The following is a 72,089-nucleotide window of genomic DNA, read 5'->3' on the forward strand; positions in this document are numbered from 1 at the left end:
AGATCCCCTATTACTCACCTTTTCATGATTTACAAATCATATATAGAGTGTCCCGTTTTTTAGGTCTAAATCTCGAAGTTTTCAGCTAGCGCTTCGCGCTTGCATTATTTGATTGTTGAAATATTTAACTTCTTCATGGCTAAGTGCAAACAGTCCTTATATCAGGTAGGGCCTACCTTTTCGATTAGTTTAAAACGTATATAAAAATTTTCTGCTCGCGCTCGCATTATTAATGTAAGGAAGATCCCATATTACTCATCCTTTTCATTATTTACAAAACATGAATAGAGTGTCTCGTTTTTAGGTCTAAATCTCGAAATTTTCGGCTCGCGCTTCGCATGACAGCAATAGAAACATTACAAGAGAAATGTAAAATTGAGCACCAGCCAAATAGATAAATAGATATATACTTACGCCGCTTGTTAGTATATATCTCTATAGTTTAACCCTAGTCTAATCTAGAATTTTAAACCAATCTATGAGATCTGGCTTCATAATACTTCTTTATTTTAGGAATGATAAATTATCACTTAATTCATTAAAATGCATTATATTTTTGTATATATTCTTCCCATTTCACGACCCGATTGATTTTTTTAAACTTAATACAGTAGGAAAGGAACAATTTTCCGACTCCAAGTTGAGCATGGAAACAGCTGTAAAAGGGATTTTTAAAAAAGGTTTCAGGGTGGCTTTTTGAAGGATCATTCATATACAGAACAAATGAGCCTCCTTCTTTAACACAAGTGGAATGCCTCTGGCTGTCTCACCTGCATCACGCGATTCAATATAGCAGCAGTGCTGACTTTGAAAACTACTATAAAATAATTATTCACAAAAAACACCATTCATATGATGATACAATACTATACGTTCATTGACATTTGACCTTGATCATGTGACCTAAAACTTGTCAGTGATACTTGATTACCCCTATATCCACATTCTATACACTATATCTACATTGTATAAACTTTGAAAGTTATGACAGCAATCTAATAATTACCTCTAAAATGGCCAAAGTTCAATGACCTTAAATGACCTTTGACTTTGGTCGTGTGACCTGAAACTCGCATGAGATGTTCAGTCATACGTGATGACTCTCATGTCCAAGTTTTATGAACTAGACCAATATACTTACAAGACTTATGATGGTTATTCAACTACTACCCCCAACATGGCCAAAGTCCATTGACCATTGACCTTGGTCAAGTGACCTGAAACTCGCACAAGATGTTCAGTGATACTTGATTACTCTTATGGCCAAGTTTCATGAATCAGATCCATAAACATTCAAAGTTATGACGGTAATTCCACAGATACCCCATTATGGCCAAAGTTCATTGACCTTTAACGTTGGTCACGTGACCTGAAATTCGCACAGGATGTTCAGTGATACTTGATTACTCTTCTGTCCAAGTTTTATGAACTAGACCAATAAACTTTCAAAGTTATGATGGTAATTCAACAAATACCCCCAATTTGGCCAAAGTTAATTGACCATAAATGACCTTTGACCTTAATCATGTGACCTGAAACTTGCACAGGATGTTCAGTGATACTTGATTACTATTATGTCAAAGTTTCATGAACTAGGTCCAGCCCAGTGGCCCCAGCACCCCCTCCTGTCTTATTAGTGTTAAGTTCCAACTTGGTTTTCTGCCTCACAAACCAGAAAGTTCATAGAACTTGCACATTTCTCAAACACAGTTTGTTACGACTGTAAATTATGCCATCTGCTTGTCAAAGAGTTATTTTGGCTCATAACGACCATTCTTCATAATGAATCCAAAGAAATTCATATTTATTCTTAGACACAACAGTCATGTAGTCAAAAGAACAGTGACACACTTCTGTTGTATTATGAATAGGGACCACTGCCACTAAAAACGAATAAAATCCTATTCATCTGGCTAATTGTGAATAGCAGTCCTATTAATAAATAGGTAACAGGATCAAGAATAATTACCCACATATATAGTAGTCCTTTTGAATAGAATTCCTAATGAATATTGGTCCTATAATTAGACACATTTGTGAATATTTGATCCTATATTAGAAAGTAGAAAACTGTCTAGAATGAGAGTGAAATAAACTACAATGTTACCAAAGAAATTATCACTACTGCATTCAAAAAAATGTTGCTACAACAGACTCGTACACATTCACACCCCAACAAAAAACCTTGCAGAAGTTTTGTGTAACCATATTTGACTGAATAAAATGACACAGATTGCATGCGTATTCTATTTTAACTGAAAATATTTCTGAAAGGAACAAAAGGAAACATGAACATTACTGTTTGCAATTTATACAAAAATTTATTCATAATGGAAAGTCTCTCATCACATTGTTAATAGCATACGTTATCAGCATAGTATGAATCAAATTCAAGTACAAGTCATGAACCATACTTTAAGTAAACATATCTCTGGGCATTTTTCACAGTTAAGGGTGCATTCAGTTGTAACATGATTTCCAGATTTTCAAAGTAAAGTAAATATGGACTATAATATCAAAATAATGTTCAGAGGCGATTACATTATGTTTGCATAATTCAAATTATCACCTATATCAAGCAGTATTCAGATCGAATTATGCAAAACCCATTGTTATTTATCTATTTTAAATGAGAATCAACTTCTCAAAGTTACCCATGTTTCACCTTTTACTACAATTTAGGAATTACTGACAAAATGTAATTGCTCTAATTATAAAGCATTCAAAACATTGTAGAATTTGCATCAAATATTTTTTTCAGTTACATGTGTACATTTACTATTTACGCATATCTCTTTGTAATTGGCTTTTTTTGCAACGCGAACCCGTAGTCTTCACATATGCAGATTTAGTGCTATACTCAACTTGACTAATCATCTCCTGAACTTTTAGTCCAAACACAAAAATGAAAGTAAATTTACTTTATTCATATTGGCACATTCAAGCTAACTGAATTTGTTTCCTTCAATTTTTCTTTTTGGTGGAAATGTATAAATGAATATTGCTGAAGTTACTTGTATAAAATTACTTGATATCGAAGTTGCACCTGTATAAATCAAACATGTATCAAATCAACATACCCATTTAATGAGGAAAACAAATATTTTGACTAGAAATCTGAGCTTCTTCTCTCTCCCTTTCTATCTTTTAACACTTTCCGATTTCATTGCATTATATTCTCTCCAAAATATTCCTTTTCCTTTTTTTCAGTTTATATTAGATCCAAGTGTATAAATGAAATTCAAGCAATCTCACAAATCACATCTCTAATAACCATTAACACTTCTGCAGAGATTATGACCCACCCCCATGTGCTTCATTTGGCAACTTAGGTCAAGAAAGAGGGAGGGCATTGTAACATATTTGATGAGAAAAACATTTAATAGAACATACCATTTTACAAAACAGAACATGTATCAAGGTAATGTAATTACGCCCCTTTGATTGATCTGCTCAATCAACTGTGGACATAATAGATCTTACATTCACTCCTGTTAAACAATTCAATTCACACTGTACCATATAACTTTTAAAAAAAATCTTATTGAAGTACATTCTTCAAATTTACTTGATATCCAAAGTATATAAATACCTATGACTCTATCTACAATATTCAGGCCAAGGATTGAGGTTCGATTACCTTGAAGCATGTTGTATTTATTAAAATGTCATGTTCTGTAAATTATTTTTGCCTCCAACTTCAAGCTAGTATCATGTCATTCTTTTGGTAGTGTAAGATATGTATGTCAAAGAATGTTGATTTGTTGGGGTTTTGTTTTAACTGCCCATTGGTAGTTAAGAGAAATGGCCTCATATTCCTATTATGCTTGTGGAGGTGGTAGTACCAAATGATGACCATTGGAATGGGCAAATGGGCAAACTGACCAAAACCATTGAGTATTTTGTGGCTAATCATCACCATCAATAATACATGCCTTTTATTTATCGAAAACGAAAGAGCAAGGGAATGCTTCACATCCTGGTAAAACAAAGAAATTAATATGAAACCTGGTGGATGTTTCATAAAGCTGTTCGTAAGTTACAAGCGACTTTGCGAACCACTAGTGACCCTTTTTTATGAACTAAATCAACACCTATGAAAATATGGTGTATATCACTTACCAAAAAGGTCACCACCAGTCATTTGTAACTTACAAAGAGCTTTGTGAAACAAACTACATCAATATGCATGAGATGATGGCAACACTGGATAACTGCATTTATGGAATATTTCACATTAAAAGTTCATTGTATAGTAATAAAAAGTAAACCTTACATTATTTTACTTTTAGGTGAAAGAAATAAGAGAATGAAAATTGAATTGGTGAAACATTTATACTTTCCCATATGAACTTTCCAAAAAAAAAAATAGCAAAACATAATTGAAAGATTCATAAATTTGGCAGAATACCTACAGGAAGACAAAAATATTTTGTGTAATAAACCTCTGGAAATATATACAATATCCAAGTTCCGATAGAAAAAGAAGGTGTTATCGCATGCATGTGCGTGTGTGTGTCAGGGTAAGGGGTTTTTATAACACATATCAGATGCACTTACTGAAATTGTCGCTCTAAAATGTTAATGCTGTAAGTTGTCCCCCCCCCCCAAAAAAAAAAAAAAAATGAAATTCTGATAAAATAATAACTTATCTCTATAACAGATCATTATTAGTATTAACCTGCAATATAAGAACTCTGTGATATCAATAACATTGTTGAGATTGTGTTCATTTTCTTTTTCACTGCTTTATGTCAAGCCCCTATCTCAGCAGACATATTTATCAACCAAACATGAATTACTAACACAGAGTCTGAACTAGACAGCATTGTTTCAGTATGATCACCAAAAGAGAGGAATTTCCCTCTCTTTGAATCAGTTTCACATATTTTTTTTCTTTCATACAGCAAAAGCAAAGCAATTTATGCATAAAGCTTTATTTTCTACACTTAAAAAAAAGAGTGTTGGATTACTTCATGTATGAATGAACCTTCCTTTACATGGGATACAGATTCCAGTACTGATAGTATGTGAGCCATTCAAATTACATGTGAGTCCATTAAGCAACAATGCTGATTACAAATGCCTTGATATATGAAAATCATGTATGGTGCAATACTCCTACTGTCTGTATGTTACAATGCATTGATTGGCAAAGATAAAAACAAATCTCTTTGACTTTTCTTGAATTGAGTAGTCATATATATTTTCTCAATATATTTGTTCAAATAAAAAATTACACTCCATCCAAGAGAGGGCACTTTCATGTTTCGTCATCGTCATCAACTTCCTCTTCATCCTCTTCACTATCCGAATCATCTACCTGATCGTCTTGCTGTACTTCCATTTCTGAGGATTCTGAAAGCTCATCCCATTCACCCTGAAAAAAATGAAGAAATAAAAAGCTATCTAAATCACAAACTTTAACTCTGAAGAATATACATAAGCTTTGTCCATTTCAATACTCTTAGAATTCCCTGACTTTCCAGAGTTTAAAACATGAATTATTTCTAGTTTTTATTTTGATGATTTCAATGAAGCATGTATGTGGAACACTGCATAGCAAAGTATCACACACAGAGAACAACAGAATGTGTGTAAATCATCAAATCATCTTGAAGTTCTCTCCTATGACTTTGCAGAAACAACTTATTATAAATATTCTGACCTGTATCAACTTACAAACTAAACTTTTTCAAGATCAAGTCAGTTCATTATAAAATTTATTTCACAGAACAATGCTCATGAAAATAGTACTCTGTTAAAGGTATTGTTTAACTTTGTGAGCAGCCGATTTAAAAAATTCTCAAACCAAGATGAAACATGTGTACAAGTGCATGTATTAGAACTAATAAACCCTGAAAACAACCATTATTGAGAATGAAAAGCTAAAACTACAAGGCAAACCCCAATTTTGTAAATAGGCGTCTTATAGACGCCTAAATAGTACACATAAGTGTATGGGATGAAATTAAGATGGTGTTTTCTGTCACTTCATTTTTCAATTTTTGAAGCACTAAATAATTATTTTCGAACGCAATTTTTTCTGGGCTTCATTTTTGTAACATATCACAGACACAGGTGACAAGTGTGACCTTCTAGCTCAGATTTTTTAAAAGTCAAACCAATGTTAACCAATCACTTTAATCATTATTGTTGTTCACAAAGAAGAACGTTGCATCTCCCAAGTTCTTTTTAGACAGTTAAATCGGAAAATAAACAATAATTACATTTTATGGTCATTTGAAAAACTGGAGGACTGTTAGAGAATAGATCAGATTAAAAGTAAATTCTAACCTCTGATTCTGAGTGGATAGCAAGTCCATCCTCCATAAGGTCTAACTCATCTGAAGATTCTATTTAAAAGAAAAAAAGGTAAATGCATCATCATTTAAGCAGAGATTTATCTGTAATAGAAAAAAATCAAACAAGCATGAATATCACACAAATCTAAATTAGTTGGACTACCACAAAAGTATAATTCTTTCACTTTGATGAATGAGTTACTGAGAAGAATTCAGAACAATATTTAAATTGCAATTAGAGACAAATTGTACATTGTAATGTAATAAATCTATGAATCTTTGCAATCACCCCATATTTCATCATTATTACACAACATATCAACATTATTTTATTGTCATCACTGTTAAATTTTCATCTCAAGATAACTTTTTTAGAAACGACATCATACACGTGATCACAATGTTTTCAACAAACAATAAAATTCACATTATCTCACTGCTAATATAAGACTACTCACCATCTTCATAGAGCATCAGTGCTTGATCTGTATGGCTGGCCTCTGCAGTGTCGTCTTGTGATGATATCTGAAAAAATCGACAAAGAATTTTACACCAAAACCTACTCAACTACAGGTCATTAATCACATTCTCAGACAAAATACTTTCAGGAGCTTGTTTACAGGTTACAAACGCCATTGGAATGTTTTATCTTTCAATTCTGGATAATATAGGGAGTCAATCTATATTATAACATATTGCAACTATAACCTATAGCTCCAAATTTTCGAAGTACAGATACGTGTTTAACAATTAACTACAAGAATACATTCCGTACAGCGTTATCATGATGAAGGTGTCAAGTACACAATCATGAAGAAAATAATGTTGACTTGAAACATACTGGTTATATTCAAACTAACAATATATATTCTTCTACATTGCACTAATTTTTTTATTTGGTACTCACAAAGTTCAAATAAATGTTGAGCTATATAAAATATCCTCCTCCTCAAACTAGGTTTAATGCCATAAATGTTTAAATTAAACTCACTGCATAAACGTTTATAAAAGTGCTAAATTTACCTGAGCCAACATGAGGTCCAATTTGCCATGTAGCCTACCAAGTTTGCCACCATTGCTTGTTCTTGTATTAATGGTCTCATAAATATGACTTAATCTCAGCATTAGTTCAGGACAGGTCATGAGATAGGACGCCCTCTCTCGTAAAACTTCTTTTGTCCAGTGGGCAATTACCAAACCGCTGAAGTAAAAATTGACAAGAATATGCTACATTACATAATCAGGTAAATCAGGTTTTAAAGCACAGCTGGTTGCTCAACCTTTCGGCATGTATAACTCTTTATTTCATCCATATTTACTTCACATCACAGACTGTTCAATCCATGACAATTTGTGAAAAATGCACTTTTCATATTCAGGAAGGTCCCTCAATATGTCAAGGCCTGTTTTCTTCAACTATTCACCTTTAACTTCAAAAATTTTCTTCTATGAAAATTAAAACTGAAAACAAAAACTTAACATTTTATGCTCAATGTTATTAATCTTATGAAACCTTTTCTGCAACACAATTTGATAAATTGGCTTGGTATGACGTATGATGCTATACCTTTGCGGAGCAGTGTTCATTCTTCTGGCTAGCTCTTGAACAAGGGGTACAATGAGAGGTACTGGTAGTCTCTTTATCGTGTTGGCAACTACTTTAGCTCTGTCCTGCTTCAGTACTCGCTACAGAAAAGAAATGGGAGAAACAAACTTGTATGAGAAATGCTGAAAATCTATCATCATGATCAAGAACATGGAAAAATATAGGCAATAATATAAAGCACATGGTAAAAGAGTAACAAACATTTAAACAAATTTTGTGAGTCACAAAGGGGACTACATCCTCGCATGTTGCCAAATGGTAATTCCTATTTCATTCTCAAAAGTTGAAGTGCCCTATGAAATGCCATGATGTAGAACTCTACTTAGTCTGTCAATAGCGTGGTGAAGGCTAGGACAGGTGGAGATGGTTCTTGGGTTTAGTCTACCTCCGTTTGTTACACGGCTGTCATGTTGTACATATATACAATCACAGATATGTATCTGAATGGAGGATATTTTTTCCCACAATAATGCTCATCTTTCAAAAAAACCTTATCTGAAAAACTCAAAGGGTTTCACACTGTCAACATATTGAATGAATCGCTACAAAATTAAGGCCAAAAGGGTTATTCATATTATTGGGTTACAATGTAAGATCGACCATTATTGCCATAGAACATTGTAAATTTCTGCCTCACAAAATAATAAAAAATAGGTGAAATTAATTTGAATTATTTCACTAAAAAGAAACAGAAGTAGAATATTAGATAATCAGTTGTATGGATCCCTTCATGGATACATGAGTATAGTGTTTTAATCAATTTATGCCAATAATGAATTAACTAGTTTATCAAATATAATTTGTATTATTCAAATGAATATTAACCCTATTCTACCTGGGCTCTTACAGACCAGGGCCCTGTCTTACATAAGAGTTACGATTGATCCAATCAATCATAACAGTGTCACAATTTTTTCAATAGAAAATTTGCACAATGTCCTTTGTAAACAAAGAGCAGCACAGTGAATTTTCAAGAAAACAATGAATGCATTAATATACATCATAGTTAGAAAATCTTTTGAACAAACATGTATAATAGATGTTGATGTTGCTGGCCGTCCATAGTTGCGATTGATCGGATCGATCGTAGCGATTGATCGGATCGATCGTAGCGATTGATCAGATCGATCGTAGCGATTGATCGGATCGCTCATAGCGATTGAACGGATCAATCATAGCTCTTTGTAAGACGGGGCCCAGGATATACAGGGAGGGGGGGGGGGGTCAATTTGCCCCCCCCCCTCAGATCTCGGCTGCTGATTGCGCATTCGCCACCAAAATTTGAAAAAAATTGTTTTTGTTTTTTTATTAATTATGCAAATAAGCATATGAAATTTGCCCTAAATTTGTTTTTTGTGTATGTTTTTGCCTTTAATTCAATTTATATAGCTAGTAGAATGCTAATTTTCGGTGAGAGTATCACTTTTTACATTTCTAACAAACATCGAAAAAAATTGCAAAAATATAATTAATTTCTTATGTATTTTAACCCTAATTCTCCCGGGGGGGGGGCCATTATGGCCCCCCCCCCTCGACAATTTTCGCGATATATCTGCTGCGCACATTTTTTTGACCTCGCCGCTCACTGACTTTTTACTTTCAAGTCTCGCGCAAATTTTGAGACCAAATTTGTGACGCCCGGGTACGTGGTTACGACATTACGCAACATTATGTAAGTGCATGTCAGACCCAAAATTGCTCATAAACGTGATTTCATGTACAAATCCAATGCAAATTGTGTATTTGGCCAAAATTCATAAATGTATCATTATTTCTACTTTTAATGATTAAACTTAATTAATTTTGCCTTGTTTATGATCAGAATTAAGTCTGGAACTATTTCCATCGAAAAAACAATAAAAAACAAAAAGGAAAAAAACAAAGAAATACATAAGAAATTTAAAAAACAATAAAATACATAAGAAATCGGTCTTTGTACCAGAATTTTTTTCATTCACAATTGTTAGGAATGCTATAAAGAATATTTTCACCAATAAATAGCATTCTAGGAGCTTTATTTAGTGAATCAGAGCAAAAAGTATGATTTCATGAATAAATTAGCATAATTAATTCATATAAAATAAAAATATATGAATTCAGTGAAATATACCAATGCAACTGCGTAGATTACGTCATTCTCTACCATCATGCAAATTTTCGTTGTGATCGCGCAATCCACGGCTGAGATCTTAAGGGGGGGCCATAATGGCCCCCCCCCCGGGAATGACAAGAATCAAAATACCCCGGGAGATTGAGGGTTAATGTTTTTAAATTCTTATGTATTCCTTGGTTTTTTATTGTCTTTTCCAATGAACTTTGTTGGGGACCCTTTTGCGATCACAAATAGCATAAAATAAATCCATTTGAACCAACAAAAGTAAAAATAATCATACATTTATGATTTTTTGTTGAATAACACAATTTTCATCGACTTTGTACTCGGAATCATGTTTTTTGAGCAATTTTGAGTCTGACATGCACTTATAAAATGTTGCGCAATTTCAGATCCGTATACCCGGGCGTCGCAAATTAGGTCTCAAAAGATGCGCAAGACTTGGAAGTAAAAAGTCAGCGAGCGGCATGGTCAAAAAGTTTCATGCAACGCCGTTGTGACAAAATTTGTCGAGGGACGAGGGGTCAAATTAACCGCCCCCCCCTGTTTATTAAGGGTTAAACCTAATCTTCAAGAAATCAACATGGTGCTTCAAATATACTATTTACTATCATTTCAACCCTTACTCTCAGATAAAAAAAGATAGATACATCTTCATAATGAGAGGTATTTCCTTGCAACAGGTTAAAAGTCAAGAAATGTTTTCATCTTACATCTAGTAGTTCCCTGTCCTGACTCTGAAGTCCTTGTGATAGTAATGTAACCATGACATCAGCACGTGGAGGTTGACTTTTATCAATGTCTGGTCTAGCTTGAGCAATACTAAGGGCATTCAATCTGTCTTCCATACTTAGCTGCATAAAAAGAGAAATGGGACAAATATACTGCATTTCAGAAATTCCTCTATAGAATTCAACAACTTTTAGCAAATAGATGTCCTGGAAAATGGCAAACCAAATAATTGCTGTACTTGGCCTTTCAATACACCCAAAACAAAGTGATATTATTATCAATTTTAAAATCTCTCTATATTAAAGTTAATATGTAAATAAGCCTGTAAATCATTGAATGAATCAATAATGAAAAGGAAAAAAAAATGACGAAGAATTGTTTCCAAAGCCAAACCTAACCCGAAATAGTCATTGCCGCCCGATCATTGAAGTGCACGTGAAATGGCTCTTGCAATATAGACATGCCATGATGTAGAACTCTACTTAGTCTGTCAATAGCGTGGTGAAGGCTAGGACAGGTGGAGATGGTTCTTGGGTTTAGTCTACCTCCATTTGTTACACGGCTGTCATGTTGTACATATATACAATCACAGATATGTATCTGAACGGAGGATACCTTTGCTAATGGAAAATCTATCATCAATTACCTTGCCTAAAAATTTGATGTCATTGGGTATCACAACACATTGAATACAATATTACAACACGGTGCAAGCCACTCACCCCCCCCCCCCCCCATTTTGTTTTGCAACAAAAGCACCACTACAGCCAAAAAAAAGGATTTTTAATTTTACAGACAAAAAGAATGTCGGTGCAAAACTGAACTACCATTCCTTCCTTATTTCGCCCCAAGATATAATTACAATGGCAACAAACAGAACAAATATGGATGCGCCAATAAGAATGCAACATTAACGTTACATTATGGACCAATGAATTAAAGCAATATTGAAAAATCCTGCTTTGTAATCTTCTTTCCAGAGACCTACTTGGTAGATTGAAAGTTTAAAATTTTATATTATATGACAGTCTTAAATTTGATAAGAGCAAATTCTGCTCTGAAACTAATAATTTTCACAAAGCCTTTAACAAAATTCTTTTCAGGCTTGAACTACGCTTCAACAGGTGCGATCCATGACATATTTATATTACTTCATACAATTACCTCTGTTCTAAGAGATTTCCTTTTAGCCTTCTTCCTTGCTGATTTTGACGGTTCTTCAAGTCCCTGAATTGGTCGGCTAGGTGCCATGTTGTTTGGACCCAATACTGTCACATCACCTGATGTTATTGGTCTTTTCACCTGTTCATGTGAATCAAACATTTGCACTCAATTAAAGAAAATTGAAAGGATACACTTTTTTTACTGATGCATTGGTGGATTCTAGCACTGTATGTCTTTGGCTAACACAATGATGAATATCAAATCAAGCGTCAGCAGATTGGCAACCTTGCAACCAGCTTCATAGTACTCAAAGGCTGAAAATGCATGTGTATTGGGTACAAATAAAAATCCATGCACATAGATGCAATGTTAGGAAGACAAATTTTACTTTTACGCAGTACAAAATACTAAAAACAAATAAGAGGTCAGTACATCTGTATAATTTCTCAGGATCTCTTCAACCAAGACCCATACTTCTAAACAATTAATGTTTGTGATACTCACTCTGTCTCCAGCTTCATCTCTTCTCTTATCTGCATGTAAGTGGTCATCTCGTATTAAACAGAACTCTTTCTCTTTGGAATCTAAACTCTGTAACAAAACGAAGGGGGGGATGGCAATTATATCGTCAAATAGTATCATAACTCCAAAAAGACTTAACAATTCTTTGCACTTTTAACATCAAGTAATGATATCTTATAGACACTAGGAATGAATATCTAATGGACAATTATCAATCATGGTTGCATAAATCTCAGTGGTTTCTGTGGTAGACATGTTTTATCATTCACAGGTGATATGCGTGGTGCATGGGTTCTCATCATTGATTAGCAACCAATCACTTGAAAAACTGTTTCTGTTTTTACAGTCAAATAACCATTCAGGTGATATTTCCAAAGACCCTTTCCAAACATTGATATCTCAAATCAATGTCAAGCTAACTAAACAAACTATAGATACTTAATAATTTACAGTAAATCATATCCTATACATATCTCTTTAACACGAATCAACACAGGTAAAAATTAATTGCTCTTATGTTGACAATAAATGTATAACATTCAGAAGCACTCAGCCACTTGGCCAAGTAATTTCAAGACAAGAATGATTTAGGGACCAAATAGACTTGCATTTCATGTTAAGTTTCTTGCAATGCCCCATAAGTCATAGTTAATAATGTACTGCTGGTACAGAAGAGTGTCATAACAATCACTGATCCTAAAAACAAGTGGAATGCCTATGGCGGTCTCACCTGCATCACGCAATTCAATATAGCAGCAGTGCCGACTTTGAAAACTACTATCAAATATTTATTCACAAAAAACACCATTCATATAATGATACAATACTACGTTCATTGACATTTGACCTTGATCATGTGACCTAAAACTTGTCAATGAAACTGGATTACCCCTATATCCACATTTTATACACTATATCTATAAATTTGGAAAGTTATGACAGCAATCTAATAACCTCTAAACTGGCCAAAGTTCAATGACCTTAAATGACCTTTGACTTTGGTCATGTGACCTGAAACTCAGACGAAAAGTTCAAAGATACTTGATTACTTTTATGTCCAAGTTTCATAAATCAGATCCATAAACGTTGAAAGTTATGATGGTAATTCAACAGATACCCCCCCCCCCACATGGCCAAAGTTCATTGACCTTTGACCTTGGTCATGTGACCTGAAATTCACACAGGATGTTTAGTGATACTTGATTACTCTTATGTCCACGTTTTATGAACTACACCAATAAAATTTCAAAGTTATGACGGTAATTCAACAAATACCCCCAACTTGGCCAGAGTTCATTGACCTTACATGACCTTTGACCTTGGTCATGTGACCTGAAATTCGCACAGGTTGTTCAGTGATACTTGATTACTCTTATGTCCAAGTTTCATGAATCAGATTCATAAACTTTCAAAGTTATGATGGTAATTCAACAGATACCCCCAATTTGGCCAAAGTTCATTGACCCTAAATGACCTTTGACCTTGGTCATGTGACCTGAAACTCAGGCAGGATGTTCAGTAATACTTGATTAACCTTATGGCCAAGTTTCGTGAACTAGGTCCATATACTTTCTAAGTTATGCTGTCATTTCAAAAACTTAACCTTAGGTTAAGATTTGGTGTTGACGCCGATGCCGTCGGAAAAGCGGCGCCTATAGTCTCACTCTGCTATGCAGGTGAGACAAAAACCCCAAAATCATTTTACTCACTAATGATTCAAAAGCTGGCTTGAGATTGACACCATAGGCAATCTTGAGTTGTGGTTGACTTTCAACTAAATGAAGTTGTGATGTCAAGATTGGAATAGGCCTTGCAGGAGAAAGTTTGCTTCCCTCTGTTGTCACGTTGACCACATGTCTTGCTTGAAATGGTTTTCTTGCCCTTCTGCATGATCAGAAACAAGACTGACTTTCAAATATATCACTTTTTATCAACAGCAATCAAGTTTTATAATAAAAATCTTGTGATTATCATTACACCATTTGTGCTCGCCATGTGTCACTGAATCAAATAATAAACAATGATAGTGGATACTTATATAATTCACATATCAACACACAAAGTTCCTAAAGGTGCTCTAATATAACCTTGGTGAAGATAGTCAGCCAATTATTGTGTGCACAACATTCACATGACTTTTCCTGCAAGTATATATCTACATATTGTCCTAGGTACAGGGAGTGGTGACAAATGTAGATAAATGTCATGCTGAAGAACATAAGTAAGGTATTTCATTTTCAGTCCCTGGGAAGAGGGGGGGGGGGGGAGGATTATGGACATTTGGAAGAATGAATACTTATTATCAATCATTAATCATGGTTGCTACAATCTCAGTGGTTTCTGTGGTAGACATGTTTTATCATTCACAGGTAATATGCGTGGTGCATGGGTTCTCATCACAGATTAGCAACCAATATCCCCCCTTCCCCCATGGCTTTAATACTTTCCTGATTTCTTCTATTCTACAGCTTACCCATTAAGTACAGTCTGGAATATGTGGACTTGTCCTGATTGACAGACTACAGAAGTGTACACCTCCTGCAAGGAAAACAGAATAAATCTAGTTTTAAAAATGTAAAGCAGTTGATGAAAGGGGGGGGGGGGGGTATAGACATTGTCACATCACTCGCATGCAAAAACTGCACACTGCTTATCATTTATCTGAAATGTGATGACAAAATATATTACAATAATATCAAATGATCACATAAGGTTAAACTTTATGATTATTCCCACATGAGCGAATACATAAAGGATAATGAAAATTAGTAGATATAATGAAATGTAATGTCCTGTCAAAAATATGGAGTATGCTTGTTTTGCTACTTTTGCTTATTTTGCTAATTTCTAAGCAATGACAGATTTTCATTTATCAATACAAGTATACAAACGGTTGAGTGGTCATTTCATTATATTCTGTTCATACTGAGTTTGAGATCAATACAACTGACATTTACATTTAATAAAAAATAAGCAACTAAGCAATAGAACCAGCGTAGGAAAGACACAGGCGCCCCAAGATCTGTCACAAACAATTTTCAAGATTATTTAGAAATTCAATATTCTTACTATAGCAGAGTAATGATTTTTGTATTTACTGCATAAATGCTTGTTGCTCCTAAGAAATAGCCCTTAAATGAAAGGAACATCCCCCCAAATTCTGCTATTCCCCAATGTGGAAAAAAGATAGCCCCTAAAAAATAATTCCTACCCTGAATAGCAATACAGTAACCATGCAGCGTTAATGTGTATTCATCCCATATCAATTCCCATGTTAAAAACTAATACACCAACAGCAAATCATTATATTGTTTATATTCATCACACCTCTTGTTAGAAATGTCACAATTTTTTAAATAAATAAATAAAAAATAATTACCGAATCTGAAGACACACAGACATCAAAATCACTGGGCTCATCTGGAACAGCAAATGAGGCAAGAGGAGCCTTGTCCTTACTGCCTGATTTAATTTGCCTAGAAGACAAAATATAATTTGATATTCAAAACACATCCTTTTTTTTTTACTGTTTAACACCTAGGCATTTCCAGTATAGCATTTGATGGTTGCATAAATCTCAGTGGTTTCTGTGGTAGACATGTTTTATCATTCACAGGTGATATGCGTGGTGCATGGGTTCTCATCATTGATTAGCAACCGATTAATACAAGATTAAACCTCTAAGTATATTTAACTATAAAAAGTACAAATGAATGGAAGCAGAATGAAACTAATGTTTACAATAAACAATGCCACTATCATGGATGTAATATTATACGAGTATCAGCTTCACTGAAATGAAGATAGTGATTTCTCCAAGATGGAGTACAAATTAAGTGCCTCAAATTTTCATAACACTCTGAAATAGTGAATCATACTGGAAGTTCTCAACTATTCCAAAATAGAAGATACGAAAATATGGATACTTTCCAATTCACTGAAACCTAAAACAAATGCTAAGTTTAAATTATCCAGTGGACTCAGGCTTAGAAATCTGTGATCACTTTGGTAGTATAGTGGCACATTACAGAAAGACTACCATACTCACCAGACATTCACAATTCTATCACTAACAGCTGATGACATGAAATAGAGTCCTTCAACCGAGTCCAGAGGATCATCTTTCTCAGAATCTGGTGAAAATGTGGGTACCACCCTCAGTCTAGTCACAGGGCTGGCATGACCAGTGAATTTCTAGAGAGGAAATGGATGGTTATACCAGATCAATGATGTGCACAATGAGTGCCCCTGCCCCCCCCCCAAAAAAAAAATAATGTTATGAACACCAAAAGTGAGAGATGTCAGAGATGTCATATCAGAAATGGACCATCTCGCAGAAATCGTATAAATACAAACAGAAATTCTGACAGAATAAAGAAATTCCTTAATATAACAGACTTTGATAAAAAAGAATTGAAGATTAAAACAAGAGGAATAAAGATGAGGGAAGAATAAAACTGATACACAATTTATAGATGACCATAACAAAAAGATAATCATGCAGAGTACATAAACTTGATATGCATATCAACCAAATCATAGGATAACTTACTTTTAAGACAGCTTTGGTGTGAAGATTCCAGAGTTGGATTGCTCTACCTGCACTTAGCATTGTAGTTCCTCCCGGACAAACACATATTGAATACACAGATGTTTTGTCTCCTTTCCACTTACTTCAAGGGGTGAAAATCAGATACAAAAACTCTACATTAGATTTGATGCTATATATTGGAGTTACAAACTTGTTTACCTACAATACATAAGAGTGATTTTGAAAAATGATACCATCATGTGTTCATGAAACAATTTTGATTTGTTATTTCTTGCAATCGACAAACTCATAAATACAACATATTAAATATATCAATGCGTTTAAAGCGGTTCTCCAGGCTGAAAATAATATGATCTAAACAAGTTAAGAAAAATCTGACCAAAAAAAAAAAAAATGAAAATTTGATCAAAATCGGACAAGGAATAACAAAGTTATGGCATTTTAAAGATTTGCATTATTCCGATGAAACAGTTCTCGGCAAGTCTTTATGAATATTCATTGAGCGAACTGATGATGCCATATCAGTAGCGTACACGGGGGTGTGGGGCGGTGGTGTTACATGGGTTCGACCCCCCCCCTAAATTTTTTTGATACCCAACCTCGCCCTAAACATTTTTGTAAACCTTTTTTTTTTGGGGGGGGGGGCTTGTCATATTTTTTTTTGGAGGTACAAAACGACAAAATTTGTGTTGAAGACCCTTTTTTTTCTTGCTTGTCATTATTTAGGGTAGGAAACCTAAAATTTGTGGTCATTCAGCTTGAACCCCCCTTTCAAAAATCCTGCCTATCTACTGTGTGATATCCCCACTTGTTCTTTAGTATTTCATTATACCAAATTAGGTTTATTCAAATTCTTTCCTACAAGAACCAAAAATATTGGAATAACAACTGATTAAGTGCATTAGATATTCATTGCTGCAACTTATTTCATTATAAGGGAGATATACCATTCACACATGTATGAAAAAATGAAACTATTGTGATTTCATGTAATAACATAAGAAAAATGAAAGTAGGGATGTGACATCATCAGCCCATCTAATGAATATCCATGACGTGCATATAAATGGTCGTGTGGTCCAGTGGTTACAGCATTGGACTCATAATCGCAAGGTTGTGAGTTCGAATCCACACTCTGCCATTGTCTCCACTTTGATGAAAAGGCCAGAGAGCAATATCTGTCATCGGTAAGGACAGTCACTACATTTTTTCACAATATAGTGCTAAACTAACTTCGCTATTTGTTCTCAGATTTTGATAAAATTGTCAGCATTTATGGCCCGGAGCATCCCTTTTAAACAATGCTTTAAAAAGAACTTAAAACAAACATACATTCTCTGTGTGTTTTTCTCATTCCCCTTTAGGGGAGATCAGGGTTAGTTGGAATGCGGGGTAAGTTGAAACATTGTAATTTTCTTTAACGCCAAATAAATTTATGCAATACTGCCCTCAATTTACTGCTATTATCAACAGCCATCCACCATATTACATACAACACACGTGCAACAAGCCTGGTGAAGTTAGAAAGGAATTTTTGTTTTTTCACCTTCTGAGTAATTTTTTTCTCTTTCAGAAATTTTTTATTATCTCAGAGAAGTTTATAAATTAAGTTGGCCTGTTTGGGGGTATAATGGACACTTACAAGTACCAAGCTACAAAATAAGGTTATTGATATGCCATGGTGAAGTCCTGTTTTTGTGCTGTAAGCTTATAAATGTCAATGGGCCTCTGGGGTTAGTTGGAACAAAATTGAAGGGGCTAGTTGGAACATGTTCCAATTTACCCCAAACATAATTACAAATAAAAACATTGGATATGAGAAATACATGTAAATGTATACAGTATTTCACACTCTTCTGAACAATACATTGTATATAGGGACAGTGATTTTCCGTTAAAAAAAAAAATGCCTATCCCGTTTCAGAAAATCCTAAATTCCCTTTCAGCATGTCAGAAAGCGGAAATTCTGTTTCCCCATAGACTTTGTGTACAAGCAAAAGTAGCAATTCCGTTTACCCATTGAATAGCAATTACAACACTCGCGCTGGTCAAAATTTGTATCTGCCATTGTACCAACAACGCAACAGAATCCGTTCTAATTGGATCTATGCGGGTACACAAAATATTTTGACAAACACATTTAACATGAATAAATCCTCACCTTTCATAATATTAGCATTATTTTACGGTTAAATGAAATTTCGATTATTATGGGGTTTTTTGGACATCGTTTTCAGCAGTCAATGATTTTCGCCTATCCACCATTTTGGATTTCAAGACCTCGATATCGTGCTGTTATATCTTCGAACGTAGAGGGCAGAACACACGACCGTGTTGTTCACGATGTGTGCATGTGAATGTTGTTTTCGATATAAGCCCAACCCGGCCGCGCCAGGTACGGGCGAGGGGTACGATCTAGTGTGATGAAGTCGAGTGCAGTCACGATGTGTGAACTGTCATGATTGTAGCGAAGTGAGACCTAGTTTTCTGGGGTTTTGTGGCCATTTAATATTCATATTTTGAGGAAAAATATGTTTTCCGTGATTTACCGTTTGAAATGCCACTTTCCTTTTCAAAAGGCCCTTTCCGTGAATTCCATCCGTTTTCCGCGATCGCGGAAAAATCACTGTCCCTATGTATACCATGCTTGTTTTGTTTCTCAGTTAGGTATGAGTGTGCATTAAGGCCTATAGTAGGCCCCTAAAGCAATATCAATATTAACCCTTATCAAACTGGGGGGGGGGGGGAGGGTCAATTTGAGCCCCTCCTCAAATTTCGTCACTACGCCGTCGCGCGAAATTTTTTGACCGTACCGCTCGCTGGCTTTTTACTTTCAAGTCTTGCGCATCTTTTGAGACCAAATTTGCGATGCCTGGGTGCGCGGTTTCGAAATTACGCAACATTTTGTACTCTGCAAACCACCATGAACCGCCACCTATACCGGCAATGTGCGATTGCCTCTTTAGGCTACTCGATGTCTGTTGTGTTAATATTCTGAAGGTACAATAAAAACATTTTCACGGTTTCTTTTTAAATGACATTGATATTTCATTTAATGAAATGCTAATTTATGCATGAAATAAGACATTTGCTCTAATCAACTATCATACTGCCCAAAACTGCTAATTTTTCATTCACAGACTCTTTATACTTCAAAATTTACTTCAAAACAAATTTGGTATCTCAATTTTTTTCTTATGTATAAATATTTGTTTTTTTATTTCTTCATGTATTTCTTTGTTATTTAATTGTTTTTTTTCGATGGACATTGTTGCAGACTTAATTCTGACCATAAAAAAATTAATAAGTTTTATCTGTAAAAGTAGAAATAATGATATATTTATGAATTTTTGCTAAATACACCATTTGCATTGGATTTGTACATGAATTCACGTTTTTTAGCAGTTTGGGTCCGACATGCACTTCCATAATGTTGAATAATTTCGCAATCGCGTACCCAGGCATCGCAGATTTGGTCTCAAAAGTTGTGCAAGATTTTAAAGTAAAAAGTCAGCGAGTGGCACGGTTTAAAAATTTCGCACGACGGATTTATCGTGAAAAATGTAGAGGGGGCTGGGGGGGGGGGCAGAATCCATCCCCCTAGGCCTTTTAGGTTTAACTTATTTGTCATATGCAAAACCTCAGAAATATATATGTAGTATGAATTTTAACAAGCAAAATTAATCTCGGTGTATGTAATAGCACATGTTATGACCCGAAATTGTTGAAAAGAGAAACATTTTACTTTTAAAGTAAATTCCCCAAAGAAGCTTACACAATGGGTAATATAACCAGCTTTAAGCCTTGCAGCTCTAATCTATAATGGTCTACATTGAAGCCTTGAAGATTTTAATTGTTTTGGCCAATCACAGCATTGATAGCAACATTCTATGTCATTTAAAAAGAACCTTGATTACCTTCTGACAGTCCTATTTGTGATATCCCATTCCACAATGTACCTGTCTTCTGAACAGCTGTATAAAGTATTATCACTAGAATGCCAGCATACATCATTGACTGTATCATCATGACCTCCATCCTAAGAAGAAACATCATTATTGTAGTGTGTTATTTTATAAGCTAAAGATCAATTTACAAGTCTTTAGCTTGTTAGATTGCTTCATCTTGTAAGCCTCTGCAAGTTATCCATTTCTCATTGAAGTCTTTAAAAGTTTTACTGAAGTAAAAAGATGTTAAGAATAAAATTTGTGAATAAACTGCATCAAATAAATTGATCAGGCACATTATGAATAGTGGAATGCCTCTGGCGGTCTCACCTGCATCACGCGATTCAATATAGCAGCAGTGCTGACTTTGAATACTATAAAATAATTATTCACAAAAAACACCATTCATATAATGATACAATACTACGTTCATTGATATTTGACCTTGATCATGTGACCTAAAACTTGTCAGTGATACTTGATTACCCCTATATCCACATTTCATACCCTATATCTATAAACTTTGAAAGTTATGATAGCAATCTATTAATTACCTCTAAAATGGCCAAAGTTCAATGAACTTAAATTAAGCCCGAGTCATATCGATTATTTTGAAAACCGGTGTTCTACAGTTTTAATTCGATCGAACATCGATGCATCGAATTGTGTAGGCGGCGAAAGTCGAGTCATTTTTGTTTGCTCCGGCCGGGAGAGCGTTGCACAAGCAGATGACAGAGCAAAGTTCGTTTGCATTTTCCATGATTACAAAACACAAAAAAGGCCGGGACCAATGCAGAGTTCTTCCCAAAATATCTTCAACAATGATATTTGCAGATGACAACATATAAGTTTAAATTGAAACAATATTAAAGATAGTGCTGTAGCCGAACCGCCGAACCGAACGGTAGTTCGCCGAACATGGCACTTCCGAACCGAACACTAAGACTTGGTTCGGAAGTTCGGCCAAAAAAAAAAAAAACGGCTTTCAGCTAATAAATTTATAAGTTTACACCCTTTCTAATCATTATATTTGCGCATTCTCTATTTAATCTTCTTTGCAATTGTATGTTGGAAGTATGCGCTTATTTTGCGGTTACTAGATTTTGTTTTCATTTTCATGTTGACATTGTGGTTTTTACGGCCCTGATTAAGAAAGGAGATCCGATGAATGATGTTGCGCGAGCTTGCGCTATAATTATTTTACTGGCTTTCATCATCTCTCGCTCTGTGGCCGAATCGCCGAAGCATGGTAAAGAAAACCAAAACTGTATGAGTGTTCATTGGTTAAATCTAATTATCTAAAATATTGTTGTTTTTAGGTGGCGAACAAGATTCTTGTTTGAAAATCTTCAAAGTATTTTGAATGAACGAGCTCAATGAACTGAAAGTGAAAGATGAAGTACCATTAATATTACGAATTACGATACGATGTGATTAAGATCGTAACTCGTGTATTGTTGCGGCGGAGAATAAAGATCTGATTGAGGTGATTGACATTATTATTGAGGTGTCGGCTCGCTACTGTCTAGTTTTCATGATTTTAGAGAGAAGTAAAGAGTTTTGAAAACGAGAGATCCAGTGAAAGTGGGAAATAAAGTGAGTGACTGTTAGAGATGGAAAGGAGAGACGCAAAACAAATAATATAGAAATGAGATGAGGTGAAGTTATCTTTTTTATTATTAACAATCAGATGAAAATAAAAATCAAACACTCATGAATGATTACGGTATAGCATATAGCAAGATCCCCTTCCCCTCGTTGACAAGTTGAATGAAGATAAAGCCATGCGGAAACATTCATCTCTTGGGGGAAAATGACCCCCAATCTTTATTTTTTTTCCCTTTCTTATCAACTTCTCAAATTAACCATAAACAATTCGATGATCACTCTACTCCCCCTGTCCCATTACAGTCGTAAAACTTTGCATCCCACTTGGTCTGTATGTTCATGGTCGAATGAAATCTGACCAATGAAATCATAGAAATCTCGGGAATTGCTCTTCAATCAGTGAGCTGAGTTTCGCGAGCAGACAAAGCACGTGGCTGTATGTACCGATGCGACAATCAGCGACATGCGATTGGTGGTTTAGTTCACCCATCGAGCCAATTAGCGAAAGGCGCATTACATAAGCACGCTTTCTTCGACACGCCCCTGGCCCTACTATGCCTACAGTTCAGTGCACTGGCGCTGGCCGATGCAATTGCCAATCACGTTTGGCCGGACTGTATATATAAATATTCATGAGCTCAGAGTCCCGCTAGCATGCGCTGGCCTAGCTGGTACGAGTGCGAGCGTAGTTAATTTGGCAAGTATCCAAAGTGTGGTCCAGGTATGGACGACTAGGAAGAGTCGCCATTTTAGAACTGTGAGTTACCCAATAAATCTGTCATCAGATAATCAAATTCGAGATAACAGTTGATTGGTTGAGCGCTATAACTTTCATAGTTTCATGTCAACAAGATAGAGATAAAATGGTTTGATGTGACAGAGGTACACGCGAGCACATGCAGTCAATCAAGTACAAATTGTCTACCGGTACGCTACGTATACCTGAATGAACTATAGCTTTATCAGTCTATCATTACCGAACCCCGAACCGAACCAATGTTCGGCAAATTTCTGCCGAACCTTGCCGAACCGAACCGAACCCGAACATGGCGCCTGACTTGCAGCACTAATTAAAGACATGAATCATGCAGAGTCGATCCGAATGATTTTCGGTCAACTAGCATTCGCAGTCCAGACTCGCACACACCAGCCCCGTACACTCCCTCTCCCAAAACGACAGACGTGCTTGCCAGCGCCAGCACACAAGTGCAACCAGCGGAGAGCGCTGTTATTTGCTTGAGATTGTGTAGTTGGCGGGGTAGTTGAATCCAAAATGAGCTCCAAATAAATTGATTGGAATAAATACGTAATTTTCTCTGGATGGTCATTTGAATTGGTATTCAATGCTGATATAACTATTTTGAGGAATGATTGGGGAATATGAGTTATGACGATGTTCGAGAATTAATCCTGAAAATGATAATCCATTTTTCATTTTAGACACAGGAGCATGCGATCGAAATAAATAAGAATGTCTCGGATCGAGCTCTAAATTCATATAAATTATTTACGATTTGAATTTTATACTAAAAATATTGACGATGTCAGCAAAGTATGTTATGTTCATATGGAAGAATTATACTGGTATTATTTTTATTCCATCTCTGGACGTCTCCGAGCTCTGAGAAAAGAAGCAAAATGCGCATGCGCGTTCGATGACGTATGACATATTTTCCATTCATGAAATCAGAGCCCAAAGTTGGGCACAAACTAGCTTCAATTTGATGGAAAAAAATATCAAACGCAATTTTCTGTTTTGTCATGTTGACAATGTTCGAGAATCAATCCTGATGTGATAATTATTTTTTTAGACAACTGCACTCACTCAAGTCTATCGTCATGTGATGTCTGTCATTGAAAATTGAAACGAAATACAAACGATTCACATCAAGCTCTAAATTCATATTAATGATTATCATATGCAAATTATTGTTAAATATTACGATTAAATCATGTTCTATGGTCATGATATTAATATTGTTCATGAAAGCAAGATTTATTTGACGTTGATCGCATCAATTTTCTGGCCATTTTCTGGCAGGGCTCCACACTAACCCTTTTTTTCTACTGGTCCAACCTATTCATGTCGGACCAGTAGATACCCATTTTTTCCATTTTTTACTGGTCCGAACCTAAAATCCACTGGTCCAAAAAAAATTTAGAAAACATTAAAAAAAGGCGCGAGTTTATTTTTCTGTCCTTGTTACTCCCCCCCCCCCAAAAAAAAAAAAATGAAGGAATGAAAGACAAAAAGAAAGCAACACAGAAAGAAAGAAAGAAACAAACAAAGAAAGAGAATAAAAGAAAGGAAGAAAAAAGAAAAGGAAAAAGAAAGGATAGATGTGAAGAAAGGAAAAAAGGAAAAAACTAAAGAAAGAAAGGAAAGAAAGAAAGAACAAAAGAAAAAAAGGAATAAAGGGAAGAATTAGGAAAGAGTCAAGCAAGCAATAAAAAAAGGGTAAAAGGAGAGATGGAAAGAAGTAAAAAGATAGAAAGAAAGAAAGGAAGGATTGAAAGAAGGAAGAAAGGAATTAAGGAAGAAATAAAGAAAAGGTAAAATGATAGATAGGAAAAGAGAATGAAGGAAAGAAATAAAGAAGGAAGGAAAGGAAAGAAGTGAACAAGCAATATAAAAAAGAAAGAAAAGGTAAAAGAATCGATGAAAGGAAGAAAAAAAGAAAGACCGAAAGGCAAAGACTGAGGAAAGAAAGAAGAAAGGAAGCAAGCAGTAAAAAAAGAAAGAAAGAAAAGGTAAAAGGATAGATGGAAAAAAGAAAGAAGAAAGGATGGAATGAATGAAAGAAAGAGAGAAAGGGCTGAAAGAAGGAAGAAATAAAAAACAAGAAAGGGTAAAGAAAGGATGGATGAAAGAAACAAGTGGAATGCCTCTGGCCATCTCACCTGCATCACGCGATTCAATATAGCAGCAGTGCTGATTTTAAAAACTACTATAACTCGCACAAGATGTTCAGTGATACTTGGTTACTCTTATTTCCACGTTTTATGAACTAGACCAATACACTAATAGAGATATGATGGCAATTCAACAAATACCCCCAACATGGCCAAAGTTCTTTGACCTTACATGACCTTTGACCTTGATCATGTGACCTGAAACTCGCACAGGATGTTCAGTGATACTTGATTACTATTATGTCCAAGTTTTATGAACTAGACCAACACACTTTCAAATTTATGGCTGTAATTCAACAAATACCCCAATTTGGCCAAAGTTCATTGACCCTAAATGACCTTTGACCTTGATCATGTGACCTGAAACTTGCACAGGATGTTCAGTAATACTTGATTACTATTATGTCCAAGTTTCATGAATCAGATCCATAAACTTTCAAAGTTATGATGGTAATTCAACAGATACCCCCAATTCGGCCAAAGTTCATTGACCCTAAATGACCTTTGACCTTGGTCATGTGATGTGAAACTCATGCAGGATGTTCAGTGATACTTGATTAACCTTATGTATAAGTTTCATGAACTAGGTCCATATATTTTCTAAGTTATGATGACATTTCAAAAACTTAACCTTAGGTTAAGATTTTGATGTTGATTCCCCCAACATGGTCTAAGTTCATTGACCCTAAATGACCTTTGACCTTGGTCATGTGACATGAAACTCAGGCAGGATGTTCAGTAATACTTGATTAACCTTATGGCCAAGTTTCATGAACTAGGTCCATATACTCTCTAAGTTATGCTGTCATTTCAAAAACTTAACCTCAGGTTAAGATTTGGTGTTGACGCCGCCGCCGCCGTCGCCGTCGCCGTCGGAAAAGCGGCGCCTATAGTCTCACTCTGCTATGCAGGTGAGACAAAAAACAAAGAATGAAGGAAAGAAAGGGTAAAAAGCAGGAAGGATAGAAAGAAAGAAGATATAAATATAGGATGGATCGACTCAAGAATTAAAGAAAGAAAGAAATCAAAAAGAAAGATAAAGAAAGAGAAAAAGAAATAGAGAAAAATATTTTTAAAAGGACAAAGAATGAAAGAACGAAAGACAAAGAAAAAAAGGAAAATTAAAAGAGAAAGACAGTAAAAAAAAAAAAAGGAAAGAGGGAAGAAAAGAAAAAAGATTGAATAGAAAGAAAGACAGAAAGAAAACAGAGGAAGAAAGCTATAACTATCATCATATTATCAGTTTCTTTTTGGCTCAATAAAAATATAGCTACTAAAGAAGAAACCAAGTGTATCAACACACACATAGCCAGGCGGCTTCTAGAGAGTAAAAATCATTTACTAATGTAAGGTTACTCTCATACGAAGCCAGGGCTTCTATCTCATAGACCCACACAAAGGAAGCCAAAACCTGAAACTTTAAAGTTTCACCCCCGAGATTTCTACTTTCCTTCTAAACGATCTAGACCTAAATCATGTACATGGGATAAAACTTCATTTCTTTTTTTTTGATGAATTCTTGTTTAAAAATAACAACGAGAGCATAGAAATGTCGGAAATGAAGTTTTATCCCATGTACATGATTAAGAGCTAGATCTTTCAGAAGGAAAGTAGAAATCTCGGGGGCGAAAGTTTCAGGGTTTTTTGCGGTACACGCAGATGAATAGGGAGGACTCCCTGGCTTCGTATGAGAGTAACCTTACGTTAGTAAATGATTTTTACTCTCTAGAAGCCGCCTGGCTACACACACACAAATACATATGTGGGGCTATCATGTATTCAGACGATATCACTCGAAACCCGATCTGTTTGAACTAAAACAGAAGTGAAAATTTCTCCTGTTACTGCTTACAAATTTGACAGACTTACCCCAATTTTTAGGAAATATGGACATTATAAGAGCGTTTCATTAGTGTGAAATGTGAATTTTGACAGTTAGCTGTGAAAGATTTCTGCCAGAGGTTAGCCAAGCTTAGTTCGTGCAGCCAGTAGAAAATTTACCATGTGGGCTGTGTGGCTGGCTGTACATGTGCACTGTATGTTACTAGATACTAGTACCCTTGTAAAAATTGCATGCGATTCATTCTGTGTGTAATCTGTGTGTGAATGACAGAAATTAATGGGAGGAAAATGGTTTGCAATTTGAGTCATGGAATATTTTTTATGATTATGTTGGACCAGTGAATTTGACCATTTCTGGAAAAGTTACTGGCCCAACAAAGGTTTTTATTACTGGTCATGTCGGAGTCATAAATCTTGCTTTTTTTTGAAAAATTACTGGCCCGACAATGAGTTTTTTTACTGGTCATGTCGGACCAGTAAATCTTGCTATTTCTGAAAATCTACTGGCCCGACAGCGATTTTTACCGGTCTGGGACCATCGGACCGGCGCTAGTGTCGAGCCCTGGATTAAAGCACAGTACTGCGCATGCACGATCGATGGCGACTTTCATTCATGAATTCATCGTGCATAAATTATCTTGGCACGAGTAGACGAGTAAGACTCGAACTATGATCGAAATAAACTTCAAATTAATGGTGAATATCGTAGGCATCATAATTACACAATCGGTTTCATTTTGGGGGCAATATACATGTAAATCAAGTAGTAGTCAAGTTGGACATTACTGTTTATTTTGATGATTGATTGTGTGAACCAAACGAATCGGCCAGCCGACGTATTTTTTTCTTCAATGCACTGATTTTGCAAAATCTGCACCGGCGTTCGATGACATCGATCGAACACGGATTTTTAAATCGATTTGACTCAGGCCTAACTTAAATGACCTTTGACTTTCGATCGAACACGGATTTTTAAATCAATTTGACTCAGGCCTAACTTAAATGACCTTTGGCATTCGTCATGTGACCTGAAACTCGCATGAGATGTTCAGTGATACTTGATGACTCTTATGTCCAAGTTTTATGAACTAGACCAATATACTTACAGAGTTATGATGGTAATTCAACAAATACCCCCAACATGGCCAAAGTCCATTGACCTTTGACCTTGGTCATGTGACCTGAAACTCGCACAAGATGTTCAGTGATACTTGGTTACTCTTATGTCCACGTTTTATGAACTAGACCAATACACTTACAGGGATACATAATGGTTATTCAACAAATACCCCCAACATGGCCAAAGATCATTGAATTGAAATGACCTTTGACCTTGGTCATGTGGCCTGAAACTCAAACGGGATGTTCAAAGATACTTGATAACTCTTATGTCCAAATTTCATGAATCAGATCCATAAACTTTCAAAGTTATGATGGTAATTCAACAGATACTCCCAATTTGGCCAAAGTTCATCGACACTAAATGACTTTTGACCTTGGTCATGTGACGTGAAACTCAAGCAGGATGTTCAGTAATACTTGATTAACGTTATGTCTAAGTTTCATGAACTAGGTCCATATATTTTCTAAGTTATGATGACATTTCAAAAAGTTAACCTTAGGTTAAGATTTTGATGTTGATTCACCCAACATGGTCTAAGTTCATTGACCCTAAATGACCTTTGACCTTGGTCATGTGACCTGAAACTAAGGTAGAATGTTCAGTAATACTTGATAAACCTTATGGCCAAGTTTCATGAACTAGGTCCATATACTTTCTAAGTTATGCTGTCATTTCAAAAACTTAACCTTCGGTTAAGATTTGGTGTTGACGCAGCCGCCGTCGGAAAAGCGGCGACTCTAGTCTCTCTGCTTCGCATGCGAGACAAAAACCAGATCATCATCTTTTGAGATTCACACTAGTTTAAAACTTTGCAAGACGTACACTGTAAGGAATATTTTCTTATAAAAAGTTTAAACATACCAGTCTGGAATGCAAGTCCCCTTTTAAGACACTGTAGAGAAGAACGCTTCCAGCTACTGTCCCTAAAGCAAGAAGGTTGGTGGGTGAAATGGCCTCAGAATTTGTTGATTCAATGTCTGCCTGAGCAGATCTCCTTTTCTTTCTCTTTCGATTTTCCTAGGGTGAAGAAAAAAAAGGCATCCTCATCTTTATGCCAAGGACATCAAACTCACCAGATATCATCCAACATTACTAACCAGGCAAGGACACATTTTCTAGAAAAAATTGTCTTCAAACTTATACTATCAGTAAAAGTAAAGAATGTTTGAGACATCACCTAGTCCGTCTGGGAATGAACATAATAACCAAACAAGAATTTTTGTTACTAATACATATAATTCTTTTTCCAGATTGCAATTAAGCAGTATGATGCAAGATTAGACTGGTTAATTAAGAATAACCTCTTGTTAAACTTTGTGCAGAGTGAACGCATTAATAAAAGGACATAAAACTCTATTTTCATTTTCACTTGTCACTCTGATGAATCTATATTGATCCATCTGATAATATTTGTAAATAAAAAAGAATGAAAGTGACAGATGAGGGCGGACAAAGTCCAGACCAAGCATTGATTCTCAATTTCACTCAGGTATGATGTAGGCATGCCTAGAAATTTATTCAAAGGATTGTTATACAGTGCGTCCCAAAAAAAACTATACACTTTTGAAATGGCTGCCAAATAAAAAGTATATCACTTTGGGGGGAAAGACTTATACATATGGAAAGCCGATAAAGTCATCTTTCAAATTACACCAAAATGTTGGAAAACTATTCATGCTTGAGTGAGCACTACCCGCTTAAACAAAGGGTATGAAAATTAGGGTGGGCAGGAATTAGCCTTTCGGTTTCTTTCAGTTTTTGAGAGGCGAGTCCCTTGGAACTTGCAAACTTGAGGGTGTTCTGATGAATTGATGGTCATTCATTACCAATTTAAATTGTGAGAGCAAATTTCATGAATTATCAAATTGAAATTCCATGCATGAGTAAGCATGAATTGCAATCTTTAGTGAACCATTTTAACTTACAATGTGGGTCTCAGCAGTGTGTTCATTGGAGTCAGGAGAATAGGAGTAAGAAATGACTTCAGTGTGTGAAGTAAGCTGATGGGAAAAGGGTCAACAGAACGTTTAGCCTCCCTCCTACAGGTCCGTCCCTCCCCCCTCCTGTTGAGATTGAGACTGATTGCTATTACATGTACGCATTAAGTGCAAAGCGGACTGTCAATTTGATAATAAATTCTGAAAATTAGATCATCAACTTTTATCTATCAATCATTCAATCAACAATCTGTTAGTAAATACACTCAATCAATGTCATCAATCAAATATTCACCTTTTTCAATACATTATCAATCAAACATTCAGCTTTTTCAATAAATGATTTCATAAATTATAATTAGTCAAGTTCTTAATAAATCATTCAATGGAAAAGAAAGACCCATCAACCATCAGTCACTTGGCATTTTAAGTTTTAAATACCAACCAAGAGAAAGAAAGGGGTGGAGGGCGGAGTGAGTACATGACATGTAATTTGTAAGAGAACACAAAGAAGAATGCCCCTTTAACCCAGTCTTACCCTATCTCATCCCCTTGCATGTAACAGGTACCATCACATTACTCTGACTCTCACAAGCACACTTGCTAAGATCCACATAATAAACGAAAAATGCTACACTAAAATTACAATTCCTGTTTACTCATGCATTACATTTCAATTTAGTAACTCGTGAAATTTGCTTAAGAAACCAAAACGGATCTCCATTTATCAGTAATTTAGCATAACACCCTTAACTTTGCAAGTTCCAAAGGACTCACCTCAAAAAAAAAATGGAATTAAGGCTAATTCCTGCTCACCCTAGCAAAGGCTAGTCTCTCAGGAGGGGTGAAAGGGGTAGAGAGAGAGAGAGAGAGGGGGGGGGGGTTAAGTGTTCTGTTGACCCATATCCCGTCAACCTACTTCCCCCACCTAAGTCCTATCCATATTCTGACTTCCATGAACACATTGCTGAGATCCACTTAAAAAGTGAAAAATTGTATTTCATGTTCACTCATACATTAAATTTCAATTTAATAATTCTTAAAATTTGCTCTAAAAACCTAAATTGATAATGCTTGATCATTGATTTATCAAAACATCCTCAACTTTGCAAGTTCCAAGGGACTCGCATCTCAAAAACTGAAAGAAATTGGAAGGCTAATTCCTGCCCACCCTAATTTCCATACCCTTTGTTTTAGTGGGCAGTGCTCGCTCAAGCATGAAAAGTTTTCCAACTTTTTGGTGTCATTTTAAAGTTGACTTTATAGGCTTCCATGTATGTAAGTCTTTCCCCCAAAAGTGATATACTTTTTATTTGGCAGCCATTTCAAAAGTGTATAGTTTTTTTTGGGACGCACTGTATATAAGAAGAAGCAATTACATTAATTTACTTAGTTATTTCCTATTTAAAGTTTGAGGATAGTTTTGGTGAAGGATTCACAAAATCCAGTTGTATGGTTCATGGCTATTGAATAACAAGAACTGATCATAATGCAATATGAGAGTGACAAAATTTCTACTTGAAAATGTCAAAAATTTAAATGAACTCAGAAAATGAAAGCATTGTCCTTGGCTGAATTTCACAGACATCTTACTCAATCTACGCATTCACAATGTTAAAAAAGGTCACTTTCCACAGCGCCCACTTTCGTCCATGACTGAGCATTTGTTTTTCACGTGATCGATATCCACTTTACTGGAAAACAAAATTGTTCCGCGCATCGTCTGCTATCGCTAGGCTACACGCGATGCATGCAATGCTTTGGCATCCAAATTTCACCGGGAGCGAGCGTGGGAGCACGCCCGGGGAAACGTTGAGCAGCCACTGTCGTTGAGTTGGTTTGGTTAGAGCTAGAGGAATATCTGTTGTAGACTTACCTACGTTACGCAAATGCCATCCCTCAGACTTTATATATATATAGTATGTCTTTATCGTAGTTCGTTTTGATGTCCATAAAATAGTATCGTTGAGGTTTCTGAGAATATTTTGTAGAGATTATAAAGACTACAATTTATGCGACAAGTTGGTCGAACAACCAAAAAACGGGACACCGGATGCGATGCACATAGGCAATGGAAATCGCAGCATCGCCTGACGATGTACGGCCGCTGACATTCACATCATACTCATTCACGTGAGCACTTTTGACCGCATGCTAGTAACGTGCCGCAGAAATCTGCATTCTCTCTCTTACCACATGTGGCACCGGGATTCAGGCATAGCCGCCTCTTGACCAAATTACTTTTTTTTGGACTCTGTAAGCTCTGCCCTCTCACATTTTTCTTCAAAGAACAATTTACATGATCGGCTTTGCCATGGGATTATAATCTCAATAAAATCCAAATTTCTCCTTTCTATTGGCTTTTATTGCTTGACAGTTTTTTCCCCATCGTATGGGCTGTTTTTTTATGTTGCCCCCTCTATATTTCCATCTAGATATATAAAGTATTTTCAAGAAACAATTAACATTTCAATTAAGGCAAAGAAAACAAAATGCATTTTCTAAATCGCAATTAATGGGTCCTTGATCCGTAAACAAGAGACATCCTTTTTTTTAATTATTATAAAGCGCTTTGCAGATTTTTGCTGAGACTCAAACGTAATATTTTTACCTCCCGCCCCTGCAGCCTACCAGCAAATGATACTTTTCTTTTGGGGGGGGGGGAGGGAGGGGGGTTGCAAAGCTCCAATGAATATCTGTGTATCACAATCCTGATCGCAAAGAATTCCATTACGAAAATATGTAAAGGTCACGATGGAGAAATAGGCTATATGTATTACATTACCACATCTCTCCCCCCCCCCCTCTCTCTCTCTCTATATATATAATATAAACTTCCCCATTCTTCGAAATCAAAACTGAAATGAATTTTAGAGACAGTATATCGATAATGTATAGGCTATAAACCAAGAAATGTAACATTTAAATATCATTCTCATGTAGATTTTGGGAGATCAGTACTTGTCATGAAAAATGAATTTGTGATATCGACAAATTTCATATTTTTTATTAAAATGTAAGAAAGGCCGATGGAAGATAATATAATTAATTTCATTTCTTTAAAATAAAATTGGAAAGAGGTGTACGTGGAGAGATATACCCCCAATGAATTCGGGTGGGGGATGGCCGGCCTGTAAAATCACCCCCCCCCCCTAATATTTCGAGGGCATGGAAAAACAGTATATCTCCAGAAAAAAAAAATCGATTTTATAAAAATACATGAAATCAATAAAAGAATGACAACACAGATATACAAAAAAGAAAGAAAAACAAAATTTGTTCTCCTATTCAGTTTAACTTTTTTATCTGTAATACCTTGGTCACATTTGCTCTACGGCGGCCGTACGGCGAGTCGAAAACAGCCGTTTTCACATTTTATGTACGAGCTACATAGAGGTGGTTTGTATAAAAATGAATAAAACGGCTGTTTTCGACTCGCCGTACGGCCGCCGTAGAGTAAATGTGACCATGGTATAAGTGATAAGTGAACTTGCTGATATTTTAGGGTAATTTCGTGAGCCATGGATAAATGTTCTTAATTCAAAGGCGGATCTAGGGGCGAGGGGAACGATTCCCCCCGCCCCTATTTGCAGAGCAAAAGAAGAAAACGGGGAAAAGTTAGAGAGGGGAAGAGAAAAGGAAAATAAGAGAAAGACGAGTGAATAGATAAGACAATGGGAAGATTAAAAATAAAATCTTTCATGCCACTATTTTCACTCGCGCAAAGCGCTCGCATTGCTTGTTTGATAATAGAACTAAAAATATAAAGTTTTGAAGTCAATGTACAGAACATATTTCAGCTCGGACATCGAGCTTGAGCTTTCAATATTGCTAAATAGTGCTTGAAATAATGCTTAAATTACCCCTTTTTCAGATCGGAACAAGAACAAATATTTTCAGCTCACGTTTCGCATTAATGATTGAGATCGGCTGAATATCAAAATATTTCTGCTCGCGGTTCGCGCTCGCATTATGTATGTACATGTAGGAAGAAACCAAATTGCCCAGATTTCATGATTTACAAAGCATGAATAGAGAGTCCTGTTTTTAGGTCAAAATCAATCGTTTAGCTATATAACCTGTCCTTTTCATAATTACACAAAGTGCTTAGTATCCAATTTTTAGGTCAAAGCGTCAACTAATTTCAGATATATACCTATCCTGTTCATGATAAAAATAAAAAAAATATTTTCAAATGCTGCTCTTTCTCACTTCATAAAAGATGACGTATGGACTATATAGGAAAGTATAAAGTAGAGATCTTATCATTATGAGCTGTGTTTCGTTGAAAAACAAAAATTAATTTTGATTATTTTTCCTCGCTCTTTGCTTGGTCCGTACTAAGAGGTTGGGGAGTAGCGATTTGGTAAGTCGTGTAGTTGAACAAATATTCAAAAGAAAGTGTGTTTTTATAATGACCTATAGTAACACGTGTTATTTCTACATTATTTACAATTTTGTTGCAATATATCGATTGCAACACAACTTTTTGCTTTTCTCTCATGAAAACAGTCAGATGGACAATTCTGATAATATATTTCTCCCTTTTATAATGAGAGACGTTGAAATTGTTTGTCATTAGCATTAGCGAAACTTGTCCATATTTACAGGGTGAAATCGGTTTGTTTCTCTTGATTCTGTTTATCTATGAACCTTCATACACCTAATGCGTATGATGGGATTACAATGTTGTTAGTATATGAAAAACGAGAGGTTTCTTACCAGACCGATCTCGTGATGATCCCTCGATCCATTCGTGTTACAAAATACCGTTTTGAAGAACAATTTATAGATAGTCTAAATATTATTATTTAACAAATAATATAATTTAAAACTTGATTATAAATAATCATTATTATAATAAATTATTTATAATCAAGTTTCAAATTTTATTTGTTAAATAATAATCAAAAAATCATCAGACATTGGCCTGGGTGATTTCAAGTCCGGTGTTGAAATTTTGATTTATTTCCCTACATGTAGCTCCAAAACTTTGGAGCTAGGGGAAGCAATCCAAATTTCAACACCAAACACCAAGGCCAACACGGGACTTGAAATCACCCGGGCCAATGTCTCGACAATTTATTGAATGATGTTGAGATCGATCACGATTTTTTAGAAAAACGGTGCGCATATAATCAAGGCTCCACATTAACTTTTTTTTGGTGGTGGCCCATTTGGGCCACCAAAACCTTCAAATAATTTTTTTGGGTGGCCCGATATTAAAGTTTGGTGGCCCAAAAAATATAAAGAAAAACATTAAAAGTGAATAAAACAAACTTCTGAAATATTAATTCTGCACCCACTACCACTAAGTATCATAAAGCAATTTTTATGATATTTATCGACCGAAACAAGTATTTAAAGATTCGTGATATTTATCGGCCGATGCAAGTATTTTAAAAAATCTAAGTTGGCAGCTCTACACGCGTGTGGTATCCAGGTATCGATAACAAAAGACTGCAAAATGGCGACGTAAACAGACTGGGTAAGTAAACGCTTGTGCTCTTAATTTTTTTCAAAATTACTACTATTTATTGCATAAATTATAAGTAACTTTATTAAAACTGGGGGTAAATATTGTTTTGGCCCATTTACGTTAGTTTGGGCGCAAAACCAAACTTAAAATTGGTGACTTAGGTCTAGATTCACCGTGGGAAATCCTAGCCTCTACAGCCTCTACAGGCCTATCCAACCCAGGCTTCATGGGGAGTAAGCCTACGTATAGTACATGACTTTTACTCCCCAGAAGCCTCCAGGCTAAGCACACCACCACGGCAGAAATTGCATTGCACTGCACGCTGAGGATCCAGGACATGACTGCATGCATACCGTTCATGCCGTCATGGCTGTTGTCTCTTTAGCCTATCCGATATGCGTCGGGCTAGTGGGCAAACTACTGACGGGCGAGGGCGCAGCCCGAGCGCCTATCATCACTGGTGAAGACGAAAAATGAATTTTCTATTATTTACCTAGTTCTGTTCGTAGAAATTCTATGAACCCCCAACTAAGCTTCAATATAAATATTCATAACTGTCCGCGAGTACGGACCAATAAGCGACGAGGCTTGAACGTGACGTATCATGAATATTAATGAGCTCACTTCGATCGAAATGGCGTTCGCGGGGGGATTTCAAGTGTGACAGAATTAAAGAGAGTTTGAAATATGCTGCCCAATAGCTCAGAATAGATGACTTTGAGGACCTGCAGGCTTCAGCGATATGTTCAGTACTTAAATAATGGAGAGGAATGTTTCGTAAGTTTACCGACTGGATTCAGAAAAAGTGCAATATACCAGACTCTGCCATTGTCGTTTGACTTTGTACGTTCTGAGACTGAGAGTGGGAGCAGTGAGAAAGAAGCCGCCAGTGCCAGCTAGCCGCAGGGAAGACCACTCGATCCCTGGTAAATCTACTGCAACTCCCGGTGCTACTTCAAAGCGGGTACAAGATGTCAGAGAGAAAACAAATAATTGTTCAATTAAGCTCTAAATAGAATGTTCAACACAAAAGCATATATTTATTATTATAAATAATCAAATATATCAAAAATTAAAGAAATACAGTATGAGGAAACGAAAGGTTTATTAAATTTTCGATTTTCTGAATGAACCCTGCCCACATAGTGACATACGAATGAACTCGCCCAATAAAATCATAGACTGCGATGATATTTGATTGGTTAAAAAATAGTTGATCGCCATATAAGGGTTATCTCATGAATGATGCATAATAAAAAGTATGTCACACATATGACAGTAGAGGCCAACGGCCAATATTGGAGACTGTCTCCAATGTGGGAGATAATCTCCAATATAAGAGACTTTTGTAAAGAATTTGGGTATCCAATTTCAGAGACAGTCTCCAGTTTTGGAGTCCAATTTCCTTTGTTTACATTTGCTGCAAAAGGATTACCTTGGCGGCAAATAAAAATGTGATAAGCAGATTCCTCATGAAAAATTACCCCTTTTCACCGCACCGTCTACTTTTGTTTTGATAAGGATTTTTGTTGTCAATCACACACAAAACAAATGGGCTTCTGACCTCAGTGAGACAAAATTTTGGGTGGAAAAAATCATGCTTTTGTTGGTGTTTCTTTTGTCCTTTTGCAAAGCAAGTCTCCAATGTGGGAGATTGTCTCCCCTATTGGAGAGAGTCTCCCATATTGGCCGTGCGCCTCTACTGTATGATAACCATATATGCATATCGATGACTTTACCAGTGATGATAGGCGCTCGGGCTTCGCCCTCGCCCATCAGTCTGCTTCGCGCAACCAGTAACTTGCCCACTATAGCCCGGCGCATATCAGAGATAGGCTATTGACTATTGTCTCTTCGGACTTCACTCGGTGACAATAGTCAATATTATATAACTCAAACAAAGATTCTTGCCATCTGATTGGTTGAAAGGTGTTCAATATTTGGTCCATTCTTTACTGCGTGCATTTTGTAATTTTCCATTGCACGGTGACCGTGCATTTTTTATTTTTCCATTGCACGGTACGCGCGCCAGCGCTCCCTCAGTATAATCATGTGTATCATTGTATGTCTACTTAGTACTTACCTTTTTGTGTATGTGTGTGTGTTTGCGCGCATGAAGTTAGCGCAGATCAAACTGACTGCGTACTCGACTCAGATCCATGAAGCAATTCGCGTCACAAACATGAAAGCAAAGGGCTGATGAGCTATCGATACATGATGTAATCCACTGACTAGCAATTATCAGAGAAAACATCGAGCAAGTCTCTTCCGTCTTTTCACAATATTTTTTCATTTTTTTGATGAATTCTTGTTTTAAAAATAACAAAGAGAGCGTAGAAATGTCGGAAATGAAGTTTTATCCCATGTACATGATTTAGAGCTACCTAGATCTTTTAGAAGGAAAGTAGAAATCTCGGGGGTGAAAGTTTCAGGTTTTGCCTTGGCTTCCATTGACATGTTTTTGTGTGGGTCTATGGGATAGAAGGCCTGGCTTCAAGAGAGTGACCTTACGTCAGTAAATGATTTTTACTCTCTAGAAGCCGCCTGGCTAGGTCGGCTAGGCTAGGATTAGGAAATAGGCCAACCTAAATTTTATTTTTAAATCTTTATCTTTTTTATTCCTTTTTTACATTTCTAAAAACTTTGTAACTTATAAGTTATATGAGTTAGGCCTATATAAAACAAATAATGAATGTAACGATGAAAGATTAAAAGTTCCATTCAACTAGGCGTTATTAGCCGAGTTGAATGGAACTTTACATCTTTCAGTTTCATCTCGTGAAAATATTCTTCCCATTGCACGCATATACACATTCATGATTTTTTATTGTATACCATACCATAGTCCATACCTCGGATCGACGTAATTTTCGCTGCCATGCCAAGCAGGTACATGACGATGATAGATGGGAACTTGGGGTGTAATGTTGCTTAACCTCTCCTGTTTTAGAATCCCAAATGGAAAGTCTGCCATCTGCACTAGAAGTGGCAAAATAACTGTCGGTGACAGAAAAAGCACAGCACCTGTTTGGAGAAGTCGCCATGTTGCATTACACCACGTGGCGAAAAATACGCATGCGCGATTATACGGTATGGTACCGTAGAGGTGCCCGTTACCAGTAGGGCCGGGGTTGGTATTCGGCATAGACTCATATATTACTAGGCCTATATCAAAGAGATGTATTATTAGTATACATCTCTATGGCCTATATATATATATATCTCTCTATGGTATTCGGCCATCCGAACTTACGCGCAAGCTTCCATACTGCATACACACGAGAACAAAATAAAGATATTACGACTTATCGTAAATAAATCTGACAATTTAGCACAAATTCAAATAGTAAATAGAGTGTAGTCTACCGTTTTAAATGCACGGTTGTTAAGGGGCTGGGTATCTTTTTCGTTAGGCGAAAAGGGGGCGCAAACCGGGGCGCCAAAGAGGGGAAAGAGAGGAAAAGAAATTAAGGGAGAGAAAAAAGGCCAAGGAGGCAAAGAAGAAGAGAAAGAGAAAAAGAGGGGGAAGAGATAAGGGGAAAGGAAGAGGGAAGCAGAGGCGTCGATCCTGGGGGGGGGGGGGCAGGGGCGATCGCCCCACCAATGAAAATACTGGGAGGCAAACATATCGTTTTGCCCCCCCCCCCCAATAATTCAGCATGTGCAAAAATTAAATAAGATTGTAATGTTACACAAATCAGCAAGCGAGATGAGATCCCATGAGATACACAAATCGTTCTTTATTTAAAATCGTGCGCTCAAAATGTCCACCATTTCAGATTGGAAAATAAAAATTTTCAGCTCGCGCTTCGCGCTCGCATCATTTCTGTAGCAAAAACCCATTTCATGATTAAATAGAATTTTTTGTCAGATGGAAATATCAAAATTTTCATCTTCGCGTTCGCATCTATTGTTCATTTAGATACCCATCTCAGGGGTGGATCCAGCCTTCGTCAGTAGGGGGGCCCAGAATTTGTTCAGGCATATTTTCCCCGATCGGCCGCTCGAAGATGATTTTTTGTTTGTTTCTTTGAAGGGGCCAAGGGGGTAGTCCTATAAGTCACTTCTTATCATAATCCTTATTTTATAATGCGAGCGCGAAGCGCGCGAGCAAATTTTTTTTGAAATTGTATGTATTTTTTCCTAAAGTTTGAACATTATGAAAAAAAAGATGTGCCTGCAATAATTACTACGAACGCGAAGGGTGAACAGAAATTTTGATACACGTTTTCATAGGCGGATCCAGGTGGGGGCCCCCCTTATTGGCGGAGCAAAAAAGAAAAAAAAGGGAAAGAAAGAAAAGAGAGGAAGGAAAAGAAAAGAGAAAAAAAGAAGAGGAGGAAGACGAGTGAATAAAATAAGATGAGAGGAACACTTGGAAAAAAAATATTTCATGTCACTATATAAAATTTTTGCTCGCGCTTCGCGCTCGCATTGCCTGTTAAGTGATTCACATATCTTGTTCACATGGAGCTTAAATATCAAGTTTGGAAGTCAATATACAAAACATATTTCTCATCGGAAATCGAACTTTCATTAATTTGTGTGATTTACAAATTGATTTTTTAAAAGTGCTCTGTAAAAATGTCAGTTTATATTAACATTTTCCGCTCGCGCTGCGCGCTCGCGATTTTTTTTATTTATCAGGTACCTATTATTTTCATGTATTCCATAAAGTTTTCAAAATATCCCTTTTCAGGTCTGATTGTAAAAACGTACTAGCGCTGCATGCCATGCTTGCATGTATGTCTCAATATTGATTATGTAACAAACTACTCAAAATCCCCTTTTCATGACAGTTTATCAAAAATTTCGGCTCGCGATTTGCGCTCGCATTAAATGGTTAAAATATATCAACTGATTACTGATGCATCCTATTCATAATAAAAAAGTACTTGAAATGTACAGTGTTCAGGACATAATATCATCAGATCCTGCGCCCTCATTATGCATTAATGAATAAGATATCAATTTAATAATTAAATTGTCCCTTTTGTTTAATCTCGCGCTAAGCAAGATGCATAGGAAGAAGGAAGGAACCCTATAGTCATCATATTCATATATGATAACATGTCCTAAGGATGTCACGGTCCTATATGTCTCAAACTCAAAGTAATAATAAAAAATATCAGCTCTTTATCATGTGCGATTTATATCCACCTTACAATTTTCCTACAAAGTGTTTGAAATATAAAGCTAAAATCGACTCCCGTTTTCAGATCGGAATATCAAATATTTTAATGATAAAAGATATGTATTTAGAATGCCTAGATTCTAGGTCTAAATCTGAAACACGCGCGCGCATGTTCAATCTGCTCACCCTTTGTGCTCGAATTATTAATGTAGGAATACCCCCTCCCCTTTCTCATCCATTTCATGATTTACAAAACATGAATAGAGTGTCCTGTTCTAGGTCTAAATCTCGAATTTTTCCGCTTACGCTTCGCGCTCGCATTATTTGATTGTTGAAATATGTAACGTCTTCATGGCTAAGTGCAAGCAGTCTTTAAAAGGCACTTTTCGATCAGTTCAAAACGTATATATACAAACATTTTCTGCTCGCGTTTTGCGCGCGCATTATTAATGTAGGAAGATCCCCTCTTACTCATCCTTTTCACAATATCAAAAATTTTCTGCTCGCCCTTTGTGCTCGAATTATTAATGTAGGAATATCCCCCCTTTCTCATCCCTTTCATGATTTACAAAACATGAATATAGAGTGTCCTGTTCTAGGTCTAAATCTCCAATTTTTCCGCTCGCGCTTCGCGCGCGCATTATTTGATTGTTGAAATATGTAACGTCTTCCTGGCTAAGTGCAAGCAGGGGAATCCAACCCAAATAAAAACTTGTTTTTCTAAGGAAAAGAAAAATCAGACAAGTTGATAGGTGAAAGTTTGAACAATATTGGACAAACAACAAGAAAGTTATGAATTTTTAAAAGTTGTAAATATTGGTAATCACTGTACCCATGGAGACTTCAAATTGTCCGCATATGGGATGTCATCGTGATGTAAGGCAAGGACTACTCTTCCATGTACTCCAATACATATTATGGCTCAAATGTCATTTTTCCCAAAAGTTTTATTTCAAATTATATTTTTCTTTCATGAAGACATAAAACAATATAATACCTGGGTTATATTTAGATTACTGCCCCAGGGGAATGGGTACTTAGGAGAAAACCACAAATCCCTGATAATAAAGTACATGGCCTATGGGAAAGTTGTCCTTGCCCCTTGTCATAATTTACTTACCCAGTTGCCAATTTGAAATCTACATAGTATTAGTGATCTCAATTTTAAAGCAGCTATAACTTTCTTATTACTTATTTTTAGTTCAAGAAAACAGGAAATATGGCCAACCGTACAGAAAGTGACAGTTTGGTAAAGAGATACGGAATATAAAATAGCGTTTAAAAGGGGGAAGCTTGGGGTGCACTTAAGAAAATGGGAACAAATAATGCATACCTTTCTTAATACTATGGTTGAATTGGTTGCTTCGTTTTAATTGTTTCTGTTTTGTTTTGTTTATTTGTTGAAATACAGATAGTTGTACCAGAGCAGGATGTATCGTACATGGGTTGGGTATACGTTCAGGGGCGGATCCAGCCTTCGCCAATAGGGGGGGGGGGGGGGGGGGTCCGGAATTTTTTTTCAGCCACATTTTCCCCGATAGGCCGCTCGAAGATAATTTTTGTTTGTTTCTTTGAAGGGGTAGTCCTAATTAAAAAGTGCGAGCTTTTTGTTTATTTTTCTATTTTGTCTTAAAATCTAAACATTTTGGGCAATGTTTATGATCCTAAACGGCATGTGTATCCAACTAAATAATTGCTGCGAGTGCGAAGCGCGAGCAGAAATTTTTAATATGCGTTTTGATCTGATAAAAAATGATCTGTTAACGGCTGCTTGTTAGCCATTAAGACGTTACATATATACTATCAAATAATGCGAGCGCGAAGCGCGAGCTGAAAATTTTGATATTTCTACCTGAAGAATGGAAATTCTAAGCACTTCTTGTAATCGTAAAAAGGATAAGTATATAACTAAACAATTGATGCGAGCGCAAAGCGCGAGCGGAAAAATTCCGGACACTCTATTCATGTTTTGTAAATCATGAAAAGGATGAGTAATTGGAAAGTTTCCTACTTAATTTAATAATGCGAGCGCAAAGCGTGAGCAGACAATTTTTTGATATTGTGATCTGAAACTGGATAATGATTTAAATAGACAACAATCTAAACGCGTGTTTCAGATTTCGAACTAGAATTTGGGTATTCTAAATACCTTTCTTATCATGAAAACCCAGTGGCGTAACAGGCGGGGGGGGGGGCAGGGGGGGCAAGCTGCCCCCCCCTGGCGGATTTCACCGGGAAAATAAAAAAAACGGGAAAAAGAAAAAAAAGGGAGGCAGAAAGAAAGGGAAAGGGGGAGGAAAGGGGAAAAGGAAAGGAGGAAAGGGAAAGGGAAAAAGAAAACGAAGATTTTTTTTTTGAAATGGAAAAGGAAAAAAAGCGGGAAAATGTACGAAAGAAGAACATTTGACAAAGAACAAATCATTCCGTAATAGGCTTATGTAATGCAGTAGCTTGATTGGAAATAAATTAAAATATGACAAAATGACAAACAATAGCGGGAAACGAAGGAAGAATGGAATTAGTCATAAGCTAAATTAGAAAACAAACAAAAGGGACAAGAAAAAAAAATAATAACACGACCGGGCTGCCGAGGATTGAAAATAAAGAGCGGGAAGAAAGATGAACTGCACGCAACATTGTGCTATAAGCTTGTAAAATTTTATGCAAAGCAGTAGGGGCTCTTCATCTATAACCATCAAATGGCTCTATAACGCCCCCGTTCAATCACGTTCAATCACTGGCGTACAGGCGCGGGGAGGGGGGGGGGGGTCTTGTTTCCAAACCCAAGAGGAAATAAAATAAATTATACAGGAGACAACGTATAATAAAATGAATGGAAACAATGAAATGTGTTATTTGCTGTCAGCATTGCTGAATATAATGGAAAAATCTATCACATAATTAGAATTCAATTTCAATAGGCAATTTTCCAGCTCGCTTTGCACGCTATGGCGACTTTTAACAAATTCAATTCAATTAAATTTACTCACATCCATTAAAAAGGTACAATATACAATATTATATGAACAATAAAAAACAATACATAAAAACTCAATATAATGACAAATAGAAAGAGTAGAACCAACATGCAGTGGATGTAGGATGTAAATTTTCCCACAATGCTATGTTTTACCACCTCAAATATTTGGTTCATTACGCAACTGGGTTGAATAAATGTGTTGTGTAAAAGCTATATTCTGTATATACTCGCGATTTGATTAAAATAGCGGCAATCTGCGAGGTTTAAGTGGCTTTGATATCAAGAAGTTCCGGGGGGCTCCGCCCCGGACCCCAACCGCACAGCACTGCCATATATGAGTATGGAAGGGTTAAGCCATTGGCCCCCAAAAGTTCTACAAACAAGAACAAAAAAGAAGGAGGAAAGAAAAGCAAAGGAAAAGTGTAGGATATCATTTTATTTACTGAATATAATTTCAAAAAAAAACTCAAAGGTAGATTCTCATGAAAAAGGTGATTTTTTTCTCGCTCGCTTCGCTCGCTCGGGACTCATTATTAAGCAGCTTTTTAGCACATGTGTCATACTGCGCCCCTCGTTTTTTTACTCTTTTTTTACTTCTATATGCCGCAAATAAAGAATCCTGTTCACAGTGGCGTTCAGACCACAAAAAAGGAATGGAAGAGAAAAGAGTGAAATATATTATTTTCTGGATATCGATCATTTCAAAATCTATCACAAAAATTGGATTTTTATGTATCAAAAAGGTAAAAAAATTTGCTCGCTCGCTTCGCTCGCTCACAACTTAAAAAATAAAATAAATTCTGCCCTATATGCAATATCTGGCCCTCTCAAAATAGTCGCCTCATTACACCATTACGCCTGTTCATACCATGATATGACCGGGAAATTTTTGGCTCTTGCCCCCCCCCTGGCCACCGACCCCTGTTACGCCGCTGTGAAAACCAATAAAGCGAGCGCAAAGCGCGAGCTAAAAATATATGATGTTCCTATCTGAAAAAGGGACAATTTAAGCTCTGTATTTCAAGCACTTTGTGGGAAAATTGTGAGGTGGATATGGATCACAGTTTAAAAAGAGCTGATATGTTTCATTATTATTACTTTGAGATTTGACATATAGGACCGGGACATTCTATGAGGACATTATGTCATCATATGAAAATCTTCCTATTTCTCTTCCTAAGCATGAGAGCGCGAAATCTGTTAATATTATGGCCTGAAAACTGGACATTATTTTAACACACTTTTGTAATTATGAATAAGATGCATGAGATAATATCTTTCAACAATCAATGCGAGCGGTAATCGCGAGCCGTAATTTTTGATAAACTGTCATCAAATGGGGATTTTAAGTAGTTTGTTTTAGAATTAATATTGAGATACATAACTCACCAATCAAAATGCGAGCGTGCAGGGATATATAGCTGATACGTTTTGACAATCTGACCTGAATAGGGGTATTTTGATAACTTAATGGAATACAGGAAAATAATAGGTACCTGACAAATCAAATTTTGCGAGCGCGCAGCGCAAGCAGAAAATGTTAATATATTCAGACCATAAAACAAAAATTTTTACAGGTTTAAAAAATCAATTTGTAAAGCAAACAAAATAATGATAGTTCAATTTCCGAGCTGAAATACGTTTTGTATTTTGACTTCAAAATTTGATATTTTAAGCTCCATATTGAGCAAGATATGTAAATCACTAAAAGGCAATGCGAGCGCGAGCGAAAATTTTATATCCCGACATGAAAGATTTTTGAAATTATTTTCCAAGTCTTCCCCCATTTTATTTTATTCATTCGTCTTCCTCCTCTTATGTTTCTTTTTTTTTTCTCCTCTCTTTTCCCTTCTTTTTCTTTTTTTCTTTAGGTACGCTAGTGGTGGTGGTGAGTTGAAGTGAGCTTGTACGTGTGAGTGTCTGGGGAGAGAGATGAGGGGGGAGGGGGTATGGGGCAGGGGCCGCGGAACGGTTTTCAAAGTGGGGGGGGGGGGCTAGCCGACCATGCTAAAAATCACAATCATATGGTAATTTTTACATTTTTGTACACGGTTTCGGAAAAAAGTGGGGGGCTGAAGCCCCCCCCCCCCCGGTTCCGCGGCCCCATGTGGGGGTAAGGTGAGTGTGTATAACCTTCCTCTAATTAACCTTTAAAATAAATGATCTTTTGTCCTTTTTTTTCTTGTACAATTAATATGTGCAAAATTATTTCTATTCTATTCAGGGAAAAAAGTCATCTTTGACAAACTCTGTTTTTGATTTGTCGATTGATATGGGTTTTTCCCCCTCTCCTTTCACAATGTTATGTGGAATTTGGCAGTTAACTTAATTTGTAATAATTATAAAAATATTTGTAATCTCATTGATATTAATATATTTATTTGTATCGTATACATGTACAGAATCTTGATTTATATGCATTGTGATTGTAAACTTATTGATTTGAAAGAGGAAGAAAATAAAATATTATTCAAAACAAAAAAAGTTACGCCACTAAAAACTAGGCTATTTACTCGTATCAAGTTTCAATTTGTGATCCGTGCGTGCTCCTCGCCAGTTAGCTCTCTCAGCTATAGGCTATGCGCGCTAGCGCTATAGCTCGCCCATGCGGCGCGCGCGCACTTAATGAAGCTTCATTTCGTTTTGGCGTCGTCGAAGGGCTTCAAGGAACAAAATGCGAGGTAATATTTGGCCTTTCAAAATATTATTTATGTTAAGTGTTCTTCGTGACGATATTAATCAGAATCTGAATATTTAATAATAGCTTTGTTTGGTATACAATTCTAAGTGAGTTATCTTGTGAAAATACCGTAAAATGGGATCGAAATGAACCATACGGTAATGTCAATGTATAATTTATAAATGACCATGTCATGTCGTTATGTCGGCTGATTTTGTGTGAGTGCACGCTTGTGTGTTTTTATTGAGTCCATTCAGACGCGTGATGAGCTATGACTATGAGTATGAGTGCAATGCCAATGGTGCAAACATGTGCCATGTGGACCTACTTAGTCTACTCAGTCTTAGACAGCTGGCGGCCGTCTTTTTCGAGGAGTTTTTTTTTCACATTAAATTTTTGTTTAAATTTCTCCTCGTACACAAGACGGCTCACGATCGTGCAGCCGTCATAGATAGTTAGTGCAAAATCCACCCGACGGGGCTCATCGATTTTTGTCTTTATTAGTAATAGTAAATTAGTAATAGTATTACAAAAAAAATATTTTGAAAAACAGAACTAGACCAAAATTAAAGATAATCATCTCTAACGTTAGACTCTAGCGAGTCTGAAAAAGTGTGACCTTAATAAATTTCCGCACAATCGTTTTGCAAAGCTTTAGAAAAAAAATCAATCAGACAAAGTTAAGATAATTATATCAGATGAAGGTTAAAATGCCATAAATTCGGTTGGTATCACATTTTACTTTGGAGACCTCTGCTTGCAAACTGGCATTTTCTTTATGCTTGTCAAGAAGATCAGAATTTCTCGGAGCGGACGCAAAAGGTAACAAAATTCGTCAATGTTTTGCTAATATTTTCACCATTTGAGACCTTGCCTTCAAGAAAATTACCATACTGAGTAATTTTGGGTCGCTTTTTCTCGGTGATATCTGTTTTTCAAGATATTAATTAGATAAAGAGATATTTGACCATACGCAAAAATAGGTTATGCGCGAATTAAGGTCACACCACCTTACAGCAGCAAACGTTAGCGCTATGAAAATCATTGCAGAAACAAGAAAACAGGCTTGCATAAACATTTTCACATACATCGCTAACGACCGCTCACAAAATGCATTGACATAACTGTGCAGACCAGAATATGTAGATCTACAGCAAAAAAGCAGTATAAATTTGACAGAGAAATGTGCGGAAAGACATTAAAAATGAATCTTTTTAGGACAATATTGACTAGACTAGGTCAAAAGTTGATTTTCATTTGGGCGTAAAATTACAGAGGATTGGCGAAATTTAATAGGACTTTTTCTGATGATCAGACGACAATTGTACAATTGCGTGAAAAAATGTATTGAAAAATGGAAATAAATTGCGCATTGCATTATAGGTAATGCAGGGACTTTCCCTTAATGCGGCAATCAAACTTACATGACTGTATCTGGTCGAAAGAGGGCCAGAGATCGATCAGTGACTATCATAGGCCGAGAAGGGATTGAATAATATACAATAATCTCTAGGAGCCTCCTGGCTAGGCGTATCCCCAATACAGTAGCTACATGTAGGGCAGGGATTCTCAAATAGCAGCGCGCGCACCACTTGTGGCGCACCGAACCTTACTGAGTGGCACATGGGAGCCGGTATGAAAAAATGGGAAAAATATGTATGTAGAATTGATGTTTGATGATAATTTTGCACAAAAAAACTCATTTGAAAAGCAAGTCAGTTATATTTTAAACTTAAGTCTTTATTGATTTTAGTTTTATTTATTCTAACGTTATGGTTTTTATATGCTTGGTGTATGGATTCATGTGCGACTTTCAATAGTATGTGCATCACGATAGAGGTATTATTATACAAATTATCTCTATGATCACAAGTGATCTGATGGCCCCGTTTGTCGGATATCTATCACGTTTTCAACTATTTATACGGCTAGTAATTTCGCATTTCCAGATTATACATTGAAAATTGATGAATTGCTCAGATGCAGCATTTGAAATGACAATAAAGCCATGCTTTTAATCAACAACTTGGACTCCTGGCAAAGCCCATCATATCGGAAAATGTGGTGACATATATACAGATATAAAATAAAGTTCTTAATTTGCATATTAATGTGGCATCACGAAAAGTAAGTCGGGTAAGTTTAACCAAAAAATAATTTTCACAGAAGTTAGTAGTTTTAGACATATTGAAAATCAGAAACTTTGTTTCCGAAACCAATTATTTAAAATCCAAGGTTGTGAAAGAGAAATGCTGCAAGGTATTGCCTGCTGTGATGTGTTCATGCCATCGTGAACTAGCGGTATGGCTGGTATCTTGTGAAAAGTCACTTATCAAAATATAATAAATTGTGTAGTTTGTGTGCATTTGTGTTTCTTGTATCAAATTAGATCCCATCTTGGCCATTTAAAAAGCCTCATATTCCAAAGCTTCAAGGGGCTCTGCCCCCTCAAGCCCACCAGGGGCCCCTCAGCAATATTTCGCTCGTTAGCGCTAGTGGAGCAGTGCAGGTTCTCAACAAGAAATGTGGAGCTTCAATAAAAGTAATTGAGAATGACTGAGCTAGGGTATATACATGTAGGGGTGCCTATAATGCCTAAATAAAATTTATACAAACAAACTTGATGAATAACTGTTTAAAATGAATTGCCTAAATTTTGACTTAAATACATATAATGAAACTGATTGCTTGATATCTACGAAAAATATGCGAAAATAACGGCTTGTACAGTACCTTTATTTTTCCTTAAAATGACTAATACCGTTAGCTATTTTTTTATTACATATGTAAATATGAATTTTGAAATGTGTTTTTCTCATATTGGATCTGCTGCACATAAAATGGTGTCAAAAGTTAATGCAACATTGGATCACCCTAGTATTTTGCAGTTTTCATCTTGTAACATCAATAATTAAATATGTAACAAAAATTGAATAATTATATGATATTGTATGCATATTAATCACACTAATTAACAATATTTCATTTCACATTTTTGCTCCCAAAATGCCTGTCACTGTTTATGTGCTTGGCAAAATGACTACATCATGGGTAGAAATATTTGTTGCAATGATACACAACTTTTGTACTAAAAATTGAGTTTACAAATTAATCAACCAAATTACTCCAGTTTATTAATTGATTAGGTTGCAGATCTGAGCTGATATACATGTACACGTGTATTTCGTTCCTGCACATTTTCAAAATTGTGAAATTTAATAACATTTACATGTACATGTAGTTGTTCCCTGCTACTGCCTAGAAAAATGAGGCTCACAGTCATATAAGTTTGTAATTAAGTAAAATTAACATTCTACCATTCACCGCATCCACCTCACCTGCCCCGCCACCCCTGTTACTTTAAACTTAATGTGCTATAGTTTTTGTTCCTGATATTGTATTTTTCTAATTTATAGTAATATATTCAGCCTATACTAGTTTTAGCTTCAAAATAAGATCTTACTAAATAAATTTGGTCAAGATGATGTGATGTACATGTAACTCAACAATTTATCCATGGCACTGTGTGGAAAATTGTTCATCCGCCATCCTTTTTGCATACCCAACTTATGAAAAAAAATGTGACCTTTAGTCTAATGGCATTCCGTCATTTTGCCCAATTAACACTAAGTCTAATTAGACCAAATGGTATATGGACTAATTGGTTATTAGACCAAGTTATTAAATGAAATGGTGTGTGGACGAAATGGCAATTACTGTAGACCATGTGGATGGTAGAGCAAGTGATAGTAGACGAGTTGGCAATTGGACGAATTGGCATTGGATCACATGAAATAACTGATTAAAAATATGTGCATTGGTCGATAAATATCATGATTCTCACCTCGATGCTAAAATATCCTGCGCGCTAGACCAGTTTAAAGCTGTTCAGAACTTTTGTTGGGCTTGGCAGTTCGGCTACATCACTAATTCTGGCAAAGCCAACAAAGTTTTGGATGTTGTTTGAAGGTTTGCATGGGGGCATGTACAATCGCTGATGTGGTTTACGGTACACCATGTGGAGTGTTATAGAAACAGTGGAAAGAAGAAGAAAAGGAATTGGATAGGCGAGAAAGTGGAGCTTTGAGAGTAGAGTATTATTTTCTTGAAAGTAGTCCTGAAAAGGACTGTAAATCAGGAGAGATTGATGAGTTGAAGAAACAGCTTGAGTAGTAGGATGGATGAGGAGTTGCTGGCTTGAGTCGGCGAGTAAAGATGATGAGTATTTTTTTAGAAGCAGTAGAGAGACTCGACGTTTCGGACAGGTTGACTGTCTGTCTTCAGGAGTGAAGACTGTTTCTATAACACTCCACATGGTGTACCGTAAACCACATCAGCGATCAACAAAATTTTCTCATTATGAATGTATTATAACATTTATAGAATTTATTTTATGCCAATGGGCAATGGATAGTCCAAGAATGTGCTCTGGATTTTAAGCATTTTGTACTGATTTATGCTTACAACTCTCTCATGAGTTGAATGAAATGTAGAGTAAGTTTTAGGGCAGGTCAATGAACTCTTGCTCTACCCACAAAGTCCTGTGATTCCACATTGGATTGGTGAAAAAAAAAAATTGGAAAAAAAGGAGATCTAAAGCATAAGATTAGGGAATACTAATGATTCATGGATTATCCATTGGCATCAAATGTAATTTTTCTGCCAGTTGTAATGATTTTAAAATGAGTTTGTAGTTCGCACAGAATCCAATCCATTAATATCCATAAGCTAGATGGAGCTTTTAATATACGCATGCACACAATTCTGTGATGTTTGCTCGCATGCATGACCTTGAGGCCGAGGAAGAGTACCGGTACTCACTGACACAAACAGTATATGGGGCCATACCAACTCATAAAGTAAATGTACGCACATGCAATAAATAAAAAAATTAAACTTTTTGCGCGCTTGACCTTTTGGATTACTTTTGTTTCCAGTGGTGTTTAAGTGCTGAGAAATATGCAAAATAAGCATTACATTTTACCAGAATGTCGGGTCTCTTCCCAAGCAATATTATAAACTGTCCCACATGTGCTTCCCTGTGTTTGTGATCTTTAGTATGATCGTTTTTTTTCAACCTAGATTTCATAATTTCACGAAGTTCAGTTTATGTAAATGTACCAGATCTAGATCTACGATGATATGTGACAATAGTTTATGTAGTTGCATTTCTTTTTTATGTGTATGATACCATTCTCATTTCACAATATCAGACCAATATTTAGCCGGCCGACTGTATGTGGGCAGCCTTGACCACAGCACAACGAAGGAAGACATTGAAAGAGAGTTTAGCAAACATGGTCACCTTGTTGATATCTGGATGGCGCGCAACCCTCCTGGATTCGCGTTTGTTGAGTTTGAAAATGCTGAGCAAGCAGAATCAGCCCTGAAAGCTCTGAATGGTCACGATTTCTTGGGAAGCCGCATTATGGTGGAACCATCTCGTGTCCAGAATGGTCGTGGAGGTCGTGGTGGAGGCAGAGGCGGCGGTGGTGGAAGAGGCGGCGGTGGCAGGGGTGGAGGAAGATACGATGGTGGTGGTGGTGGAGGAAGATATGACAGCAGACGGGATAGCGACAGGGGCAGATCTGGCGGACCATCTAGATCACCGCGAGGCCAATTTCGAGACTACTCTTCAAGCGATTATGGTCGTAGTAGCGACTATAGTCGCAGCAACGATTTTGGTCGCGGTGGTGGTGGAGACTTCAGCCGTGGTGGAGGTGGTGGTGGTAGCTACAGAGATGACAGCAGAGGGTCCAGATATGGTGATTCCTACAGCTATGGAGAACCAGCATATCGTAGCCGCTCACCAATACGTCGCAGGTATCGCTTAGTGGATGTGTCAAACTTTTGTGTTAAAATGAGCGAAAGGGGTCGATTTATGTAACACATTACCTAGCGCAATCCAAATCTATACAACTAAATGCTTCCACCTTTATGCAACTATTTGTATAACTCTACATCGCGTAAACCAAATCTATCAAACTTAAGCTCTCATCCTCTCATCTGGTATAAGAACAATTGTATATTTGGAACTTTTCTGTCAATTCTTAAATATTTAGGGATAATAGTTTTTAAATCAAACAAATGGTTTTTCCTATTGATACTCTACGACCTTCAGTTTCTGGAGTCTAAGGTCTTTGCATTGAATAATTCCGAATCCTGAAAAAAAAAGCATCAATCAATTCTTACCTGATTGTAAAATGTCTGGAATATGAGCTCACATGTAATGGTTCAGTGCTCCGTTCTTTGGTATCAATGTGATTCCAATGTTTCTTTCAGAACGCAACTCTACCTTTCAAAATTGCCACTTGTACACAGAATAGGGTACTATGAACAGGATGGACATAGTTTGCAGAAGTTTTCACAATTCCCTTGGATTGAAGAAGATGAGGAAGCTATGTTACCGCGATACACTTACATGTAGTACAGAGCGTATGGATACATTAATTCGCAGTGATCGCAATTGTAAAAAAATCGACCCCTCTTTGCTGATCTTCAAGCCTCTTTTCTACTAGCGTAGCATCTTCTCAAATGATGCAGTAATATCGCAAAGAGCTTCTCAATTAATAGGATATTAAGACATCACCTCCATACCTAACACAATTATCTTTGGAAAATATAATTGTGTGTAATCTACCATCATTTGCCAAGCACTTAGACCTTTCTAGATTTTGTGGATATGTCTTTTTTTTTTAAACAAACTTTACTTCATGGCATGGCTTGCAATAGTTTATTAAATCTAAAAAAGTACTCTCCAAAATGTTTATAAACCAGCCATTCATAATGGTTATCAAAGTATGCAAAATCACCCTTCACCTTTTCTCGAAACTCATGAGTCATTACTCATTACTGTATGCAACTCATTTTCTAGCTGTTGCATTTAATAGTACCCAACAATTTTTATTTGTAACTCTTGTCCTTTTATTCATTTTTTAAAGTCTAGTATATTATTTTTTCATCAGCTGAGTTCTCGAAAGACTAGGAAGTGCATTCCCCTGTCAATGTACTTAACTCTGCAGTGGATTTTCTACGTACTCCTAGCATGAGGTCTCTATCCATATCGCAATTCGCAATTGTTTATCGCTTCAGTGAAAGTTTCGTGATAATCCAGCAATAGCGTCTCTCAATCGCGAAGTTCATCAACTCTTTCAATAAGAAGATAAATGGGATATTGTTATCCAGTATCGCATTCACTGTGTAGTATGAGATTGCTCCTTAATTTTCATCTGAATCGAGAAAGCATCGCGAAGTCTTGATCGTTTGTGAGCGAAGGATAGTTTTATTCAGAGCCTTCTTATGAAAGAACTTGTTCTGGAGCAAATTTATGAAAATAAGTGTTTAATTATTTTGAACATATGTGTTAGTGGTCTTAATTATTTTTTGAAATAAAATTTTTGCCTTTCTTGTGCTGTAGGAGTCCTGCCTTTGCTGCTCCTCCTCCTCCAAGAGGACGTGATTATGGTGGGAGGGATTATGGTGGTGGGCGTGACTTAGGCAGCAGAGATATTGGCCGAGACTATGCTAGACGGGAACCAAGAAGAGACTATGAGAGAGAACCCAGAGATTATGCACCAGGGCCCTCTCCTAGGTAATTTGCTTTATATATCTATCTTATTCAGTATTTTGATGTTTCATGTGACTATAGGAAAAAGCCAAATGAAGCACAGAACTTCACTTGGTTTCTGTTGAAAACTTCTTACAAGTATTTCTGGCAGCAGGCAGGTGGACCTGTCTTGACTCTAAGGGAATAATTTTGATTACCAAATTTGATTAGCATTTTTGGTCATAAGAGAAAAGTGCTTAAAGGGAAATGAAACCTTTGGAACAAGTAGGCTTGTGTCGAAACAGAAAAATCAAAGAATAAGAACAAAGAAAGTTTGAGAAAAATCGGACAAACAATGAGAAAGTTATGAGCATTTGAATATTGCAATCGCTAATGCTATGGAAATCCTCCCATTGGCAATGCGACAAGGATGTGTGATGTCACATGTGAACAACTTTCCCTTTGATGGACTATAAAATACTCTCAAAATGTCTCTTTTTGCTTTTTCTTATGGTGATACAAACTCTTTATCCATGATGTATTCTTTAAAAATCTGTATTACATGCCCTCCTATAAAAAGAATACCGTAAGTAACGGACTATAAACCGCACCCGTGTATTAACCGCACCCCCAACTTTGGACTAAAAAAATAAATAAAAAAAATAAAATCCTTCTCACATTTACATGCATATTTGAGGTACGAAGAAACAAAAACTCAGTTAAAGATTTCAAGGTATCCAAAGAGATTACCGGTATGCGGAAATCTGCTGTTCTTGATCAATTCATCTAAATGTTAGCAAGAAAGAAAGGTCCCGACAACATTGGCCACTTACACACTCACTCATCTCACAGTCGCAATGTACACACACACAGCACTGCTGTTCTTACATTGCAAACTACATACGGTACCAGCAGTACATCTTATCAAATTATGATGTGTCTTTCCCGGCGTAGGAGGAAGAAACATTCACATTTCTTGCATCACAACCTCACAATCACTTTCAGAATTTGTCTAGCATTTGATGTCTTAGCATGAATTTTGGAAACGGGATTACAGGAAGGTTCAAGAAACAAAGAAATTGGCATTTTTTCCAATTGTTTTTTACGGCTTCGTGCCGTCTCTCTCGTTGCGTGGTGTACATGGTATCTTATGAAAAGCAAACGAGAAAGAAAAAATAAGCTGGCGCGAAACGGACTTTGGAGGGGTTAAAATGAATAGCGCCAGCTTAAGTCGCACTACATGTACATAGCCACAATACAACGCAAGCTATCTCTCAGCTCGCTCAACTCTCGTTCAGCTGTGACAAAATATTACCGAGTATGCTTGGTTTCTCTTTGAACTTAGCCAGGGTACTTCGCTGCTCTGAATCGAGAATAAAGTCGAAATTAGTGTCATGAAGGTGGGTGCGTTTGTTATGGACAATATTTGATTAAGATTGTAATAATCGCTTCCCATTACCCGCGGCTCATACCCCTCTAAATGACATTGCCCTGGGCGGCTACGCCCGGCCACTCGATGTGTTGTGAACTGGCAGAAGTCTTACATGTTCGGGACTCGGGAGGGGTTACGGCGGGCTGGCTCAGACCCGTCACCGTGGATAAACCGCACCCCCGACTTTTGCTTCTATCCCGCCGAGAAAAAGGTGCGGTTAATAGACCGTTACTTACAGTACATGATCTACTGATAGATGTGATGAAAGAGGCAATTCAAGTGAAATATATACTAAAGTAATAGGGAGAGTTATTCACAAGTGACATCACGCATCTTTGTCGCATTGCCAATTTGAGGATCTCCATAGTGATCGCAATATTCAAATGCTCATAACTTTCTCATTATTTGTCAGATTTTTCTCAAACTTTCGTTGATCTGTTTCGTTGATTTTTCTGTTTTCACACAAGCTATCTTGTTCCAAAGGTTTCATTCTCCTTTAAAGGCCAAGTCAAGTCCACCCCAGAAAAATGTTGATTAGAATAAACAGAGAAAAAGCAGACTAGCATAATGCTGAAAACCTCATCAAAATCGTATGTAAAATAAGAAAGCTATGGCATTTTAAAGTGTCGCTTATTTTTCCCAAAACAGTTCTATGCTCATGAGAGAGTTGATGATGTCACTCACTATTTCTTTTGTTTTTTATTGTTTGAATTATACAATATTTCATTTTTTACGGATATGACAATTATGACCATCTTGTTTGAATCACAAAATGTTAAAACAATCAAATCCCACATGTTAAGGGAGGAATGAAACTTTGCTCACATGACATTGAGGAGAAAATTGAAATATTTCATATTTCATATAATAAAATACAAAAGAAATAGTGAGTGGGTGATGTCATCGGTCCCCTCATTTGCATACTGACCAGGATGTGCATAAAACTGTTTGATGAAATCTAGCAAAACTTTAAAATTTCAGATCCAATTTTGATGAAATTTTCAGTGTTATTCTTGTTCTTTTTCTCTAAGTTCTATTCAAATCATCTTTTTGGTGGGGTGGACTTGTCCTTTAACTTAAGTTATGTCACGTCGTACAGTATGCAGACCTGCCATCCAGTACGTTTTAGCCGTATTTAGTACGTTTTTGCAACCAAAATATGGCAGTATGTTTTTTTTTTTTTTTACTAAAACGTAATTTATTGAGAAAAATAATCTCTATATGTCTCTTTTTCATAAAACGTACACAAATATGGTTATTAGATCAATGTAATTTCAGGTAACTTGTTTTTTTGTCAGTCATTTTGTTAAAACCAGGGTGAAGATATATACACATGTTTTAATGTTTTTTTTTTTTCATCTGCAAGAGCAGTGCGCATTTTAGCTTGCATGCAGCTTGAGCGCCGCAATGAGCGAGTGCGCCAAGCATTAAATACACTTTTTTGGGGAAAAATACATTTTTAAAAATCACAGAATACAGTTTTTCATTCCCAGAGGTTGCGCAGTTCTGCATATTTATCTCACACGGTAAAAATACTGATTTTTTTTTGGTCAAAATACTGATTTTGGGGGATAAGAATACTGAAAATGCAAAATACAACTTGGCAGCTCTGAGTATGTACAGTATATTCCCTGAATATTTCTGTCTGGTAATATCTGAATTGATTTTAGGTTGACTGTAGAACCTCCTAGTTCAAAACTCAAGTTGGCCAAACCATGTTGTTTTCAATTTGAAAAGCCCTTCCTCAGTTTCAAACTTTTTTATATTGATTAGTCTTAAAGTTTTAACCCATATTCCCACATGAATTAATTACTTCATTTGATGGGGGATAAATTCCAGTGCAATTCATGGAATAAGAAGAAGAAAGGATTTGGAATTTTAAACTCTTCCATACTGAAATTTGCTAATTGCATGTGCAAATTATGGACCCCTACGAAAAACAGCATTTGCTGATAGGGTGTTCTATCCCACGAGTGGAAAATAAATAAATAAAAAAATTGTCAATGCATATTTTTTGGGTTTGTAAAAACTATATACTGTGTTTTAGAAATATTTAGAGATTAGTTTATTAATGGATAATCAAGAAGTCGGCATCAACATTGAAATCTTAACCCAAGGTTAAGGTTTTGAAATGTCATCATAACTTAGATGGACATTAGGACCTAGTTTATGAAACGTGGACATAAGGATAATCGAGATTATTGAACGTTCTGCCTTAATTTTAGGTCCAAATACCAAGGCCAAAGATCATTTAGGGTCAATGAACTTCGATCATATTGAGGGAATCAACATCAAAATCTTAACCTAAGGTTAATTTTTGAAGTGCCATCATAACTTAGAAAGTATTTGGACCTAGTTCATGAAACTTAAACATAAGAGCAATTAAGTATCCCTGAACATCCTGTGCGAGTTTCAGGTCACATTACCAAAGTCAAAGGTCATTTAGGGTCAAAGAACTTTGATAATGTTGGGGGTATTTGTGGAATTGTCACCTGGTCATAACTTAAAATGTTCATCCGGCCGGAAGGGCCAGATGAGCTAATGCCGTGGCGTAGTGCTGTAGCCGAACTGCCGAACCGAACGGAAGTTCGCCGAACTTGGCACTTCCGAACCGAACGCAAAGGCCTGGTTCGGTAGTTCGGTAAAAAAAAAAAGGCACATTAATTTAGCTAATTAAAATGCATAATAGCGGGGACTACGTAGATTTAAGTGTAAAATAAATAAAAAAATTATTGGTTAGTGATTGTGCACAATAAGAATTCCACCCAAAATATTTTTAAAATCCACTATGAAAGCTCCCATCTTGTCTTTGATTGGACTGTTATCAACTTAAGAATATTTTTCATATTTTTAACATGAATTTATTTTTTCTTGATAAAATGAGGGGACATTTGAAGCTAAACTCGGTATAAAAGTGTGATTAATTACATATTGTCGTAATCGATCGTGATCGTAATCGGACCTAATTATTTTGTATTTAATAAAGAAAAGGACCAGACATAAATTCATTCCTCATAAATGACAAAGTATGACAGCTTCGGTCTCGTCTTTGATTGAATTTTTATCAGTTTCAATATTTTTATAAACATTAATTTATTTTTTTCTTCATAAAATGTGGGAACATTTTAAGCTAAACACAGTTCAAAAGTGTAGTTGAATTACGTATTGCTGTAATCGATCGTGATTGTAATCGGACGTAGATGTAATTGTTTTGTATTTAAAAAAAGAAAAAGACAATACATAAATTAATTCCTTGTGACAGACAAAGTAATGGTAAAGCATATTTCACCTTCTGAAATTTTCATATTAAGATAAAAGATAAATAAATAAGAGATGAAGGAATGAGGGTAGAAAAAACAGAAAAGATAAAAATTCAAACCAAATCAATGCATGTTCCCTGATCGCGTTCCGGAAATGGTTGGTACGGTAAGGAAAGTTGAAACAGGAAGTCCAAACAACCTGCTCTCAGTTGCTATTATACAGGTAAAATTTGTATTCCGAATTCGAAACGTTTTTCCATTGTCAATATTTTCTAAAAAGTGGTTTAATCTGGTCAATTACTGAAAATGAAAGGATAAATTATCAGTTCCATCTTGGTTCTGAAGATCGACGCCGAGTGATTTCACAACACTAAAATACACAGTAGAGTCCCATGTACTCATTTTCGTGTTGGAAATATGTTTGAAGTCGCGTAGCGTTGATCTTTCTGGACCAAGAATGGACTGATATTTTATCTTTTTAAAGTAATTGATTGACCAGATTTAACCACTTTTCAGAAAATAGGGACTTTCTAAAACATTTCATATTCTTTGGAATGTGAATTTTACCAGTATAATAACAGTTGAGTGGAGGTTGTTTGTCTACTGTTTCGACATTCTCGATTAACAATTTCCAATCGGAGAAGCTGCGTGCAGCGTTTGCAATGACATTGTAATCGATCATGATCATAGCCACATGAAATAATCATGAAAAAATATATGATCTTTGTAATTCCATTTCTGTCCTGATTCATTCATTATCAATATTTTTTCTTTGTTTTTTTTATTTCATTTTAAAAATGAAAGTAGAAATGACTGTTATTTTTGTTTAAAGATTAAAATAAATAAAAGAAAGTTATGCAACAATTTTTATAACTATTCTTTTTAGAAACAAAATTTATTATAAATATATGACAGATCTTTGTCAAGATTAACTGTTCGAGGGTCGGCATTTCCTTCTTTTATGTTAATAATATAATTTAGGCATTAAATTGCCGAACCCTGCCGAACCGAACCCGAACATGCCGCCTGACTTGCAGCACTACCGTGGCGTCTGTCGTCTTTTGTCCGTCCACAATTTCAAAATGCTTCTTCGTTTCAAGTCCGATTTCATTTCTGTTTGCTTTATATGATAGCACTAGGTGGGGGATTCAAAACTTCTTCACAGAATTTAGAAACTCATTAAATATACTAATCTATGCGATTTTTCCAAATAATGTTGACCAATTTTGATTTTTTGCTTCCATCTGGTAAAGCTTTATGAGGTTCACCAAACTTCTACACAGAATTTTGAGAAAAAAAATTGAAGAAAATTTTTATGCTAATTTATGCGAAATCAATTTATGCATATTTTTCAAAATTCACATTAAATGATGCTTCTTCTTTATTTGTCGACCGATTTTGATTTTTTTCCCCATCTGGTAGAGCTTCATGAGGTTCACCAAACATGTACACAGAATTTTGAAATTTTGACTAGAAAATTACTTATGCTAATTTATGCGAAATTTATTCATAATCACAAATTTATATTTATTTATTTCATTTCCAGGCAAGAAAGCATGACAGCAATATAAACATTACAAAAGAAGTGTAAAATTGAGCACCAGCCAATGCCTGGGGATCACCTAAAAGAATTGAAAATTCTGTCGAGAGGTTCTCCACATTGGCTGGTGCCTACGTGGAATAACACAAAATAGCAATAAATTTAAACATGTAATTACAATACTTCTATATAAATTAACCTTCATCATAATATGAAGAGAGAGACAAAAAACAAATGCATGTTGGCCAATTTTTTTTTCTTTTCTCCATCTGGTAGAGCTCCATGAGGGTCACCAAACTTTCACACATAATTTAGAAATTTCGAGAAGAAAATTATTTATGCTAATTTACGCAAAATGTATTCATAAATCTCAGTAAATGCCTCTTCTTTATTTGTAGACCGATTTTGATTTTTTTTTCATCTGGTACAGCTGCATTTGACTAGAAAAATATGCTAATTGATGTGAAATTAAATTATGCGTATTTTTCAAAATTCACATAAAATGCTTCTTTATTTGTTGGTTTATTTTTTTTCCATCTGGTGTAGCTGCATGAGGTTCACCACAGTTCTACACAGAATTTTGAAATGTTTACTAGAAAGTTATTTTTGCTAATTAAAGTGAAATTTATTCCTAAATCGCAGAAAATGCCTCTTCTTTATTTGTTAAGCGATTTTGATTTTTTTTTCTTCAAACTGGTAGAGCTGCTTGAGGTTCACCAAACCTGTACATAGAATTTTGACTAGAAAATTACTTATGCTTATTTATGCAAAATTTATTCATAAACGCATCTTTATTTTGTTGGCCAGTTTTATTTTTTTTTTCATCCATCTAGTAGAGCTACATGAGGGTCATCAAACTTCCACACAGAATTTTGAATTTTTGACTAAAACATGCTAATTTATGCAAAATTTATTCATGAATCACAAAAAATTCCTTTTCTCCTTCATTTGTTGATCAATTTCCATTTTCTTTGCTTTACATGATAGATGGGGATACAAAATTTCTACACAGAATTTTGAAACTCATTGAATATGCTAATTTATGCATATTTTTCCAAACTAAAAAAATGCTTCTTATTTGTTGACCGATTTTGATTTTTTTTGTTCCATCTGAGATCTACATGAGGTTCACCATGGTTCTACACAGAATTTAGAAATTTTGACTAGAAAATTATTTATGTTTATTATACAAAATTTATTCATAAATCACAAAAAATTATTATTTGACATTTATTCATCAATTTCAATTCTGTTTCCTCAATTTATGTCACCAATATAATTCACTAGTTGTGTCAACTGGGCTGAAATTAAAAATTGTATTAAATTTCTTTGTGAGATGCCAGATGAGCTCTACATCATTGATGTGCTAGTTAATGTTATAACCTTCAAAGTACATGTAAATGGATCAGTTTCATGAAGCTTGGACATAAGGGTAAACGCATATCACTGATAAGTTTGCATTAGTTTCAGGTCACATGATTAAAGTCAAAGGTCATTTGAGGTCAACAAACTTAGTATTTTATTTAAATATTTTTTCTTCATCTTAGTGGCTTTCAAAGAAAGCACTGCTGCTATATTTAATATTTTAATGCAGGCAAAGCTGCCATTGGTGTTCCACTGTTTTTCCATTCAAAAGATTAATTTTCTATAAATGAAATGAATAATTAAGACATTTATAATTGTTGGACGGACAGGTTTATACTTTCTGTGAGTCTTAGACTGGAAGCAAATTATACAGAGTAACAGTGGGTCTAATATATTCTGTTTTTGATGGATTGGCCAAAATTTGTTGTAGAGCGAAGTCAGTGAACTTTGAGAAGTCAAATTTGCATGAGAATTATCTCAGAAGAACCTCACAAAATTAACTTAAGTACCTGTGCTCCTACAAATGAAACCATATATGTAATAATTGATTTGCTTTATTTTATTCATTGAGTGTAGAATGAGGGAATTAATTAATGTGAAGGGAAGGGAACGTCCATGCTTGGAAATTCTAGCAACTAAAACAATTATGAAAAAGAAAGCACAAATTTTGTTATTAAAAACTAAAGTAGATGTTGCCTAAAAAAGTTTGTGTGTGTGTTTATTAAGCTACATTGCCTGTTAACTATACTTTGATAATAATCCAGTATAACAGCTAAAACAATATAATCTGGCTATATTTTGATTTCACAGTTATGGTGGTGGACGACCAGAACGACCTGCCTATGACAGCAGAGGATCAGAGCGAGGCTATGAAAGAGGAGGCTTCGATCATGGGGGCTATGATAGAGGAAGCCGACGCTCCCCTCCTCCAAGACGCTAAATTGCTTCATGTAAGAGAAATGAATTTGAAGAAGGAAATTATTTTCACAAATTCTGTAATATGGTCTAAAAATGTGACCAAAATTTGGTCAAAGTGTTTGATTATGCTGTTATCTGTTGTTTAATGTACATACATGATCATGGTGTTTGATGTTACTTGATTTTTTTTTCCATTGCCCTCTCTACGATCATTATGTTCTTATTGTACTGATTCCTACTTTCCAGTTCAGAATAATCTTCTTTAAAAAAAAACTGATTTGAAAAGACTACGTATAGTGGTGGACCGTGACCAGGAGGAGACAAAGCATTGGAGGGAAAAGCATTGTTCACAAACAATACAGTGCCCCTCCAATCATTGTCTCCTCCGGGTCACGGTCCGCCATTGACTGCATAACATGCTTTTATGTGAGTTACTTTTAATTGCATCTTCCAAATACATTAATTTAATGAAATTTTCAGTCTTGAAAAAATGTGTAACTTGCGAATTTCATTTGTACTGTATATTGACATTTTAAACATTTTTAAAAACTATTGATTGCATTATTTATTTCAAAATATGATATTCAGAAAGTTTACACAATGTAGGCTGTGAGACATTTCATTACTCAGTAAGAAAGTTACTAGCAACAGTTCATATAAGTCCTCTATGGATAAATCTTTATTAAAGAGAAATGCCAGTAGTTGCAGTAAACACTGATTTCATGAGAAAGTCTGTAAAACCAGGCTTAATTGTCAGTATATCATCGAGGATCTGGATCTGGTACAGTTACATAAACTAAACTTTGTGAAATCTTAAAATCTACGCTGAAAAATGTTCACGCTGAAGATCACTAACACAGATAAGTGCGCGTGGGACAGTGTATTATTATTGCTTTGAATGTCGGCCCGACGCTTGACCCAAATCCTGTGCTTATTTGCTGATTTCTCAGCAATTACACAATTTCTTCCAGAATCCTTTGGCACATATGTTTTATTTATACAAACAGACACTTTGGTGGTCATTTCATTGGATTCTGTACGAACTCATTTTGATATCGTTACCACAACTGGAATTTACCTTTAAGTGGTGAATAAGTACATTTGATCTAAATGTTCTTTGTTCTTTGAAATTTCCCTACATAACATTCAATCATTGCGTTCCATGATTCACACAGCATTATTTCAAACTTTGTGGCCTGCTACCTCTAAATTGCATTATTGTGTACTACATTCAATTATATTTCATTTACCCTGTTAGTTCAATTTGAAAAAAGAAAAACAAAAAATTATTACCCCCCCAATGGTCACTATTTGGAGCACTTTTTTATTTATTTTGCGTTTCATTATGGGGACCCATACTTGTTTTTAATGGATAAACTACATGTACATATACGATACATTAGCATAACTTCTTGCTATTATCTTGCAAACTTTCATGTGAAGATTTTTTTTCTGTTTTAAAAAAGTGCATGTGTGTATGAAAAATGAATGTTTGTATTTTTTGTACTAGTTTGTTCGTTTACTGGAATTGCACAAAATGTAGGTATAGACAGGAGGGTTTGTAGTTTGTACATTATTCTTGATTATGAAAGAGATAATAATCTATGTGAATATTGTAGTATTTTGCAGACATGTACCCAAGTCCTATAGTACCATGCAGTATTTTGATATGCAAATTAAGATTGCAACTCTGCAAGTTTATTCCGATATTTGTTATTTTTGTTTTTCTGTTCATTTAAAAGGGGGCATGCTCCAGAATATACTATTCCTTGTCTTAGCTTGTATTCAGTCTTGATATTAATTAAGGGTTTTGTTTGTCCAGATACAACTAGACTTTGGTTTAAAACATATATGCTGATTATCTTAAGGAAATTGTAAATTTGCAAAGCTTTTCCTGTATTTTTAATGAGAGACGGACAGGCATATGAAGTGAAACACTGTCAACTTTGATTTTTGTTTGTTTCATTGTTGATGCATGTAAGTGATTTTTTAATGTGAGCATTGACTATTTTCCTGTGTCTTTTTATAATAAAAAAGAATGTGATAAAAGAGCACGAAGAATGTATTTTTTATGTTGTCATTAATTTGGAAACTTCCAGATTTAACCCATGGTGTTCTTTTGAACATACGCGTACAGGGTGTTTATTTTGTAAGTGGGGCTGCTATCCCCCTCATTTTTTTTTTTCAGCGTCATAATTTTCACTGAATTTCCCTGTTAAAGGACAAGTCCACACCCCCAAAAAAAAGATTGATGTGAATAATAAGAGAAATATATCCAACAAGCATTAATCTGAAAATTTGATCAAAATTTTGTATAGTAACATGAAAGATTTTTTTTTTTTTTTTGGGGGGGGCAAGTCTTCCCCTCACCTTATTTTATTCCCTCGTCTAACTCGGCTCATTTTCGTCTTCTTTTTCCCCCTTCTGTCTTTCTCCCTTTCCTTTTTTTCTTTTCTTCTTTCTCCTTTTTTTTTGCTCCGCCAATTTTTTTTCAGGGGGGGGGGGGCACGTGCCAGCTCCCCCCCCCCTTAGCTACGCCACTGATTGTACATGTGTAAAATAAGAAAGTTATGACATTTTAAAGTTTCGCTGAATTTCACAAAACATATGCACATCCTGGTTGGTATGAAAATGAGGAGACTGATGACACCATCCACTCTTGTATTTTATTAAACAAAATGTGAAATATTCTAATTTTCTCTTCACTGTCATGTGAAAGGAGTTTTATTTCCTCCTGGATATGTGGAATTACCATTATTTTAACATCTTGTGAGTCGTCAAGTTGGTCATTATTGTCAAGTTTGTAAAAATTGAAAAACAAGAAACAAAAGAAATGAGTGAGGGACATCCTGGGGGATAACATCGATTATTTCATTTACATGTCACTGAATGGTGCAAAAAACTATTTTGTGAAAAATAAGCAAAACTTCAAAATGTCATAACCTTATTTTACATCCGATTTGGATGAAATTTTCAGCCTTATGCTTGTTGGATTTTTCTCTATTGATTCAAATCAACATTTTTCTGGGGTAGACTTGACTTTTAATAAAAGCTTCTTGATAGTCGGGTCAGTGAATGCCATAGGGGATTGAAGTTCCACTCTTGTGGCTGTCAAAAGGGTACTCCAGGCTGAAAATGATAGGACTGCAAATGCAAAAACTTATTTTGTTAAAAGGAGACATGAAATGGGGGAGGGGGGGCATGTCATGACATATTCAGGCCACCTATTGCATATACAAGATGGCGTGCATAATTATATAAACTTTGAAATACAGTAACTTTGTTACATAATTATTTATACTATCAGATTTTGATAAAAATTTTAGCGTTTTGCTCTGGATTTTACTGATACGTCAGATTTAATTATTTTCAGTGCCGAGTACCCTTTTAACTGGTGTGAACATGTTTTTTTTTTCTAAATCGCCCTCTGGTTATTTCAATTGTACCCCGAAACACAGTCTACATGAAAAGGAGGGCAAGAGAGAGAGAGACTATTATTTTTCTGTCGCCTGTATTTTGGACATCTACATATTTTTGGTTCTTGTTGATAGGTGAGCGATTCTTCCCCTGCTGGAGTGATTTATATATCGGGTATCCAAACATGATCGGGGGAAGAAGTAAAGTAGATAGTGTGAAGTCCTTTCAAATTTGGGTACATTATCCAGTGGAAATTGTGGGGAATGCATTTTCATTGTTAATATCATCTGTGTAACATGCACAAATGCCTAAAAAGCTAAAAATATAGGGAAAATAATGCACACGTTATTGTATCGACCAAAGTATCAGGCCTACGATGTGAAAGTTTTAAAAAAGTGCATAAGAGAAGAACTGATTTGGGGTGAGGAGACTATTACCTCCTTAAAGGGGTATTCAACCTTGGTAATAAAATGAATAATATGTGGAAGGAGACAGTGAAGAGAATGCAGTTTGAAAGAAATAGACAATGAGAAAATTAAACCCTAAACTGGCAACTCAGTAATTGTGGCAAAGGCAACACTCCCAATCATAACGTATACTATAGAGTACTCATAAAATCAAAATGCGAGCGCGCAGCGCTAATTTATAGTCCTATTCGTTTGACAATCACATCTGAAAATGGATATTTTGATAACTTTATGGAATACACGAAGACAATGCGAACTTGGCAAATCAAACAATGCGACCACGCAGCGTGAGCTTAGAATTTTAATATGTAGACCACAAAATGGACATTTCACAGAGCACTTAAATTTGTAAATGAAAAAAAAATAATGAAAGCTCGATGTCCGAGCTGAAATATGTTTTGTATATTGACTTCAAAACTTGATATTTTAAGCTACATATCAGCCTATTGAGCAAGATATGAATCTCATCCAACAGGCATTTCTGGCGCGAAGCGCAAGCGAAAATTTTGTATAGTAACATGAAAGATTTTTTTTTTTTTTTGGGGGGGGGGCAAGTCTTCCCCTCACCTTATTTTATTCCCTCGTCTAACTCGGCTCATTTTCGTCTTCTTTTTCCCCCTTCTGTCTTTCTCCCTTTCCTTTTTTTCTTTTCTTCTTTCTCCTTTTTTTTTGCTCCGCCAATTTTTTTTCAGGGGGGGGGGGCACGTGCCAGCTCCCCCCCCTTAGCTACGCCACTGATTGTAGACACGTACCTCTGCGATCAATGTCGTCCAACGGCTGGGATTGGGTACTAGGGCCCACTGAACTGGAATACGTATTAATACGTATAAATATCGTTTTCTTGACAGCTTGGAGTGTTCGCCCTTAATTGTTTATAAAGTACGTATTAAAAAAAAATGACACTGATGGATTTCCATGGAGTTACAAGACTGATAGGATCAATCGTAACCCCTTGTAAGACGGGCCTCTGATATGCGTGGGGGCGTGAGGCTGGTGGGGGAGGGTGGTATACATGGATGGAAATCAGGGGACAGGGGGACACGTCCCCCTACCCAAAATATGAGGGGGGGGCACAATATCAAATGTCCCCCTACTATTTTTGGTCTTATATGATGGAAAGAAATACATCATTCAAAATCGAAATAAAAATTGTACTTTGGACGAGATGACCTTACTTTTTGGGTGATAACCTTTTTTTTGCTTGTCAAATTTATTTTGGTCGAAATGACCTTCCATTTTGGGGTGATAACCTTTTTTTTTTGCTTGTAAAATTTTCAAACCCCTGGTCCCCCCTGCCTTGGAGATTTTCGCCCTTGAGGGTATATACGATATACCCGGGGTAAATTGCTGACCTGCCGATTCGACCGTCTATTGCCAACTCGTCCACTCACCAACATGGTCTACATTTAGTCTAATGCCATTCCGTCCATCAACATTTCGTCTAACAACCATTTGGTCCAATAACCATTGGTCCAATCGATCACTTTTTCTACTAGCCACCATTTCGTCTCAGAACCAGTTGGTCTAGCTAATCGATTAATTTTCATTCATGATGCCAAATTAATACTTAGTCTAAATAGATCAATTGGTATATGGACTAAATGGCTATTGGACCAACTGGTTATTAGACGAAATGGCAACGAACTGATGGTGGGGGCCTGGCTGGCCTTAGCCTCTTGTAGAGGCCCTGTCGGCTGCTTTCCGAGCGAACATGGCGAAGCAAGGGAGAGAGCGAAGCAGAGCGCCAGGCCGCCAGTCCTAATTCGCTTCGCTCGGAAAGCAGCCGCCAGGGCCTCGACAAGAGGCTAGGCTGGCCTGGGAAACGGGGCCAGGGCAGGGGGATTACCCTGTTGTTGTGTGCATGTGTGAGCGCATGCGTATAACACGTACGTGAACCGCCTATAGGCTATGTATCAACTCAGTGGAGCCCGCCATTATAAAAGCCCTCTCGCGGTAGGTCGCCTAACAGTCTTGTTAGCGACGCTTACGAGCATCTTCTTGCTCACTCTCCAAATTGTCTGCGATATTAAAATCCTAAAAACTAATGAAATCGTTTAAATTTAGTAAGACTATGAATGTTTATCATTTATATTGACTATCGGTGTATCAACCTATATCGAAATTATAAGCAAGTGTGTGTAAGAAAGCGAATTACCAGTCATTTTGATGAGTGATACAATATGCCAAAATTTATGAAAATATAGCGTAAATTTTATATAGCATTTCAAAATCCTTATTTTCAATATCCCCATAATTTTTTGTTGTTTTAAAAAATATCTTAATACATTAAATAGAATTTTCCCGACCTGATAACGTTGGTAGCTTATTTTCTCCATCATTCATAAGAAAATTTTAGGCCTTCAAAATCAGGTTGTTTTTTGTTATATTTCTAAAAGAAAATAGTTAGATTCGAACTACTATACCATTGTTCTCCCGAAGAAGGGTTATCATCTCATAATTTTGTGTATATCGTACATAACATTAAATATTACGAGTGTAGCAATCAATGTTGGATAACATTTTTCACGATGAGTTACGTAATGAACAGACAAATCAAGTTCATTCTTAGCACGCGAGCCGCATAATGCTAAATTTTAGCGTGTGCAGACGAGGCTGATCGCCCTGGCTGTCCGTTCAGATTATCCAGTCCGATACTGGAGTCAGGTGGTATATTTTACGTACCTTTTCCCCTCGCGATGACCACTGTGCAGTTTAAGTGTTTTATTTTGATACTCAGTCTATGAAATTCATACTTTACCGATGTCTAAAAATGCTTGGAATATACCTGACACATAAATTATTTCATTTTCGGTGATTATTATTTCTTTCCTTAATTACAATAAGTCAACTTGATGTCAAGAACATTGACTGTATAGTTAAAATATAGGTTTGGGAAATATCGTGTTAAGTTTGTCCAATGTCATCAGCATCTCGGTATATGTTAAACAGAAAATATAAAACAACTATATGTTTTGTAAATTCCACGACCGCCTACACCATTATGGAACATATGAAGCCGACCTGCATGACCGCCGGGGGGGGGGGGGCACTCAAATTATTTGTTAAAATGAAAGTAAGACCTTCAATATGCCTATTTTACCAGGCTCTTGTGATTATAAATTATAATCATGGTGAGTTGGGGGAGTGAAAAGGGTTGGATGAAATAGATTGGGGAGGGGTCGAGGCCGAGAGAAAAAAAGAATTAAGGGGCCAAAAGGAGATTGCAGGCCGGTAGAATGACAGAGGGGCAAATATTATTAGGGCAAGCTTTATTTGAGGAAGCTTGACCATAACAGGAGGGAATGAATAATAGAAGACAGTGGAAATTTAAATAGGGAGAGCTGATCTTTGAGATATATAAAAGCAAAAACAAAGAAAGAGAGAACAGGGAGATATAGAAGGAGGAGGAGAAGCCCTTGCAATTAAAATATATCAAACACACTTGTCTGGGGCGGCAGTGAGCACGGTGAGATGATGATTATTCCCCCCCCCCTCCCTCTATCACCTATAGTCAGTAGCAGAGAAAGGGGGCTAATGGGACCAGCAGAAAATTGACTGATTGATCGATGAATTGAATTTGTTTAGCCAGATTGGCTAATAAAATCAATTTATTGACTGTATTGAATACAGTCACCAAAATAAAATACAGTAGCATTAAAATCAGTAATCTCGGACAGCTGGAAAGCTTATAGTAGGATCCCATTATGATAAAAGGTAAAAACTTAATATTTACACGATAAAAACAGGAATTACTATTAGAAATAAGAAAGATAAAGGGATGGTATATACAAAAGGAGGAGGAAGAGGAGCTGGATTGAGAGCCGAAAGGCTTCTCTAATCTTCCCTCCGTTTTCAACATGGAAACTACATTTTTTTAATTCTTAAAATTAATAAACTACTGTTAGAAAGATTTTTTTTAAAGTGCTTTAGATTGCATGGCCGAAAGTATAAAAACGAGACATTTCTCGCAAAGTGCCAATCAGCCCAGGTCATTACGAAATTATGTTTTGCTTTCTTGCAATGGTTATAGGGACTATCCGCCGAATCACGAGAGCCTGGTTTATCGCAGTTGTATGATTCAAAATTGTTGTAAATATTGCCATCATTTTTATTTTAACAAATCAGGAGCCGCCATGTCGTCTTCATGTCCCAGTTCGTGGAGGCAGCCGTGGAATTTACAAAGTTTACAGTCATTCTGTGATCTGTTTAACATACAGTGAGATACTCATGACATTGGGCAAACTTAACACGATATTTCCCAAGCCTTGACAATTCTTTCATTTTTAACTAGAGTATATACAGTCAATGTACACATTCTAAGATTGACTTTTTGTAATTCATGCACGTCGAAAGAAATAATAAAAGTCGAAAATGAGATCAATCATGTGTCAGGTATATTAGAGCATTTTTAGATATCGGTAAACTATTCATTTCACAGATTAAGTATCAACATTAAGCACTATAACACTGGACAGTGGTCATCGCAAGGGGAAAATGTACGTAGAATATACCACCCGAAACCAGCATGGCCAGTATGGGACTAGATAATCCCGTCCGACACACTAGGGATCAGCCCCGTCTGCGCACGCTAAAATTTATCATTCTGCGGCTCGCGTGCCAAGAATGAACTTGATTTTTTATCTTCATTACAAAACTCATCGTGAAAAAGATTATCTAACATGGATTAATACACTCCTAAAATGAATTGCTATGTATCATTTACACAACAATACGAGATGATAACCCTCCTTCGGGCGTAAAGTTGGTATAGTAGTTCGAATCTAACAATTTTCTGTTAGAAATATAACAAAAATTAACCTGATTTTGAAGGTCTGGCATTTCCTCATAAAGCCGAGAAACAGTAATCTATTAACGTTATCAGGTCGGGAAAATTCTGGTAAATGTAATAAGATATTTTTTAAAACAACAAAAAATTATGGGGATATTGAAAATAAGGATTTTGAAATGCTATATAAAATTTACGCTATATTTTCATAAATTTTGGCACTTTGCATCACTCATCAAAATGACTGATAATTCGTAATATAACCGGCAATTGCCTTTAAATTCGGTATGAGTTTGTACACCGATAGTCAGTGTAAATGATAAACATTCATAGCCTTACTAAATTTGAATAATTCCATCAGTTTGTAGGATTTTAATATCGCAGACATTATGGAGATTGAGCCAAACGATGCTAACAGGCGTTGCTAACAGGGTTGCTAGGCCCGAAAATCCGATTAAGCTCCGCCCACTTTTTACACTGAGTTGGAGGGATGAACGTACGTGATAAACGTACATACCGGTACGTACGGTATGTGTGTAAAACATATTAATATGTATGATGGGGGGACCTAAAGCTACGCACTTTGTTTACAAACGATACAAACTATGCCAATTTTAATATTCTAACAAATCATCTTTCACAAATTTGTGTTAAATATTGTAAAGATTCATAACCAAAAAGAAAATATCACAAAACTCACTAATACGAAAATCCCGCCGTG

The 72,089-nt window shown here is 36.0% G+C and overlaps 2 protein-coding genes across 3 annotated transcripts; one reads left to right on the plus strand and one right to left on the minus strand.

Moving 5' to 3' along the window:
- Window positions 1-2,295: 2,295 nt before the first annotated feature.
- Window positions 2,296-39,235, minus strand: LOC135154689 (WD repeat-containing protein 43-like). 2 transcript variants are annotated; one of them, XM_064101748.1, is made up of 16 exons: window positions 38,696-39,235; window positions 29,289-29,444; window positions 20,912-21,033; window positions 16,995-17,115; window positions 16,491-16,636; window positions 15,822-15,918; window positions 14,916-14,980; window positions 14,152-14,326; window positions 12,425-12,511; window positions 11,921-12,058; window positions 10,738-10,878; window positions 7,873-7,991; window positions 7,329-7,506; window positions 6,764-6,830; window positions 6,298-6,356; window positions 2,296-5,380 (listed from the first exon to the last, which is right to left on the minus strand). In XM_064101748.1, exons 1-16 carry the CDS (start codon window positions 38,885-38,887, stop codon window positions 5,264-5,266), a joined length of 1,980 nt encoding a protein of 659 aa, XP_063957818.1. In that variant the 5' UTR covers window positions 38,888-39,235; the 3' UTR covers window positions 2,296-5,263. The 2 variants fall into 2 exon arrangements, with proteins under 2 accessions (XP_063957818.1, XP_063957817.1); XM_064101747.1 differs by having other exon boundaries at window positions 38,684-38,920.
- A 7,209-nt stretch (window positions 39,236-46,444) lies between these two features.
- On the plus strand, window positions 46,445-64,749 carry LOC129265095 (RNA-binding protein Rsf1-like). Its single transcript, XM_064101749.1, has 4 exons — window positions 46,445-46,638; window positions 51,851-52,460; window positions 54,055-54,228; window positions 62,591-64,749. The coding sequence occupies exons 1-4, from the start codon at window positions 46,632-46,634 to the stop codon at window positions 62,718-62,720; spliced, it is 921 nt and encodes a 306-aa protein (XP_063957819.1). The 5' UTR covers window positions 46,445-46,631; the 3' UTR covers window positions 62,721-64,749.
- Window positions 64,750-72,089: the final 7,340 nt, after the last annotated feature.

The sequence above is a fragment of the Lytechinus pictus genome, chromosome 7 (genome assembly GCF_037042905.1).
Source record: "Lytechinus pictus isolate F3 Inbred chromosome 7, Lp3.0, whole genome shotgun sequence".
NCBI classification, from domain to species: domain Eukaryota; kingdom Metazoa; phylum Echinodermata; class Echinoidea; order Temnopleuroida; family Toxopneustidae; genus Lytechinus; species Lytechinus pictus.

Bases quoted from the DNA above. Each gene is read 5' to 3' on its own strand.
- LOC135154689 (XM_064101747.1), bottom strand. From the start codon at position 38,887: ATGGCGACTTCTCCAAACAGGTGCTGTGCTTTTTCTGTCACCGACAGT. The intron at 6,357-6,763 runs GTGAGTAGTCTT...TCTTTTAAATAG, and splicing joins ACTGATGCTCTATGAAGATG to AATCTTCAGATGAGTTAGAC. The intron at 5,381-6,297 runs GTTAGAATTTAC...CATTTTTTTCAG, and splicing joins CTATCCACTCAGAATCAGAG to GGTGAATGGGATGAGCTTTC.
- LOC129265095 (XM_064101749.1), top strand. The intron at 52,461-54,054 runs GTATCGCTTAGT...CTTGTGCTGTAG, and splicing joins CGCTCACCAATACGTCGCAG to GAGTCCTGCCTTTGCTGCTC. The intron at 54,229-62,590 runs GTAATTTGCTTT...TTGATTTCACAG, and splicing joins GCACCAGGGCCCTCTCCTAG to TTATGGTGGTGGACGACCAG.